Source organism: Notechis scutatus, chromosome Z (assembly GCF_049901735.1).
Source record: "Notechis scutatus isolate UNSWTSFEM ecotype Mainland chromosome Z, rNotScu1.2, whole genome shotgun sequence".
Lineage (NCBI taxonomy): Eukaryota > Metazoa > Chordata > Lepidosauria > Squamata > Elapidae > Notechis > Notechis scutatus.
Window position 1 is genome coordinate 81949026 of NC_142025.1, and position 72089 is coordinate 82021114.

Here is a 72089-nt window from a genome sequence, read left to right on the forward strand (position 1 = left end):
GAGTACTATGCTGTCTCTTATTTGACCATTCCTTAGGTAGCATCTCTGGACCAGCCTCTCAAAATTATTCCTATACCAGGGATGGGCAATTAATTTTCCCAAGGGGCCACCCGAGAAGCTGGGATTATGTGGAAGTCTTCTACCACTGCCCCCCGATGATGCCCTGCCCCAATGTCATCCGCACAGAAGTGATGCTGCACTGCTGCTCTGGCTGGATGTGGCCCATAGGTCATGAAATGCCCAGGTCTGCTATATACCATCACATATTTACACCATAAAGGACAAGCTGGTTTTTCAACTGTTGTTCCAGATCAATTTATGCTAATAGTACAGGTCCTCAAGTTATCATTTTAATGGAACCGGTAAACTAAGTTGTTATGGTCATAAAAAGAATCAATCCCATAACCAACCTGATTTTATGATCTTTTTCATTAAGTGACTTTTATTAAGCGAACCCATTGTTCACTATAGGGCAGTTTTTCTGAGTCTCTGACATATGGTCACATGATCATTGGGATTTGGAATTGGGTCGTAAGTACTTCTGGAGAGGGCTAAGCATATAGTTATGAATTATATCAGACTAAACTTTATTAAACCTCAGATCAGTTGCTCAATTCTATATCTCCGTTAGAATTATTTAATCAGAATGTATTAAATTAAGGAAACAAAGTCTACCAAGCCAGATATGTAATAGAATTTGGGAATGATCTTGGAAGAGAATGTGTGAAGGAGTGCTGACTAGGGAATGATTAGATGAAGAGAGAGGAGCCTGTAGTTGAATTAAGATCAATTAAAGAAACTTAGAAAGGATCTATCTTAACTAATCAGATGATAAAAAGATAGCAGAACATTTGTACTTTCAGATTTGCAAATTTCTACCTATCTAACATACAGATAGCTTTGTTTTCTGTCTGGTCTACTTAGGAGGCTAATAAATCTAACAGGAAAATAATTACACTACACAATAATTTATGTATTCTTTGCAGTACTCTATTTAAAAATGATTTTTACTTCTCCAGGATCTATTCTGCAAAATACTATGGAAGCATGCTTTTTCCCTAAATTTTATCATATAGCAAAACTGCAGTCTTTGAAGAATCAGACTACACAAGTGTGATTAACATTTTATTAAATAAACAATAAATATACAAAAAATAAGAGAAATGGGAGAAGAAAAATCAATAAACATTTCAGCTGGCAATCTACTGAGCAATTGAAAGCAATATTTAAGATCCAACACTAGAGTCTCTGCATATATAGTATCTCTTCCCTTCTGCTTCTACTTATGGATAGCCACTGGATAACCACTGGAACTCATGGCCTCTGGAACATAGTTATTACACGTGCCTGGAATGTAATATCAGGCAACTCCTGTAATAAATTGTATTTAAAACTTGACACTTCTAAAGTATAAAATTCTGAAACTCCCTTGAACCAAAGAAAATTAAGGTGAAACAATTCTGACAATATTCATTCCATATTTCTGGAAATAAAATTTCCTAAGAGAAACTCACAAAAATATTTTTATCAATATGAGTTCTTTAAGTTTATATTAAGTTTTAAACTATTTTGTTAAAAAATACCATCATAATAGAATGTATAAACCATCAGAATGTAGAAAATACCCACGAAAAATATTTATACCCTAACTGCAAACAGTAGAACTAGAGGCCATCTGAGCAAAAAAGGGATTTCAATAATTCTTCAGTTTTTAAGCAGATGGTTATCTTCAAACTGATTCAAGAATTGTGGATTCAAGCTTACATTAGAGATTACTTTTCTGGAAATAAGATAATATGGTTGTTTATATTAACATCCAAATCTTTCACATTTTCCACATCTCCCACATGTGGGAGTTAGTTCTCCCACATAAACATTAAACAGTAAAAGCAGGACCTATAGCTATTTCTCGAATGATAATTTAAATCAAATTATCTGTAACCATTGGGAATAAATATGCACTCAAATGCTGTCATCTAAGTATGTCAGTCTCATCTAAAATATTTCGGACTTGAATGCACATAGTTTATAGATAGGCACTAAACAACAAGATATTTTCTCACTCATTAATTAATTAAATCAGAGGAAGAGCTGCTTCAAGTAATATATTGCCTATCCTGAAATCTATTTTTTATTTCCATGGTTTAATTACAAGATATAAGCCATTTCCAGCAAGGTTTTACTAGGCAAATTATATATTTCAAGCAGAAGATAACAGAGTGAAGACAAAAGCTTCAATATAGCCTTCCCTTGTTTGTTGTCTATTATGCAAAAATATCCATATATTGCAAGCAGAAGTCCAGTAAATGTATAAAAAGAAAAACTTAAGAACATCTTTCAAATTAATTAGATAGAATGGAATTTCCCTTCTGTTTAACATTTGATAACCTCTTGAGTTTTTCAGAAGTGCAAAAGAGATTAATATTTTATACTTAGCTAGGCACTTAATATTTTCCCAAGTTTGCATGAAAGCTACTACTGCAACTCATTTACTGCAGTTTCTCTTCTCCCATGCAGTAAGTTTACATCAATCAGGTGATTAAGACAATGCTTCTTTTTTTAAATTTGTCACTTCTGTTAGTCAGTTCCCTCTTTTTTTGTGTATATTATTCAGTTGTTTCTAAGTTATCTGAGACATAGTGAAGACTAGTCTTCGCAAACTCAAAAAGTTCCAAGTTTCTTACTCAGAAATTAATTGCTCCATAAGCATATTTCCTAGTTGTCAAGCAAGATGTTCTGTAAAAAAGCACAGAAGAATATATGAAGGAATTTGATAGCTCAGAATCATCACCTGATAATCTCTGACATATATTAACTTCACAACATCCATGACAGCAGGTATCAAGACAATCTTGGTAGATCTTCAAAAAAGCTAAGATGGGCTGACCTATAGGAAATCCCTGGGCAAAAAACTAGCCAAGAAAATCCCCTCCCCCAAAAAAAACAAACTCCTCCAGTACCATGCCAGAAGATGATAATGGAAAATTACCATCTTGTATTGTTGCCAAAAATATACCCACATGGATGCAAACTTGATTTGAGGGAGGGTCAAATTTTTATCCCCATTCTATCTCTATGCCAACAATTAAAAAAAAATCTTTCAAGATCTCTGCAAGCAAAGTAAGTTTTATAACTTGTATTAGCATTGCACATAAAAACCCCTTGTTTTGTTATTTTAATCTTGTGATTAAAGTAGTTTTAAGTTATGTGACCTGACATGGTAAATCTTTGAAATATTTCTAGCAATATACAAACTAAATATGTTAACTTTACTATAAAGCTGCTGATTCACCCTTACTGTCCTTTTTTGTTGTTATCCTCACAACATTTTGCACAATAAATATTTCTGATAATCTGAAGACTTTTTATGTCTCATAAGTTAAAACAGAATATTAAAACTGCTCAAAGACAAAACTATAGGGGGTTGAAATAAGCATGTAGTCTATTTTATAAATATTATATTACAGACTGTGATTTAAAAGACTGAAAATCAAAAATTCATGGACAATTTTGTATTACAATCTTATTAAACCATTGTCTTAAATACAGGTACAGAGGTTTTTTTTAACTGTACACAAGTAAGCTGGCATAGGCCCATCGAGGTCCCTTTGCTGGCATAGGCCCATCAAGTCTGTGTGTGGATTTCTGTAGGTTGTCTGAGAAGTTTGGTTGAATTTCTGAGGGTGATGCAATGTTCTTAGGAGATTGTGCAATGTAATGAGCTTTGCTGCTAGTGGGTTAATCCTATTATATCCTGGAGGGTTATATCTTAATCCCATCATCCTAGAGCTAAAGGTCTTTTGTTTTGTAGAAAATTTCAATATATTTACTTCAACTAAAACTAAATCTAAGAAAACATTTTTTCATACCTTTTCCTTTCAACTGTGTGAAGAGGAGAACACATTCTTTATTCAAGAGATTACGTATATTGTATACATTCCCTACAATGAAAGTTTCCATTATAGAATGAATAATTCAACTGTTTTAAATAAGATGCATCATTACTTAGTCAAAACACATTTAGACATTCCTCTTAAGCATTTCAATATTAAATAACAAATTCCTTGTAAATTTAATTTACCAGAATAATCTGTTTATTTTTTTTTCATGAACTAGCTATCAAGTATTCATACATATGTCTCCTGGTGTCCTTGCTGTTTGATTTGGAATTTTTAACAACTAATGGAGTAATGAACTAGAAATTCCTATTTTGCTTAGATTATGGGGAAGAGGGGTTAACATCAATATTCAGATTCTTCGATAGATCTTGGATTACATTTTTATCTGGCCTCATTCTACATTGTTTATACAAAAAGGTCTTGAGTAAGAATTAATGTTAATATTCTCATTTCATATCCTTTTGAATTATATTCCTCTCCCTATTTTATTAAGCCTTCTTTGACTAGGCTGTAAAAAAGAAAGGATGGGAGGAAAACTAAAATTGACAGCTGAACCTATAGACTAAGAGTGGATTAGACCCCTTTCAGATGGCTGAAATACTTAAATAAAAGGCTAAGAAGTATAAAATATTTTTTGGGGAAAAAATTATGTTAGTGAACTCAGTCTTTTGTCAGACTGTAAAACTTTAAAGCAGTAGGAATTCAGACTAGCATTCTTTAAAAAAAAACGTTCATGTTAATCTCTTCTCATATTTCTTTCAATTATATGTCCCTAGAACAAAAGAATAAAACAATGACTTTCATACTTCTATAATGGATATTTGTAAAAGCTTTTAAAAGTTAATACGGCTGTGCAATGGTTTGGATTTGGTTCCAATATGCTTCCAAAGAAAGCTTTGTGTACAGATAACATCTCTCTTCTTCTTAATATTTCTCACAGGTGCAGAGTCCAATTTCTGTACTGACAAATACCATTCCACATGATCAAATGCAGTAACTGGCTAGTTCAACGGGGTGCTTTTCATTCCCATGTTGTGTCCTACCATCTTTGATCTTCTGTACTGGCATTTGTCATGGATGTTAAGGAGGTAGTCAGTGCAGGCAACAGTGTGGTGTACCCCTGGTGAATACAGTGTGGCGATACCACTATGGACATTTTCCCCATTTTCTTCTATTGTTTGAATGTCCATCTGCTACCAAACTGTATCGTTGCTGACATGGTCAAGAAAGAAAATACCTAAGGGCCAATGAGCATGCACATCCCATGGGATGTAAAGGGTGCTTAGCATTTTGGGGGATTGGTCACCACTCAGCAACATATAGATCTATTAAACAGACCATTTTATACTTTTGGTGAATTGGCATACGCCTATCGCAGAGCAATCCAATGATTTCTACAAACTATTATGATGCATTCACCCTTGTGCTCATTGCTTCATTAATGCAACTATATTTTGCAGATGGGATCCTAAGTAACAGAAGTTTGTTTTCATCACTGCTGACTTGAATGGTGGTGGTGTTCAGAGTAGTTTCTAGACACTCAGTCTTGAGTTGCAAACCCAGTTGACTAAGAAAGTCATTCCATATCTAGACATAGCACTGCAGGTCTTCCTTAATGCCAGCTTTGAGAAGACATTGTCATATAGAGCAGAGGTGTCAAACTCGATTTCACTGAGGCCGCATCAGGGTTGTGTTTCACCTTGGGGGGGGCATGGCCAGGGGGTGTAGGCATGGCCAGCATGATGTCATTTGTGTTGGGGGATGCCTGTGGTGGCCCGAGCACTCTGCCAGCGAAAATGGGTTCCCAAGCTCCGTTTTCAGCTGCAACAGCCTCCTGCAACCCTCTTGTCAGTGAAAACGGAGCTCGGGAGGGCTGCGCATGGTCCTCCCAAGCTCCATTTTCACTTGCAGAGGCATTGTGGTCCAGTCCTTCACTATTTCAAGGGTGGCTATGTGGGCCAGATCTAAGAACGCCAGCCCTTGAATTTGACATTCCTGGTGTAGAGCAAAACCCAGAGAGTACTGTGATACAAATTTTGTGTAATGGCAACCATCACAAGAATGAACAATAATTCTCATTCACATAACATCTTTTTGCAACTCTTTAAAACAGCTGTGTCCTTTCTCAACTACAAACTATATATAAAAACCCTGCTCCATCCTAAATTGTTAGTGAAATTGGTCTAGAAGTACAATCAGATTATAATCTTGTGCAAATTTGTTTTGAGTTTGGAACAAATTAATCTGAATTGTAATGTTTTGAGGTTGGTTATGTTCTAATAGAACAATACTCTAAGCAACTTATATTATCTGTTAGACTGAAACTCAGAAAGTTTTGAAGAGTTTGCCCTGAAGAACTTGTGATGAAAAGCAACTGATGCATTATCTTGCAAAAGATTTACTGATTTAAAGAGATGCAAATATGGATTGTTTACCTCCCATGTGAAACCAAAACATAGCAGATTCCTAAAAATATTTTTTGTTAATTTCTTATAAACAGATATACAGCAGATGGAATGAACTACTTCAATATCTACTCTAATGTTCTAAGGGTCAAAAATAAGAGGGAACAGATGGACAATCAAACAGCTTTGTTTTTAGTTCCCATTGCTTTCTGTGATTGGCACACTCAAAACTTTTCCAAAGAACATCTAAACTTTCCAAAGAACAACTTTCAATATTTTTTTTCTGATAAAACACAGTCAATTCAAAACATTCCAGATGAGATTCCTTGTACATTTTCCAGAAATGATATGGCACCACATCTAATTCTAATCAGTACCTGTTCCCATGCCTTGTATGAAAGACAGAAAATATATACAGTACATACCTACAAGGAAGACAGCATTCATCTTTCTTATGAATAAAAGCCATTATTCTTGATCACACATTTATGCATAACACAAGTAATACAGATAGTCTTTGACTTACAACATTCGAGTCCAAAATTTCTATTGCCAAGCAAGATAGTTTTAAGTGAATTTTGCTTCACTTTACATTTTTTTTGTCACAGCTATTAATGAATCAACATGATTGTTAAATTAGTAACTCAGTTGTTAAGTAAATCTGGCTTAAGTAAATCTGCAGAAAAAACAATTACTACCCACCTGCCTTCAATCGAGGACCTGTATGCTGCACGAGTCAAAAAGAGGGCTGTGAAAATATTTACAGATCCCTCACATCCTGGACATAAACTGTTTCAACTCCTTCCCTCAAAACGACGCTATAGAGCACTGCACACCAGAACAACTAGACAAAAGAGCAGTTTTTCCCCGAAAGCCATCACTCTGCTAAACAAATAATTCCCTCAACACTGTTCAACTATTTACAAAGTGTGCACTACTATTACTGTTAATCTTCTCATCACTCCTTATCACCCATCCCCTCCCACTTGTGATTGTAGGACTGTAACTTTGTTGCTTGTATCCTTACGATTTATATTGACTGTTTCCTAGTATGATTTGATTGTTGATTGTACCCTATGAGTGTTGTACGTTATGGTTCTTGATTCTTAACGAATGTATCTTTTCTTTATGTATACTGAGAGTATTTACACCAAGACTTGTGTGTCCAATCACACTTGGCCAATAAAGTATTCTATCTATCTATCTATCTATCTATCTATCTATCTATCTATCTATCTATCTATCTATCATCTATCTATCTATCTTCCCCATCATCAGAAGGACATAAAAGATGGTTACATGACCTCAAGACACTGCAAACATAATACATGCCAGTTGCCATGTGTCAGAATTTTGATCATGTGACCATGAGGATTCTGCAATGGTTGTGTGAAAAACAGTCATAAGTCATGTTTTTCAGTGCTATAACAATTCCAAATGGTCACTAAATGAATGGTCTTAAGTCAAGGACTACCTGTATGATCCTGCTACTAAAAAATAAAAGTATTTTCTTTATTAAATGTTTGCATTTCTTTTACTTTCATCCTTTATTTCACTTACCTGGTGGAATAAAAAAATAGTTTCCATCAGTCAAATAATAGCTTTGTTCATTCAGCATGAGAAGAAGTTTACCATGATCAACGTGAAAGATCTTGAAAAATAAAAGTCATAAGCATAATTTTAATTGATGTTTTATTCCCTGGAAACATGATAGCATATTATTTTCTTTAATCTTAAAATTAACCATCTTGAATCTTAAGTCTGTCTACATAAAAATAAGACCTACAACACTAGCTGCATTTTGGTTGTACTCCAAAACCCAAGTTCTATCGTCAATTGCAGGAATAGGCTCACAGAATCCTATACTTAATAATTTTAAAAGCAGTAATGAATATCTGCTCTGGTGATTCACATCAGGTGTTTTGCATTTCACTCCAGATGTCTTGGAAACTAAGACTGCTAAACTCTACATCATTGCATCACAGTCCTAAAATTTTCCTTCATTTGTAGGAAGAATCAAACAGCTATTCCTTAAAAAATAAGAACAGCCTATCACCAGAGTATGAAAGATATCAGAACAGATATATTTAGAAAGAAAATGCAGAAATGGCAGAAATCAGACTCTTATTTCCTATCTGAATCATCTATTAATAGAGAATGAAGATGTTTTCTTCCCATGCAGCCTATTTTGTAAGAAACAAATAATCTAATGGCCTTGTTCTCTTCCACTGTTGAGGCAAATTCTTAAGGTTCTTTACACAAATGTAATCCCTAGAATAGTTGGGATTTGAACAGAAATCTTTACTCATCTATGAAGCTTAAGAGTTCATTTTTGACATCCTCTTCTCTTGGAAGCAGAACTATGATTGATGAAGGAGATGTTCCTTCCATTATACCCAAATCTAAGCCCTGTTTCTAATTCAAAGTGGAATTAGGAGCTCTGGTGGAACAGTGGTTAGAATGCAGTACTGCGGACTAACTTTGCCCACTGCCAGTTCCAACAGCTCAAGATTGACTCAGCTTTCTATCCTTTAGAGGTCAGTAGAATGAAGACCAAGGGGGGAGGAAAGGAAAGCCCTGTCGGCTGGGAGGGTTGCTGCACATGGACTGAAATGCACAAGATGGGAAGCAGAGGTGGTATTCAACAGGTTCTGATCAGTTCTGGAGAACTGGTAGCAGAAATTTTGAATAGTTTGGAAAACCAGCAAATACCTCTGACTGGCTCCATTCCCATCTATTCTCTGCCTCCCAAATCCCAGCTGATTGGCTGGGTCTTCTTTTGTTGCCCTGCACAGGGGAACAGAGCTGGAAAGCAGGTTAGTGGGATGGAGAGGGAATGAGATTTTGCAGTAACCTTCCCCTGGAGTGGGGAGGGAATGGAGATTTTACAGTATCCTTCCCCTACCACACCCACCAAGCCATACCCACAGAACCAGTAGTAAAAAAAAATTGAATCCCACCACTGCACTGGGAAGTGCAGAAGCTGGCTGATGGTGGCAGAGGAATGTGCCAATTAGCTGGAGAGCTGGCTCACAACAATCAGCTGGAGAGAAAGTGCAGATCAGCTAGAGATCCGGAGCTCATTTCAATCAGCTGGAGAGTGGCTGAGTAGCAGGCATGCTGACAGGAAGACAGAACATCTGCAGCCGAAGCTTCTCAGCCCTTCTTGGTGTCCAGAAGCTGCTGGTGAGGCACGGGCCAGGCAGGGGTTCCAAAACCAGTTCTGAAGCAGCAGCAAGTAGAGCTGACTTTGATTGTGGGTCACTTTTGTGCAGAGTTTGCAAGCCTGTATTAAGCACACATCATGCCAAGAACTGTGTTGCTTGTTTTCTGATTCTGGAAGCTTGGAACGTGACAATGGGATGGCATTGCATAGCATAACATAGAACAGAACAGAATCAACAAAGTTGGAAGGGACTTTGGATATCTTCTAGTCCAACCCCTCAACCAGAAGATCGATACCTTTCCAGATAAGTGGTTGTACAATTTCTTCTTAAAAATCTCCAGTAATGAAGCATCCACAATTACTGACACCAACTCATTCCACTGATTGGTTGTTCTGTCAGGAAATTTCTCCTTAGTTATAGGTTGGATCTCTCTTTGATTAGTTTCCATTCATTGTTTTTTGTCCTACTTTTAGGTGCTTTAGAGAATAGGCTGAACACTCTTCTTTGTGGCAGCCCTTTTTAGATGTTGGAAGACTGCTATCATGTCACCCTAATCCTTTTTTCATTAGATATACCACTTCTGCAAATGTTCATGTTTTAGCCTCCAATCCTCTAATCATCTTTGTTGCTCTTTCTCTGCACATCTCAACATTTTTTAAATTTATTTGTAACTTGCCTTTATTATTTTTACAAATAATTAAAGGTGGTGAACATATCCAACACACATTCCTCCTTCTATTTTTCCCACAACAAACCTGTGAGATGAGATATATTACCTTTCATATGTTACAATTTACATTACATGCTACTAAATGTAAAAATTACATTTATTTCAAAGCATTTTAATTTTCAACTGTTAATATCAACAGGAAAAATTTACAATGTTGACTATTATTTGTTAAAATGTTTGCATATCTGTTTTTATTTATAATCTCATAGTCTGAGAATATTTTATAAATGAATACCATTTAAAATTAAGCTAAAATAATAGCTGAAGTCGAGGACCCGGTGGCAAGGCAAGGACAAGTAGAGGTGCAGAAGCCCATCTGCGGTTTCAGCTTATCTCTTTTTGCGGTTGGTGCGATCCCCAGAGGGTGCTCGAATCCTGGAGAGATTCGTGTCGGTGTGGGGGCTACTCGGGCTGCAGTGTGGGGAAGGCAACCCCCCGGCAGCGAAGAGGAGCCCTCCAAAGCCCAACGTGCAAGAGACAGCCTCCTGTCAATGGCGGCTCCAAAGTCCAGATTGCCTCCGATGTGAAAAGCGAGTAAGTGACAGTTCGTAAGATTGGTGGAGAAAAAGGTGGCAGGAAGAGCTTAACGGTGGAGAGGAAGATCGGCAAGTTATTTTTCGCACTAGCGTCTGTCGGAAGCCTGAAAGGAAAGCGGCTAAAAAGCGAAGGCTAGACAAGCGTGGGCGAAAAGGTTCAGCAGACCGAAGTGAAAGTATGGATTACAACGAATGAAAGGGGAAGTCTACGAGGTCAGGAAAATACTGCTTGGAAAGAGTCGGGAAGTTGTGGAGAATTTTGAACACTTGAGTGGACTGTTATTTTGATGGACTTTCTAGGATAAACTTTATTAAAGCAAAGACGAGGAACAAGGCTGGTGAAGAAGAGGTAGCGCGGCGCTATACGAGATACATAGAAACTCCGAAGTCATTGCAACAAAATATCGGATATTAACTGTTTAACAGACCTTTTAACCGATCCTGAGGAGAACTCTATTGCGGCTTTGCTCCGCATTTGGAAGGCTGCCCACTGGGTGGTCGAATGCATCAAGAAAGACACCAACGCAGGTTCTATCTTGGATGAGCTGCCCCGATCACAAGTTCGGGAAACTCTTTTATTAAAAAACACACAGTGATACGTCACAAGCAGTGAATTCTATCCAATCATTAAGTTACATGAGAAGGAATATTAGTGCACACATAGTAACATCCAATTACAGTGCATGGTCAGTGTGAAAGGTACAAGGTAACAAATCAGCGCCTGCATTACAGTTATCCGCCCATGATGACGTGTTTCTTGATTGGTGATCTCTGTTCCTGGTACGCTTTCAGCCTACGTGAGGCCTAGCCTGTACCGAAGCTGTAGAAACTAATTTATTACTGCACTCTATCTTATTCTATACTAACTGAAGTGGGGGTCATACGTGAAGGAAATTAATGTATTGAACTTAGGAACATTTACACACACACACACAAAAGAGTAACTTGGAAGTTTCGGAACATACTGATTGTTGGCAGTTATTATTCAGCACTTTTTACCTCCCTACTTCCGGTGTGTTTGAAGAAAAAGTGCATAATCCTAGAAACGGTGGACTAAAAATTGACTTTAAAATCCCGTCTTCTTATTGCTCTCCCTCTTTTCTTTTCTCTTTTTTCTCTTTGTATAACTCTGCTTAATTCTTTTCCTTATCTTTTATTTACTGATTTTTTGGTGTTAGGATGAATTTTTTCTCTCCTTTCACTTTCTCTTTATAACGACTATAAATTTATCTATTGAGGAAAGGAGTACTGATTGTTATATTGGATTGCTAGATAACTGATTTAATTGTTTTGATTAATTCACAATATTAGGGATAGTTATACTTCGACCAGATTGATAGGGAAAATAGCAAGAAGGTTAAGAACTATTTAATCAATAAGTATAAGACTTAATATTTAATATTTAATGTTAGAATAGTATAATTTAGTGTGTGATTATAACCAATCTATTGGGGAAAGAAATAATACTGTTTAGGTTCAAGAATACTGGTGACTAAGAATACTTAGAATATCTAATACTCAAATAGGGTTAGATAAGGTTAGATAAGAATACATATATATATTTACAATACTTATAAACTTACAAAATCTAAACTTGGTTAGATTTGATATACTATTTGTTATATATATTTATTATATGGAATGTTATATAGTGTTGTATAGTGTTGCATAGTATTTGAACATAGACTTCATAAAATTATATACGTGATTGAGAATTTAGGATTAAAAATAACATATATTTATATATTTCAGTTACTAGTTAAGAATACAGAACACAGCTACCTAGTAGTTAAGTGGACTAAACAATTAGATACCGGAATTCTAATATAGGGGTTATAATATTGAATGGTAATTTGGGATAATATAACTAATGTAATCCAACAACAGAAACAAATATTAAAAGAAATGACTTCTACAACGACCACGGCTCTGAAAACTGGAAGGAAGGCTACCCCGACTTTAACAACTACCCTGGCAACAGCTTCGCCCACAGTTCAAAAAACCATAGAAGAATCGCTACCAGGGGAAAAACAAACTAATGTCTCAAATGCCAATATTCAATCAACTTTGCTAACCCTACAAGAATCAATGACAAAACTTCAAGAAATAATGATAAAAAATCATAACGAAACAAGAGCAGATATTAGTGAATTAAAAGAGGAGATGGGGAAATTAAAAGCTGAGACGAAAGCGGACATCCTTAAAGTAGAGGACAAAATTGGAACACTACAACAGGCCCTGATAAAAAACAAAGCAACGATAAAAGAAGTAGAGACAAGGACGGAACGAACGGAAAGGAAATTGGAAAGGGTAGACGAAGAACTAAAAAATGTGAGCAAAGAAATGGAGGACTCATTGGTCTATCTAGAAATGGACAAGGCGGCTGCATACCTGAGATTCCAGAATGTTGAGGAATCCAAGGAAGAAGACCTGGAGCAGCTAATGGCAGAAATACTGGCCGGACTACTAGGAAAAGACAAAGATGATATACTTAGGGAATTTGAGAAGTCTACAGGGTCAGCACCAACTATGCGAGATGCCATAAATGCCCGAGAGAGGTCCACATTCGCTTTGCGAGAAGCAGTGTCCAAGATATAATATTTAGGATGTCCAGAGACGGAACAATTATGTATAAAGGGAAAGAAATTTTGATTCTTAAGCAAATTCCAAGGAAAGTAAGAGAAATAAGACGAGACTATAAATTTCTAGCTACTTATCTAAATCAGAAAAGAATTCTATTTAAATGGTTAATCCCGGAGGGGATGTTAGTTTCATGGAAAGAAAGGAAAATCAAAATAGACTCCATGGAAAGGGCCCAAGATTTTTATGAACAACTAGTAGGTATGGAAGATCAGAGTAGTAAGGAGGAATTGGAAAGAAACTCACAGGAAGACCAAAGCCACCACAGAAACAAAAAAGAAGGACCCTCAAGAAACCAAGGGAACGTTTATCCACCTCAGGAGAGAGAAGAAACTAGTCCCCAGCAAGCACAAGGAGAGACCGGAATTATCACGAGGCAAAGAGTGAAACAGAACTAATTAAATGGAAGAAGAAAAGAAACTTCTATCCATTAACATAAATGGTTTAAATTCGACGACAAAAAGGAAAAGGATAATAGCCAAATTAATCAAACAAAACGCTGACATAATATGCCTACAGGAAACCCACATAAGGAAAGTAGATGAAAGATACGTAGGCTGCCCGAAACTAGGGAAGCTATTTACTGCACCAGCAGATACGAAAAAAAAAGAAAGGGATTGCAATATACGTGAAAGACGATCTGAAAGCAGATTTAGTTTGGTCAGACCCGGAAGGAAGAACTTTGGTTTTACAGATCTGGATTAATACTATTTCAATTCTATTAGTAGTAATTTATGCCCCAAATGAAGATCAGAAAGAGTTTTTTAAATATTTACATCAAAAAATAATAGGATTTGAAAAAAGGAATATCTGTATTATAGGAGATTTCAATTCTATTGCTGATTATCAAAAGGACATAGCAATGCGAGGAAGAATAAAAAGGGAAAAAGAGATTTTCCTAAGACATGTAAGGAAATGATGAAAGAGTTAAATTTGGTGGACTTATGGAGAAGACTATACCCCGAAGAAAAACAATTCACATTTTATTCTAACCCGCATCAAATATGGACACGAATCAATATGGCGTGGATGAATGGGGAAATAGCGAACGAGATAAAAGGAATCAAAATTTTACCAAATGAATGGGCAGACCACAATCCAATTCAAATAACTTGGAAGGGTAGGAAAAAAACAAAGAAAAGATGGACATTAAACACCCAATTAATAAGAGAAAAAGAGTATACTAATAAACTTAAGGAGGAATTAAACTATTTTTTAAAGGAAAATGATAATGATATAACCTCAAAACAAAATATTTGGGATACATTGAAGGCAGTAATAAGAGGTATAACAATCTCTTATAATGCTATGAGAAATAAAGAAAAATATGCTCAACAAAATAAACTACAACAACAAATTAAGGAATTAGAAACTCAATTACAAAAGACCCCTAAAGATCAAAGAGTACAAAATCAGATAATAACAGTCAAACATAATTTGAATTTAATTGAACAAGAGAAAATGATAATAAATTTGAAAACGACTAAACAAATTTACTTTGAGCATGCTAATAAACCAGGAAGATGGTTATCTTATAAATTAAAAAGAAAGAAAGAAAAGAGATTGATCTACCAATTAATAAACGAGAAGGGCGACATACAACAAGAGATAGAAAAGAAAAAAGACATTGCACACAAATACTTTAAAGAGTTATACAAAAAGGAAGAAGTTAATGAGGATAGAATAAGAAAGATAAAGTAATCGGGGAAGAATTGATAGAATTATTAATTAAAGACATTACTTGGTCCGAATTGAAATCAGCAATAGAGAATCAGGGAAATAATAAAGCCCCGGAGCCGGATGGGATCCCGGGAGAACTATAGAAGGTAATTGTGGAACAAATTGGACCTCTTATGATGGAAGTGTTTAACGATGTCTTATTGGCAGCCAAAATGCCGGACTCATAGAGGGGAGCATTGATTTCGCTGATCCCGAAGGAGGAATCTGATCTTAGATATATTAACAACTACAGACCAATTTCACTCCTAAACACCGACTACAAAATATTTACCTCCATCATAGCTAACAGATTAAAACGAATTTTAAATTTGTATATACATGAAAACCAAAATGGATTTCTCCCGACTAGACAGATAAGGAATAATTTAAGAACAGTAGTAGATGTTTTAGAATTTTATGAAGCCTACCCCAAAAAACAAACTGCACTTATGTTTCTAGATGCAGAAAAGGCATTCGATAATTTAAATTGGCAATTTCTAATTCAAAAAATTTATAATATGAATTTAGGCACTAAATTTGAAAACATCATAACAACAATTTACGATACACAGCAGGCTAATATCATAATAAACGGGGAATATACTCGCCCAATAAAAATAGAAAAAGGAGTTAGACAAGGTTGCCCACTCTCACCCCTGCTCTTCATATTCTCTCTAGAAACATTATTAACACGAATTAGACAAAACCCAGAGATTAAAGGATTAAAGATTAAGAAAGAAGAATACAAACTGCAAGCATTTGCCGATGATATGGTTTTTTTTATGGAGGAACCAATAGAAAGAGGACAAAAATTGTTAAACGAACTAGAACAATTTGGTGCTGTATTTATTTCAGACGATTCCAATTAAACTACACAGAAAATTTTTCGAAGAACTTAACAAAATAACTGTTAAATTTATTTGGCAAGGGAAAAAATCTAGAATAAATTTAAAGGCAATGCAGGATTTGAAGAGCAGGGGAGGGTTGGCACTTCCAAATTGGGAATTATATTATACGGCAGCCTCTCTAGTATGGTTAAAAGATTGGATGAATTTAATCAATAAGAGAACGTTATTGTTAGAAGGCCACGATTTGCAGAGGGGGTGGCATGCCTTTTTATGGGAGGTAGGGAAAGTTAATCAGACATATTTCCATAGACATTTAATTAGAGATTCACTATTAACCAATTGGAAAAAAAATACGGAAAAAACACTACCTAAAAGTACCGATTTGGTTATGACAATGGAGGCCATGATTCACCCAAACAATTTGGACATTACCAAAATGATTAAATATAAGGAATTATTGGATACACAAGGAAATTTGAAATCGCGACAAGAGCTGCAAGAGCGGGGATTTAAAATCAATCAGTGGGTATATCTCCAAATTCATAGTAGATACAAACAGGATAGAAAAGAATTCGGAATCAACAATAAACTCCAGCAATTAGACAAAATTTTACTAGGATCAGACAAGAAAAATATAACTAAATTTTACAACTATCTATTAGAAGTAGAGTTAGAAGAAGAGACAGTTAAAGGGAATATGATAGCCTGGAGTAGGAACGTAGGACGGAGTATCACATTAATAGAATGGGAAAAGATCTGGAGTAGAAACAATAAGATCACAAAATCGGCAGCATATAAAGAAAACGCTTATAAAATGTTTTACAGATGGCACCTTCCTCCCTCGAGATTAGCGAAGATGCGCCCCAACATGAGTCCAAAATGTTGGAAATGTAAAAGAATAGATGGAACCTTTTTTCATATGTGGTGGTCCTGTAAAGAAACCCAAAAATACTGGCAGAGAATTAGAAATTGGCTGGAAGATATAACAAAAGAACAGATTGAGTATAAACCAGAGTCCTCCCTGTTAGGGATTTTCGATAAACAGCTACCTAAAAAAATGAAGTACATTACAATACACATATTAACAGCAGCCAGACTAGTGTTTGCTCAATGTTGGAAGCTACCTCACATACCTACAGAACAGATGATCATCCAAAAAATCTCAGATTGTGCAGAAATGGACAAACTAACTCTAGCCTTAAAAAATAAAGATTCTTCAATATATTATAACAATTGGAATTGCTGGTATAAATGGTTAGACCAAAGACAGATTTTATATCATAAGGTAAAAAAAGAATAGGACAAATCTATATGAGTGATATATAAACATATATATGGATGAGGTGTGCGTATATGGCATAAATCAAGAAGAGAAAAGATCTTACAAACTGTCGAAAATGAGAATGTTTTTAAGTGTTCATTTTTCCTTTTTTCCTTTTTTTCTCCTTTCTTTTTTCTTTTTCTTTTCTTTTTTGCTCTTCTATTTGTATATGTGTTGTTGATTTGTTTTTAATTGTAAAATTAATAAAATTTGTTTAAAATAAATAAATAAAATACCGTATTTGCCGGCGTATAAGATGACTTTTTTGCCCTGAAAAACATGCCTCCAAGTGGGGGGGTCGTCTTATACGCCGGCAAATACGTTGTTGTCACTCGGTGCAAGAGCGACGGGGGCGGAGCTCCGCAACTTGCAAAGCCCCTTCAAGCCCAGCCAGAGTCTCTCTTCCTCCTCCTCCCCCCCACCCACTCCGCTTGTGCGAGCGGACCGGCAGGCTCCAGGCTTTGCCCCCATCCCTCACCTCCTTCCACCCCCTCCACCCCCCCAGTGGCAGAAACTTCGCCGCACGTGGGGACGAGTGGAGGGGGTGGGAGAGCAGCGACGCCGCTCAAAGCTGAGAAAGCGCCATCCTTGCTTTTGCGCTTCGGGAAGAGTTCGTGTTTTTTGTTTTTTTGTTTTTCTCCCAGGAATGGGATGCTGCTCGTGCGATTTTCTTTGGGAAGTTTTCTCTTCCCGGTTTCAGCCTTTGCTCCGAATCCTCCTTCCCCCCCGCCAACCCCAGATTCACTTCTGGAAAGGATGCTTGTGTAACTCTTTTCCTAAGCGTTGCTGGGGTGGAGGGGGCAGTGTGCAGCGTGAGCGAGAGGCTCCTTTCCTTTCTCCCTGAGCGCAAAACCGTCTGCCTTCTTCTCTCTTGGATGGACCGAGCAAGGCTAATAAGATAATAAGATAAGATCCTAAGCGCGTTGTGGAAACAGATCTGGATCTCGTTGGAGAAAGGTAGCAAATGAATGAACTGGACTTTTGGTAAGTCTCGGGGTAGGAACTCGACGCTTTCTGGAAAGTTAATGAGCAGGAAAATAGACATTCTTTCCGCTTTCTCCCAGCATGGGTATCTCATTATCCCTCCCTGTAAGAAGTAACAACCACAAAGCCAAGGGAAAAAAGGACCAGTTTCTTGTGCCTGATCAGTGGCGGCCCTTTCGCACTCAGAACTCTCTCCTTTGCGCTCGTCCACGGTCCAGCGACCAAGCCTCCCCGCGTGGAAATAAGGAGGCCTTCTCTCTCCCCCCCCCAGCCCCCAACGGTGAGCTGCACATGCTCCAGACTGCTCCGGCCAGCTCGCCATCTGAGTGCAGCCAGAACGATGCGTAGGAAAAAGCCACAGTAGGAAGTAAAGATTTCTCCCCCCCACCCTCTCTCTCTGAAATAATTAATGTCGCAATCAGTGTGGTGCACCCTTGGAGACAAATTGGTTGGGGAGGTGGAAAGATATTAAGAAACAACTCGACTGTTTTTCGTCCAGTTTTATTTTCATTTATTTATTTTCCCCTGAAAAAAGCAGATCGCTCAACGTTGTCACAAAGAAAGGGAGAAGAATTGAGTGCCAGCCTGAGAAAGGCGAAGCTGCCTCTCTAAAGCATTTTGGTGGCTTTGTAAGTTTGGGGGAAAGGGGCGGGGGTGTCAATCAAGAATTATATCCAGAATACCCCAAGTGTTACAACTTACCGTATTTGCCGGTGTATAAGATGACTTTTTTGCCCTGAAAAACATGCCTCCAAGTGAGGGGGTCGTCTTATACGGCGAGTATATAACAAACTCTATATTTTGAGTGGAAATGTTGGGGGCTCGTCTTATACGCCCAGTCGTCTTATACGCCGGCAAATACGGTAATAGCTGAAGTCCAGGAGTCTATATCATAAAATTTATTTTCAGCCCAAACTGGGCATTCTATCAATACACCATAAGCACACCTATTTTTCCCCCTGAGATTAACTGTTTAGAGTAGTGGTAGTCAACCTGGTCCCTATTGCCCACTAGTGGGCGTTCTAGCTTTCATGGTGCGTGGTAAGGGTTTTGTCCCCTACTTTATAAATCACCATTACTGTGGAACCAGTGGGCAGTTAGAGAAAATTTTACTACTAACAGAGATACAAAAGTGGGTGGTAGGTATAAAAAGGTTGACTACCCCTGGTTTACAGTATTCCTCCTAAATGGAAGAAAAAAAACATATTAATGCATAAAGACATCGGACAAACTAAGAATATATAATTCTGCTTTGTTTACATAAAGGATTAAAATTATTAACCCACAGTAGTGAGAAGAAACAGGTGTTGTTAATATAAGATTTGAAGAAAAATAGTTAATTGCTACTCTGTGAGGAAGAATGATAATCGACTAAAATGCAATGTATTATTAAGTATTAACCTTGCAAATACAAATTAGAAATAAAAGAAATAAAATACTCACCAATGTGTCTGTGAGGGAATACTGATATCCCTTTTCTTTTAATGGATTTAGTATTATTTTTCCAGCAGCAAAGGAAGGTGTATTCAAGTATTTATAAATGGACAATATTTCATTACTAATGAAAAACACAGGTGATCTACCATAATGCACGCATTCTGTTATGAAATCAGAAAAAATAATATTAACAGAAGGAAATATTAGATAATACATATTGCATGATTGCATATTCATTCATAGGCAAAAATCTGTTTACATTTTCATAAAATAATGACAAAGAAGCCATAAACACATTCTACACCTAGGCAATATCAAAACTGTGGAGTATATACTCTATTCAAGGTTGAGAATATTTTATATATAAAAATGGGTTACGATTCTGCTTTGGTCCGCTGTGTGGTAAATTACACTCTGTAGAATTTGTACCATTTTTGAATGTAGTGCAATAATAACTGCACAAAATTTTGCAATGCTTATTGAAGTTTTGGTTGTTGACTTATCTCCTGAGGTACAGAATATTATTTAAGTTGACAGTAGATTGGCATAAGAAAGAAGAGTAGAACTTTGTGCCAAAGTGAGTAAGGAGGCAATACAAGAGGATACATATATACCGTGTTTTCCTGAAAAGAAGACCCAGTCTTATTTTCTTTTGACCTCTGAAATAAGCACCAGGGCTTATTTGGTTTTTTCTTTTCTTTTCTTTTTTTCTTTTTGGCCTTCAGGGCAACTCAGTGTCCCAGAGAAACGACTTGACATTTGAATTTTGATATAAGATGATTTATTCTCTACTATTGTAATGTTATCAATTTTCCAAGATGATAGCATGAAACAGAATTCTGGAGAACACAATTCATTTTATTTAACATAGTTGATGTGAAGACCGTTCTCTCTATCACAATGATCCAAATTTTCTCACACATATTATAATAATATAAAAAGAATAGGCCAAATCTTCTCTCAGGTGTAATAATGATATAAAAAGAATGGCACATCACCTGCACAGAGGATCAAGACAGCTCTATTGGTTATTGAAGTAAACTATCATTCAGATCTTAACAGCCTTTTAAACAGGGTTGTTAGTATACAACTCAGTTTTAGCCCTCACTGAATGGGAATAGAGCAGTAAGAACAGGGTGGGAATCAAATTTCATGGAATTATTTTCACAGAATATGAAGATTAAAGAATGACATTGGTCATTTACTGTGATCATACCCAATACACTTTTCTCCCATTTTCTCCACAATAATTCTGAGGTAAGCTGAGCTGAGTGAGTGACTGGCCCAAGGTCACCCAGCTGGCTTTCATGGCCAAGATAGGATTTGATCTCCTGCTTTTTTAGTCTAGTGCCTTAATCTCTTGATCAAACTGATTTTGAGTACTGACTGAGTCAAACACACTTGTAAATCCATGAAAATGACATAAAATTTGCCATTAAGTATAAATATTTGGTTATATACTAGAGAACTGACAACGGTTGATGGATAAATTGCCTTCTGAAAGTCCAGTTTGCTCATTGCAATGGTGTCACTTTGTGTCTAGAAGTCCACCAACGTTGTCTACCACAGCGTAATTGGGTAATTTGTATAGATTTTGGAACTTTTAAAAATATTAACACTTGATAGATTTTTTACTTGACAGTTATTATTTAAAATGTGTTATTTGGCTACAGCCAAAATTTACCTATTTATATTGACCTATAAGATGAGCTAGAAGTATATATTTTTCTTTTTTTTTAGCTGGGAGACAATCTCCAAAGCCCAGATTGGTATGCCTTCAGGAAAAGTGTTACAAATAGTATTGGAAATGATTGGTGTATATGCTGATGAAGCCAGGGGACCTAGATAAAAAACATGAAATATCAGTATCCATGTAAGAAAATGATTGTAGCTTGTGAATGACTCGTATCAGAATAAAGCACTGTTTCTCATATTTGTACAAGGTGCTGGTTAGGGTGGCCTTCACTCACGTGGGAGCACCGGAAACCGGAAGAGCAGCTCCCAGTGCGCATATGCATGCCAGCCAACTGCTCTTCCTGTGCACATGCGCATTAGAAACCGGAAGACCAGGTGGCCGGTACGCATGTGTGCGCCAGGAACTACTCTTCTGGTTTCTGGTGTGCATGTGTGCGCGCGTGCAGAGGTTTCAGCATTCAGTGCCTTTTTGGTGCACACGTGCTCCCTTTTCGGTCTAGATATTAATATATAAAGTATTTATTTTATGAATCCACTTATTTTAAAATGTATCTTGTAACTTAACATATTTTTTTGAATTTCTTATATCTTACAAAATTAACCACACATCATCAGATAACAGATAATCAGAGTTGGAAGGGACCTCGTAAGTCATCTAGCCCATATCCTATGTATATCATGCATCTTTTTATGCATCTTTATTGCTGCTATCTATATATTTCATACCACACATTAAATAAATCTCATATTTATCATAAGCATTTTAAAAATTATGTCATATCACTCACCTTGAAGAATTTGTTGATTAGATGCTTTATCAAAAACAACAGCTGGCTGAGGAAAATATTCCTTGAAAGTTGAGTTAACGTGCAAATTCTCTGCAAAACAAAATACAGAGGGTTAGGCTGAAGAGCAGACATAGTTATAGGTCATCTTAAATGGGACCAGAATTTCCATTGCTAAGTGATGCAATTGTAGGATGCAGTGTCATGTGACCACATAGCTTAGCAGCAGCAATCTCAGCAATCCACATTGCGTTTGTTAAATGAGGATGATGGGTTGTTAAGTGAGGATTTCACTTGGCCACGATTTGTGAGTTCCCACTGCTTCCAGAAAACAAAGTCAATGGGGAAATTGACAGGAAGTTATTTATAAGTCCAAATCACAAATCTTTCTTTAAGTGCTAAGCAAAGACTATGTTGATTTTCTATACTTCTATTAAGTAACAGGCCTATAAATCTTACTAGTTCAGATTTAAACAAAAATCAAAAAGATAAATTTATTTATAAATCATATATTTTGAATAAAGCATATCAATTAGTCTGCCTCTACACTAATATGATCTTTTTTGACATCTGCCAAACTATATGTTCACTTAATTTTTTACACTTAAATAATAATTTATAATGGGCCAAGGAACAAAGCATAACTCTCCAGCTTCATCTTCAAGTTAGTGGGGAAGATGATAGGAAGTTGCGAATCCCAGGCAGCTCACAAGCAGGCTAGCAGGCACAAGCATAATAGGACTTTGGGGGCTACTTCAGGAGGGTGAATGAGGACAGGTTTGGTGCAAATGTGGAGGATTTGGCTAGCTGCTGTAGTTGTAGGAGGGCATATGCGGGGCAGGTGTAGCATGAGCACAACAAGGCTTGGAATGGCTGTTGCAAGATGGGAGAAGGCACACAAGGGCGAGTGCAATGTGAGGAAAATTCATTGGGGCATATGTGGTGCAAGTGAGAAGCTGCTGCAGGATGAGGAGGTTGTGCAAGGACCATAGTGGTGCAGATTGCAGTGACTACTACAGGATGCAGGAGGCAGTGACAGAAGCAAGTGTGACATGAGCACAGTAGGGCTTAGGATGCCTGCGATAAAGCAGATGAGAGCATGTGATGCTAATCAGGTGTCCATGGGATGCTGCAACCATCCTATGTGTGAGCTGGTTGCCAGATTAGACACAACTGTGGGAATGCTAGAATGACCACTTATAATTTAGAAAGATTGCCCGATCTACAAATATAATGTTCTGATGACCATACCGATCTCTGGAACAGATTTTGTAACAACTTTCGCTTTAGGTTTCCTAGGTTCTCTTTCTTCAGGTGCTATTATTCCACCATTTACTAAGTCTCCTGAAGCAATAGAAAAATTAATTGTGATTAATTGTGATTAATTGTGAATACCAATTATAAATTGTTTTACTTAAGATGGGATGGAATTATGGAATAACTGGGTTACCAACAGCAAATTAGTACCAAGTCTATAACTTAATGATGACTTTGTTTTCACCTATAATTTCATAATGACACTTTCAAATGTAGACACTAACATTTGTGAGATTATTATCTTAAAATAAAACAGTGCCATTATGGAGAGACAACATAAGGGAAAATATAGGCTAACCGCATCACCAGTAACTTGGATGTTACTCTAAGTATACATACCACATATACTTCCTGTTAAACATTCCTACATAATATGATTTAAAAAGAAAATGGGCGTTGGTTCTTACCTGACACGCCATTTCTCTTTGAGTTGCGAGGATCATCCAGAGAGTGGGAGGTGCTTCAGTCTGTGTTGTTGTAGGCTGAGCTTAATTACTGAGGAATGCTCCTCCTTCCATCACGTGGCTCCATTACAGCATTCCCCAGTTTATGCGAAGGCGAGAGAGAAGAGAAATTCGTACTCTCATCTTACTAGACTTAAGGGTCCATTGGCCGAAACAAGACCCCACCAGACGGTGAAAGATAAGGGTGGGGCTGGATGATCCTCGCATCTTGAAGAGAAATGGCGTGTCAGGTAAGAACCAATGCCCATTCTCCTTAGAGCTGCTCGGATCATCCAGAGAGTGGGACATACCAAAGCTTGGCTGTCCTACGGGAGGGACTCCGTCTGGTTCGGGAGCCTCTCCGGGTCCTTGAGGACCCGCTGTAGAACTCGTCTGCCAAATGAGGCCTCCGCTGAGGCAAATATGTCGATCTTGTAATGCGTAATGAAGGGAGACGGGGAGGCCCAGGTGGCAACCCGGCAATGTCAGTGATTGGGGCCTGGGTGGCCCAAGCTGCCGAGGTGGCTGCACTTCTGGTGGAATGTGCTGTTATTCCGCTGGGTACTGGCAGAGCCTGTGACAGGTAAGATCTAGAGATAGTAGCTCTGGTCCAGAGGCCGATGGTTGAAGGGGATACATTGTGGCCCAATGTCTTGGGTTGAAAGGAAAGGAATAGGGATTCGGACCTCCTAAAGGGCTGGGTGCGCTTAATGTAGATGCGGAGGGCACGTCTCACATCCAGGGTATGTCAAAGGGTCTCCCTCTCTCGCGAGGGTTTGGGGCAAAAGATTGGGATAGTGAGTTCCTGTGCCCTGTGGAAGGCTGAGTTGACCTTGGGCAAGAAGGTAGGGTCGGGCCGGAGAACCACCCGGTCGGCGTGGAAGATGCAGAGGTCCTTTGTCACCGACAAGGCTGCGATCTCCGAGATTCGACAGGCCGATGTTATGGCCACCAGGAACACAACTTTGAATGTTAAAAACTGGAGGGTAGATTCCCTGAGAGGCTCAAAGGGATGTTTAGTGAGGGACACAAGGACCCTATTAAGATCCCAGGTAGGGTATCGGAACGGTTGGGGGACACAAATTAGTGGCTCCTCTGAGGAATGCCCTAATGGAGGGTGGTGGAAAAGGGAACCAATGTTGTCGCAAGCGATAACAGTTGTGAGGGCTGCGACCTGCCGTCTCGAGGTGTTGGGGGAAAGCCCTTTCTTCAGACCCTCTTGGAGGAAATCCAAAATCCGAACGATGGAGGGCGAAAGTGGGTTGACCTGGGATTTATGACACCACTTGCAGAAACTATTCCAAGTGGCATCGTAGATTCGGGTAGTTGAGGGCCGCCTGGCGGCTAAGATGGTACCAATAACCTGGTCAGAGAACTTCTCATTTCTTAGGCGGTTCTGCTCAACCTCCAGACGGCTAACTGGAGCCATTGGGGATCCAGATGTAGAAGGGGCCCTGAGAAAGGGACATCCTGTTCGGGGGGATTTTCCAGGGAGGGGCTACCGATAGGTTGCGGAGGTCTGCAAACCATGGGCGCCTGGGCCAGTAGGGGGCCACCAGAAGTAGTTCCGCTTTCTCGTGGATCAGTCTCTGGATGACTCTGGGAACTAGGGCTAGTGGAGGGAATGCATATAGAAGCCCTGGGGGCCAGGGGCAATGTAGGGCGTTGTATTTCTCGGCCCCGTGGGAGGGGTACCTCGAAAAAAATCTTAGGATGCAAAGAGGTCCACTACCGGTAGAAGATTGTGGTCGCCTCCTTGAACAGAGACGGGTGGAGGCGCCATTCGGACTGGTCCACCGTGGCCCTGCTCAACCAGTCTGCTTGAGTGTTTGAAACTCCTGAGATGTGCTCTGCTTTGAGGGAGAGGAGATTGCGCTCCGCCTAGCAGCAGAGGCGCTCGGCTTCTCTCATCAACCGTATGGACTGTGTGCCCCCCTGTCTGTTGACGTGAGCCTTGGCGGTGACGTTGTCCGTGAGGATAAGGACATGGTGCCCGCGTACCCGAGGGAGGAAGCTGCGTAGGGCCAGGTGTATGGCGTGAAGTTCCAACCAGTTTATACTGCATGCCCGTTCTGTTTCCGACCATCTGCCCTGAGCCGTGAGCGAGTGGATGTGAGCGCCCCATCCGGGCAGGCTGGCGTCTGTGGTGAGGGTGAGCCGTTGGGGCTCCTTGAAGTAAGGACCCTTGTTGATGGTGGGGTTGGCCCACCAGAGGAGAGACGTGGGGACCCTTGGAGGTACCTTGACCGTGGATTTTGAATTGCTTCTGCCGGCTCTTTGAAATGGGAGCAGGAACCACTGTAGGGATCTGGTGTGTAAACGGGCCCAGGGAACAATGGAAATGCATGAGACCATCTTACCCAATAATTTAGACAATTCTAATAGAGTTACCTTTTTTGATCACCGGATATGTTTGACGGATTCCTGGATGCTAAGGAGTCTTTCCGAGGAAAGAAAGACCTTTCCTTTAACCATATCAATTACGGACCCCAAATGGGTTATCCGGGTAGATGGCGACAGTTGGCTCTTTTGCCAGTTTACGAGGAACCCATGGTCCTGGAGGGCAGAGAGAGTAGCTGTGGTGTCCCTCTCTGCTTGGTGACTGGAGGGGGACAGGATGTGGATGTCATCCAGGTAATAGTGGAGGCGTACGGAAAGGTTCCTAAGGTGAGCCGCTAGTGCCGCGAGGACCTTAGTAAAGGTTCTAGGGGCCGATGCCAACCCAAAGGGGAGGGCCACATGTTGGAAGTGGAGGTGATTGTAGCAGAATTTGAGGAATTTGGAATGGGAGGGCCGGATTGGGATGTGTAAATACGCTTCTGAAAGCTCTATAGGAGAGAGCCAGTCCCCTTGCCTGGTACCCAGTAGAATGGACTGTAAGGTGTGCAACTTAAACCTGCGGTGGATCAGGTAACGATTAAGTCGTTTTAGGTCCAAGATTGCTCTCCATCCACCTGAGGGTTTGGGGACCACGAACAGGTGGGAGTAGAAACCCTGCCCTCATTGAGAGGGTGGGACGGGTTGGATGGCCTGTATGTTGAAGAGATGTTGAATAGCTGAATCCATCAAATTGCGTGTGGTGGGATCCTTCGAGTGGGGGGATGCCATGAAAACGTCAGGGGGGGCCTGAAACTCCAGGGTGAGTCCGAACCTGATAGTGTCTCAGACCCAGGCATTAGAAGTAGAGGAATCCCTCTTTCGGCGAAATGTCTGAGGCGTCCGCCAATGGGGGGAAGAATGGGATCTATCTTGGGCGCCGGAAGGGCCTCCCACCTGATCCCCTGAAGGGTCTCTTGTAGCTGCCGCCCCTTCTGTTCCTGTCGCCCGAGTCGGCTCGATCCTGGGGTTGGGATGGCCGAAAGGAGGGGGGTCTCGGGTACCTGGGCAGGAAGGGAGACTGGAAGGTCGAAAGGGCCCTCTCCAAAATGGCTGAGGGGCTCTGGGCTCTGACCTCCGAAAAAGGGAGGGAAGAAATTTTTTCTTGCTTCGGCTCTCGACTAGCAGAGGTTCCAGGGCTGTGCCGAATAGTTTTTCTCCCTTGATGGGAGCCGTGGCCAATTTGACTTTGTTTTTTACATCCACCTGCCAGTGTTTGAGCCAGAGCAGGCGGCGGGCTGTAACATGAGAGGTTATGGCTCTAGTGGAAAACTTAACCGAATGGTAGGTGGCGTTGGCCGAGAATTCTGCCGCGGCCGTGAGTTTAGCGATGTCCTGATGCGCCCTTGCATTGGAGGAGGGGACATGCTGTTTTAGTTGGCGAAGCCACCGGATCGAAGACCTGGTGAAAAAGGAGGCGGCCGTGGCCGATCTAATGGCCCAAGCGTCAGCTTGGTGAGCCCGGCGTAAGGCTAGTTCGGCTCTCTTGTCCTCGGGTTTCAGAGCCTCCAGAGGATCACTAGGGGAGGAGGAGGATGCTAAGCCAACAATGGGCTCGTCAACCTCGAGGGTATTAAGTAGGTTGGAGAAGTCTGAGTCGAGGTTGAAAAACCTCTTGTCCTGGCTGGATGGGGCAGGGAGGGCCCCTGTGGAAGCCAGCTGTTTTGATACCAGATCGGAGAAAATGGGTGGAGCAGGAATGACATCAGCTTCCACCACGGGCTGCTTGAAAATGGAATCCTCTGGGCCCTCCGCCGAGGAAGGGAGGGCAGAGGGAGACTGTGTGTACAGGCCGGAGATGTTTTTGGCCTTAAAGAGAAGCAATTTAAATAGGTGCAGCTTGAACAAGCCCACAAAGGTGGGTTGGTCGGGGGTGAGGCCCTCATCCTCGGACATCTCCCCCTCCATGGGCTCTGTCTCCGATAGGGGTTCACTGTAATGTGATGACCCCAGTTCGAATTCTTCCTCCTCCCTGAATTGATCCAGGCCCCCTTCCTCCTCCTCCTGTTCCCTTTCTGGAAGAGGGCTGTCCCTCTGTGAAGGTACCTGACCGTGGGTAGGATCCGATCTAGACAGGGACCTGACCGATAGAGACTCAGGAGACTCGGGAGCCATTGGGAAGAAGCCGGGTCTGGACATCTGTTGGAGACCTTCCGCAATCCCCTGGCGGATAGCCAGCTCCATCCATGACCTCATTTGTTCTGGAATCTCGACTATGGCAGGCTCCTCTTGGCGCAGACCAGCAGCCGTAGGAGTAGTTGTGGCTTCGGGTGTCCATCTGGTCGTTGATCCGGGGGCCTGATGCCCCTGGGGTGAGCTGTGCCTGGAGTGGGAAGAGAAATCTGGAGGAGGGGGGGTGAGTAGAGGTAGAAGGAGTGGTGGGTGGGAGGGCTGGAGGCACCAAGAGAGACCCCCTGGATAGCCTGTCAAATTCCTTCTCCAATGCCTTATGACGCCTTAAGGCGTCTCTTTGAGAGGCCTTGGAAGTTTCCTTAGCCTGTCTGCGTAAATGGTAAGACTTAGATTTGGCCTTCGAGGAAGGGCCTTTAGAGGAATTATCGTCTGCCATTTTAAGAAGTAATGATCGTATGTAAGGATACTAGAGGCGGTTGGCTCGCCTAGGGTTCGGCCTGCAGCAAAGGCCGGGTGTCCTTTTCAGCTGGTCCGCACCCCCTTTTGGAATTTGATGTACTATGATATAGTAGGTGTAAATAATAATAATAATAATAATAATAATAATAATAATAATAATAATAATAATAATAATAATAATAATAGATATATTTATTTTATTTATTTATTTACATATATACATATGTGTATATTCTTGTATATATATTTATTTGTTGTCTCTCTCTCTTTTTTTTAATATAAAAATATGTAATTTGATGATTAAATCTGGATCTTGGTCCAATAAGGGTATCAACCCAGGTGCTTATTTATCCAATTAGTCAAATGAACGCCTGAGGCCAATTGCACCAGGTTGGAATGATAAGGCCTCCAGCAGCTTTAACTCCCATACGATAACTGGGAGGGGGGAGGTGCTGCTATTGCTTCGCCCTGAGCGCAGCTGCGGAATTGCCAACAATACTTTTAGAAGGTTTCCAATTACAATGAGAGGCTCTGAACGGGCTGGTAAGGTCTGTTTTGGCGAGCTAGAAAACACTCGCAGCCGAGAAATGAGGCCGGAGGAAATAAAATGGCGCCCGACCATGAGGCGGTGCCCAAAATGGCGGCCGCCTACTGATCTGAATGTCGGGGCTGTTCAGGACGGAATTAGGCCCCTCCGGCAAGCCTAGAATGCCGAGAGGGGCAACGAGGAAAAATTCACCCCTTCCTGGGACGATCGGCGTTCGTAGCTGGGGGGAAAACCAGCGGCGCTTTGGAGCGCTGAATTCAAGCCGCTAACGAGGGCGGCGTGGAAAGCGGCAGGAAATAACAGCTCAAGAAGAGAAATCTGGGGGGGGGGGTAGTGCCAGAGCGCTGCTAAGACGCCCACTTTTTTCCCCCTGGGGGCAATGAACGCGCTCCCCTGAGTCTATAGATAAAACCCAATTGCGCAGAGGCTAGAGGAAAAGAATATTAGATCAAACCTTCAAGGGATAGAAGAGATCCTGAATCGGCCAAGGAGCTGTACAAAAACCAGCCTAACTCTCACGAGGCTGAGCATAAACTGGGGAACGCTGTAATGGAGCCACGTGATGGAAGGAGGAGCGTTCCTCAGTAATTAAGCTCAGCCTACAACAGCACAGACTGAAGCACCTCCCACTCTCTGGATGATCCGAGCAGCTCTAAGGAGAACAATTCCATTTCTTAATTGAAATAGAATCAGGACTAAAAATCTTTGTGCTTTAAGTAAAAGGTCTCATGATATTTCATTGTTATTCAGACAATTCTGGATTCCAATTTTTGGTATTAAAAATACAAAACAATCTCAATCATTCTAATCCAATTTTTAATAGTTTGTTGTAGTGGTTAAGGTGTTGAAACCAGGAGACTGAATTCTAGACCCATTTTAGGCATTAAAAAACAGCTGTTTGAGCTAGCCCAATAATTCTGTCTCAGCCTGATTATCTAGTATATCTGTATAAATACATATATTTCCCAAGCAGCTTGCGCATGCAGGCAATGTTGGACCTTTGCATTTAGAAATATGAGTTTCAGAAGAATGTCCTTAGCAAAAATTTAGAGAGCTTGAATTTCTGTGCAGTATACATTTAGTTGAAGCAGAACACTTAGGTTCAAAGTAAGCGCGTGCCCATCTTTTAGATTTTTTTAGTTTGCGTGTCTAAAAAATTAGTGTTTTATCCCAAACAACAACTTCTCCATTCAAAGCCCCTGAATTACATACCTGAAGTGTCCATCTTATAATAAACACGTTCTCCTCGCCAATATTCCAATGGTTTAATACGTATTCTTTTGGACCGTCGAAGATTGTATGTGTTTGCAGGCAATACTATTAGAAAGGAAATGTATAAAAATATGAATAGGTATCTGTGTATATATACATACATACATACATACATACATACATACATACATACATATACATATACATATACATATACATATATACACACAATGTGTGTTTGTGTATGTACAGATATATATAAAGACAAATATTTATTAAGTCATTCTTTTTTTTCCTATTTATTTATTTTATTTTATTATAAGAATACAACACGGTGCAGCCGTTCTGGCATCACAATTGTTATACATATATACATTTTACTTTACCATTTACTTCATTTGATACATTGTTTACTAATTATTCTAATCATCATAGCTACTTATGTTCCGACCTTGCCTTCTTCTATGCAACCACAGATAGAATTTATTCCACGTTTCATAGTACTCAGATTCCCCCTTGTTTTTTAATTCTAGGGTTAATCTATCTGATTCTGCACATGCCATAATTTTCCTTATTATCTCTGTTTCTGGTGGTATGCTTTCCTTCTTCCAGTATTACGTATATATTATTCTAGCTGCCATCAACACATGTACTATTAGATAAATTAAATCATTCCTATATCCTTCTGATATTTTTCCTAGGAGAAAAAATTCCAGCTTAAATGGAATACACTCTCCCATTCCACGTCTGAATCAGTCTCCAATACTTTTTTTGCAGCATTGCAAATCTACCACATGTGAAAAAATGTGCCTGATACATCTTTGCACTTCCAACAATTTGGAGATAGACTTCTGAACATTTTGGAATTTGTTAAGTATTTTTTGGGAACATTTTGGAATTGGTTAAGAATTTGTTAAGTCATTCTTATGCAACATGCATTACATATTGTTTTAATTGTAAGGTTTACAGTCAATATTCTTTTCAATGTTTCTTTCCTTCACACTATATATACAATTTTCTATTTTAACCTTATGACATGTAAAGGAGTTTAATCTATCTTAATAGCTCAATCATTCCATTAACCTTGTAGGTAAAAAGTAATACAAATCTAATTTTGCCAAATTTAAGATTCAACACCACATTGTCATATAATAGTATTTATATATTTGATTTATTTGAAATTTAACAAATATTTCCCAATAGTCCTTAAGCTTGTCTTAATATTAAATAGCAAAAAATACAAAAAGGTATATTTTCAGACAAATTTTATGAAAAACCAATGTTTTATGTGCATTATAGCTTATTTCATCAGATACTAGAGCTGATAAAATACCTCAAGTCCCAGTTTGGCAAATTTTGCCACTTCTCAAAATATACAAGGCAGGCAACCTGGGTCATTCCATTGTCTCAAACATCAGAATATCAGGATTCATGGAATCTGTTTTTTAAGCCACCAACATTTCTAGTTACGTTAGACACTGTATAAAAGACATCCTATGTATATACATATATTTAAAAACTGCACATCTGCCTCATAGAGAGACTTTATGAGATGGAAATCCAACAGCAATCTCCCTAACAATCTCCCATTTCACCCACTAAGGATACTGCAATATAACAATTTCTCCGACAAGCATGCTTTTCAAGCCATTATGAACCCCATTACTAACACAGCAAACCTTTGCTACTAGACTTCAGGATTCATCCATAACTCCTTCAACTTGCACACATAGCTCCATACTATGTCAAAATCTTAATGGCTAACTAGAGCAACATTTGCTCACTTCCTTGAGATTCATGGATTACATTCATTTTTTCAACTGGACCCACAGAAAATAATCCATCAACAAATTCCAACAGAACTTTTCAATTTCAATTTTCACCCAATCATCAAGCCTCAATTTATCTACCGAATGGTTATGAATTGAACTACCCATCCAAACTACAGGTAGTCCTCGACTTACAATAGCTTATTTAGTGACTGTTCAAAATTACAATGGCACTGAAAAAAGTGACTTATGAACTGGTTCATATTTGTTATTGGTCGCAGTGTCCCAGGGTTATGTGATTACCTTTTGCGACTTTCTGACAAGCAAAGTCAATGGGAAAGCCAGATTCATTTAACAACTATGTTGCTAACTTAACAACTGCAGTGATTCACTTAATAGCAATGGCAAAAAGGGTCGTAAAATGGGACAAAACTCAGTTAAGAAATGTTTCACTTAGCAACATAAACTTGAGCACAACTGTGATCCTAAGTTGAGGACTACCTGTATACATATATCAAAAAAATCAAATCAACAGAACAACAGATCATCACTGATTGTCACATACAGCTCTCAGTACAAGCTATTTAAACATACTATTAATAAGCTACAACCCAATGCTGTATTATGACACTACTCATTGGCCGACCTATACTGGCATATAGGCAGCCACCCCAACCTGAAGCAGGTTCTCACAAGCAAAAAACCTCCAAAAGAACAATTATGCTAATAAGAACCACAACATGCAACAAATGTATTTTGATCTTCTTGCCCATAAGTATATCGAAGGCATCAGTATAGAGTCCAAAAATGTAACATACCAAATTAGAGGCATTTTCACATGTTCTTTGTCTAATATTCTATATGCCATCCTCTGACAGCAATGCCTTTCTGGATTTTAGATACGACAACCAGGGAAAACATTATGCAAACAAATTATCTGATACAAAATTGACATTAGGTCTCAGAACAAGGACAGAATAACATCAGAGCACTTTAACCTCCAAGGAGGCTCTATGACAAGTTTCAAAGCAGCCAATTTGGAGGGGGGGGAAACAACTCAATTGAGAGGTTGCAGTCTGTATAGTTTGTATTCTAATAAATGAATTCAATTATTTGTAAAATAGATAAGCATGAATCAAGTTATTTATTTCAAAATAAGATTCTATAAGTATAGTTTTAAAAATGCAGCATGATAGTTTATAAAACCCTTAAGCCTCTGTTAAGAAAGGGGAGCAGATGGAAAATCATTCATAGGTTTACTAATACTCAAAGGTCTAAGTTCAGCGTTCATATCTTTGTTTAAAAACTGCAACATCCCACAACTTTGCTTACAATTTGCTCAGGATCAGAACCAATAATGTGAGAACCCATGGAATAGACCAGTGATGGCGAACCTTTTAGAAACCAAGTGCCGAAACTACAACCCAAAACCCACTTATTTATCACAAAGTGGCAACACAGCAATTTAACCTGAATGAGGTTTTACTGCCTAAAATAATGATAAACGCAGAGTTCAGCTAATTGTTCTAAGAAAAATGTGATTAATGCACTTTTATGCCCCTTCATTTTTTTCTGCTTTTGAAATATTACATTTAGCAACAATAAAAAAAAACTTTTTAATATCATTTCTCTTTCCCTCCCCCTCCTTCCCCCTTTCTCCCGTCTTTCTCTTTCCCTCCATCTCTCTCTTCCCCCCTTTTCTCTTTCCCTCCCTCTTTCTTTCTCTTTTCCTCCCTCCCTCTTTATCTCTCTCTCTGTCCTATCTATCTATTTATCCGTGCTCTCCTGTCCAGCTTCACATGTCATGTGAATCCAACCACTTGGGCTGGGGAGGGGGAGGGGAGGCTGGCAAGCAAGGCCAAGCATTAAAGATCTACACAAAACAAGGCAACTCCAACCTGGATCCTTTCGGGGAGCCCCCCTCCTCCTCCCTCTCTCCCCCCCAGTGGCGGGGCCCGGGCAGCCTGAGCATAGCTCCCTCCTTGGAGGGGACCAGCAAGCAAACAAACGTGGCCCTCTGGCTGGGAGGTGGCAGCATGGAGCCCCACCTCTGGCCAGTAAGAGCAGATTGCTTCAGTGCGGGGTGGGAACGCAAAAGGCAGAGGAAACCGTTGCCTCTAGGAATTCAGCTCTTAAAGACTCCTTTGGGGCAACTTTTTTCTGCTTTTGAAACATTACGTTTAGCAACAATAAAAAAGAAAAACTTTTGTAATATAATTTCTCTTTCCCTCCCTCCCTCTTCCCACATGTTTTTTTTCTCTCTCTCTTTCTCTCCCTCTCTCCCTCTCTCTGTTTCTGTCTCCCTGAACTGATGCTGGGTGGTGGGAATCTGATGTCCATAGGCCGAGGAGCCCAGGAGCAGCATGTCAAAGCTCAGCTGGCCCGTGTGGAAGCAGGGCATTGCAACACATGTAGCACTCCAGGAAAAGAAACTGCTTTTCTTTTTCTTTTGCCAAACTGACGATGAGTTGCATTGTGGCTCCACATCATATTGGGCTTCAGGAGGATAGGACCTCATCTCCCCCACTGTGAAGTGCATGAGTGAAAAAGTTAGCTCAATCAATTCCAACTTCACAAGATCTTTTTTCTTTCGGGAGAAGTTGGAATTGATTGAGAAACACGATGGAGAAACCCAATTGGATCTGGGCTGGGGACTGCATGCCCAGAGAGGACTCTGCATGCCACATCTGGCACGCATGCCATAGGTTTGCCATCATGGGAATAGACCATATTTGCTTGGTCTTCATATAATAGTAAGCATAATGCATAGACCCAGGGGTGGGATTCTACCAGTTCGCACCTATTCTCTAGAACCGATTAACATTCTAAGCAGTTCGGAGAACCAGTTGTTAGAAGAAATTACTGGCCTAATCCTGTAAGGAAGGCAGGAAGGAAACATTCTGGTATTGCTTACAGAAACTGCCTGTCCATTAACACTTATTACATTCTTGGCAGGACTAGACTTCTTGTCTCAGAAATGTTACTGGAGTTTTTTTCCCCTCCTTTGCTGGTACTTTGCTTGTGTGGAGTGACTATTCAAAGTTACAATGGCACTGAAAAAAAGTGACTTATGACCGATTTTTCACTCTTACGACTGTTGCAGCATCCTCACAGTCATGAGAGGCCAGACGAGGAGATGCGTGCCTTGATGTGAATGATATTGAGTTGGCTACACCCAGCCAATAACATGACCACCAAGCCATGCCTACCCAATCACATGACCAAGCCATGCCCACCACCTAAACCACGCCCATAGAACTGGTTGTTAAAAATTTGAATCCCACACCTGCATAGAACACACCCAAATAAAACCACACAATCTTAACAATTTGTACGAACCACAATAGTATCCAATCCTACCCAGAAAAAGAAACAGGACATAAATATTAACTTTGTCAAGTTACCTGAATCAGAATCATTTGCATTATATGGATTCAATTTTCTTCTAAACATTTCATTATTATAAAGTGGTGGTAGTAGTTGGTCACTAAAAAAAAAAGTTTAGATCAGATTAAATCATTGTATTAGTGAATTATACCACCTGATGTAGCTATAAATCAGGGAACATACATTTCCATGTATACTACTCTATTTATGGAGTGACCATGGTTTATTTCTCAAGCTGTTTTTCTTTTAAAAGGACAATACAAAAATAAAATACAAAAATGGTATCAGCAGGCTTATTTTCTAAGAGGACAGTGCAATACTGAACCTATTTCTCTGACATCACTTCATGACTTTCCCTAAAAATTACTTCAGAATGTTCCATATCGTTCTAAACCAGTGTTTTTCAAACTTAGCAACTCTAAGATATGGGTTTTCAACTCTAGATTCCACAACTAGCGAGAAGCAATTTCATCACAGGAAAACTTTACCTGGATTATGTGACATGTTCACCATTTTTTCATCCTAGGTTCTTGAATATGTTCTATATTTCTATGAATCAGACATTGGGAATAATATTCATAACCAAATTCTTTTCATAGAAGATCTGCACTCATTTATTGTACACATAGCATCTCAGAGAAATATTTTTAATTCAGTCTGAATAAAGAGCTTGTATCATCAAACATATCAGAGAGGGAGGGAGGGCAAAATACCTATGCAGGAGGAAGTTATTAAGAAAATTATGGACTGTGCTGAAATGAGTAAATTGACATTTGAAGTTAGAGAACAATTTTATATGATATGGGATTTGTTTTATCAATGGTTGGACAAAAAGACATGGTAATGTAATAGATTTTAATAGATTGATATTTTGTAATAGAAGTTTAATAGATTGATATAAATTATAATATAGACATACATAACCATTGGATGAAAGTATAATACAAATTTTAAAACAAAATTTGGAATATCTCATATAAAATGATGGAATAAATAGTGGCTGTTGTTAAGCCTGGATTCCCCAACGGGTGTTAAGGAAAACAAACTAAACAGAACGTGCAGCGAAGTCAGATAGGAAGACAGGTAAATGTGTGAGATAAGTTTTCTAGTTAACACGCAGTAAAAATACATATACGCTTGTGCTATCAAAAATATAGTTTATTCCATTTAAGAATTATAGCATAGTCAAATAAACGGTCCATTAGTCATATATCAATTTCAGTCAAGTCTTGTCGGGGATATTCTATTTGCAAAATCCGTGTTGAGTAGCCAATGTCAGTACACTTACAATAAATCAGTCCAATCTTTATTTTCTCTCCGTTGAGAAATATCAACACTCCTCCTTCTCTCCCCTTTCCAGCAATAATGCAGTCATCAATCCATCAAGTAATTAGGGATCAGTAAGCCAGAGAGAGAGAGCTGAAATTGCCTTGCTTCTTATATAGTGCTTTTTACAACCACACCCTTAATTACATTCTTGCTGTTAAAGTTACACACACTTTAACTAACAAACCATGATACCATATTTATTATTTTTACCCAAACCAGTTAGGGTAAACAATGTTATCCCTAACATTCTCCCCTTTTAGGTAATAATAATAATATTACAATAATATAACCATTTACACCTTTAAATCATAATTGTTACAACTCTCTTTACATTTTACAATACCTTGAGCTTTTGTAAACTGGTCTGCAATATTTTCTTCCGTCATGCAGTACTCAAGTTTAATTAGACCATTTTTCACAGATTCTCTTACATTTAAGTATCTTAAATCAGTATGCTTTGATCTAGTCTTTACAGCAATATTAGTAGCTAATTGTATAGTTGCCTGGTTGTCCTCGTATACAATAATAGAATCTTTAACCGTTATACCCATGTCTAATAATAACTGTTTGTACAGAATTAAGTCAGTGCATAGTAATGACAGACATGAAAATTCTGCTTCCATCGTGGACAAGCTAATATGCTGTTGTCTGATTGACCTCCACCCTATTAAAGTCTTACCAAATAATATAGCCATCCCAGATGTTGATTTTCTAGTGTTTATGTCAGTTGCAAAACTTGCATCTGCATAGGCACTAAGATTCAAATCACCTTTTGGCTCTAGATACAATGCATGGTGCATTGTTCCTTTAAGATATCTTAAAATTCTCTTTAGTGCTTGCCAATGACATTGATGTGGATCATTATTATATCATGCCAGCTGATTAACACTATAAGCTATATCTGGCCTTGACCAATTGCTTATATATGACAAGCTACCAATCAAAGATTGATATATGGTCTTATCAAATTTGGGACTTTGAGCATCAATTTTGCAAATTTCCTGACTCATTGGAGTCTTTGCAGGCTTACAAAGTTCCATTTTATACAATTTAATTAATTGGCAAATTTTATCCTCTTGATATATCTTAAATCCTTTTGTGGTTTTGTTAATTGTCAATCCTAGATACTTTTTAATTTCACCTAAATGCTTTAATTTTATTCTTTTGGCTAATAATGAAATAATCTCAGTAGCTTCATTATTGGTCTTAGTAATCAAAAGCAATATCATCTGTAAATAATAACAATAATGACACCGTTCCATTATTTTCTCTTTTTAAACATACATGGATCTGCTAAACCAGATTTAAACCCTATATTGTTTAATTCTTTCACAATATATTGGTTCCATTCATAGCCAGATTGTTTCAATCCATATAAACTCTTCTTGAGTTTCCAACAATCATTGCTATTTACTCTATTATCATTTATATCAACTGGTTTTTTCAAATATATTGTATGCTGCAATGGTGCATGTAGATATGCAGTTTCTACGTCTAAATGGTTAACTATATAATTCTTCTTAGCTGCCCACACTAACGCTGCTCTTAAAGTTGTAGCCTTTAAATTTGGTGCAAATACCTCATCATAATCAAATACATTTTGGTTAAATCCTTGTGCTACTAATCTAGCCTTATAAGTTACTTTCCCATTATTTCCATTCTTTACTTTAAATATCCATTTGCACCCAATGGATTTTTCTCCTGGAGGTAATTTGGTTTCTTCATAAACCTTCATTTCCTTTAATGAATTTAACTCTTTTTCCATTGCCTTTTGCCAATTCTCCTGATCCTTAACAGGATACATCTTAAGTTCATCTATGCTAGTAGGAACCTTATTTACTTGGCAAACAATACTTGCCTGATATCTTTCAGGTGGTTTGGTTATACGCGTTGTGCGTCTAGGTATAACAGGACTTACAGGTGGACTTTCCTTTATTTCCTGTTCTTGACTATCTAGCTCTTCTTGATCAATTATCTCCTCTTGATCTGGTTCTATTTGCTCTTCATGGACTTCTTCTTTAATTGGATTTTTCTTATAACTAGTCTTTTCTTTCTGCCTCTTATAGGGTTCTATAATAACATCATTATCTGAATCCTGCTCTAATCTATTCCATCCTATATGTTCTAGGAATTGTGCACTAGCACTGCAGTATACTCTAGATGTACCTGGTTCCCAGAATCTATAAGATCTATGGTTTGCTTGATATCCAACAAAAATTAATCTTTTAGCTCTACGTTGTCCTTTGTGCCTGAGTTGTGTAGGGATATGCACCCATGCTGGTGTACCAAATGTATGAATATAACTCAAATCAGGTTTCCTACCATGCCACAGAGTGAATGGTAATTCACCTGTTGTTGAATTAACAACATTGTTTAATATGTGATTACCACACATTATAGCTTCTCCCCACAAATTGTCAGATAATCCAGAATCAGATAACATTGTCCTTCCCATTGATTGCAGTGTTTGGCCTCGTCTCTCTATAAATGCATTATGCTGAGGCCTATATGGTGCAGACTTTTTATGTTGAATACCTGCCATTCTAAGTCTATTCTGGAATTTATTATTTGTAAATTCCACACCATTATCTGTTATAAGAATTACTAATTTCTTTTTAGTTTTCCTCTCTGCAAATTTTAACCAATTAAAGAAATTTGTATACGTTTCAGTTTTTCTCTTCATTAGAAAACAGAAACCATACCTAGAATAGTGGTCCATTATGCTTAATATGTATCTAGCACCGCCTACACTTGACTTTTTAGGACCTATTATATCGGCAAATACTACCTCTAAAGGCTCTTTGGTAGTAAATCCATCAACTCTATTTGCCGGTATAACTTTGCTTTTGTTTTGATTACAAGCAGAACATTGCAAATACTTATTACAAGGTTTCAAACTTATTCCTTTAGATAGTTGAACAGTTCTCTTAATCATTTTAAAATTTAAATGACCTAGCCGTCGGTGTAACAAGTGAATACATTCATCATGAGGTTTCTTATTATCATAAACTGTGTTAGCCACCTCTAAACCATTATCATTTAACACATATAAGTCACCTCTTAAAGATGCAGTAATTTTCTTACCTTCTTTTTCAATTAAACAAGTATCTCCCCTAAAGGTAACTATGTATCCTAATCTAACCAACATTCTAACTGAAAGCAAATTAAATTTAAGTTGAGGTACATATAACATTTTTATGTTCTCCTTTATACTAGAACAATGAGCTATACCTTCACCTTTTGCCTTCATTTTCCATCCGTTTGCCAATGAGATATTCTGTGAACTCATGGACATTTTTACAAATTTTTTGTTATCATTTGTAATACAGTGGGATGCACCACTGTCAACCACCCATAAATTATTTTTTACAACTCCATTACTATACATGGCTAACTCATAATTCTTATTTCTTCTTTGTTGGCTTCCAGCATTCTGGCTTGCATTCTGGTGCTTTGGTTTCTTACAAAATCTTGCTAAATGTTCTCTCCCTCCACAATTAAAACACTTTTTAATTGCGTATGCAGTAGGAGATTCATTATTTTCCTTTTGAGGTTGCTCCCTCCTTAACTGATCTCTTTCAAGCCTTCTTCTGGCCTCTTCAATCAATCTGCCAGTGATATCAGTTAAAGTTAGGCTTTCTTTAGGCAATATTTCAAGGGAAGTTACGTAGTCATCAAAACTTTCATCTAATGAAGATAGAATTATGTAGACCTGGTGTAGCTCAGAGAAAATTAACTCCTTCTCATGAAGTTCTTGAAAAATGCTTTTCATAGTATTCAAATGACTCAGCATATCACCATTCTTTTGGAGATACGATGAAAAGCTTCCGTGTTAGATTTATGTGAGCACCAACGTTATCTCGGACATAAATCCTCTTCAGTTTTTGCCAACACCCAACAGCTGTTTGCTCTCCTCGTATATGAACAAGTTGCTGATCAGTTAATGTTAGTCCTATGATGCAAAGAGCTTGTTCATTTTTCTGTTTAAAGTCTTCTATCTTTTTACTATCTTCCTCATCTTCAGAATCTCATTCTTCTACGTTTGGTGGGTTTTCAATTATGTTCCACAGACCTTCTCTTCGTAGAAGTAGACTACATTTTATAGACCATGAAACATAGTTTGTTCCATCCAGCTTGGATATAAGGGACAAACTTTGTAGACTGACTTGTGCCATGTTTCACTATATGGATATAAAACTATAATTGATAAAACAAAGCTGTCTGTTTACTGTAACGTGTAACAACACAAAATCTCACTTTTTACATAAACCTGTTTTTATCCTAGTTAAACTGACTTTGCAGTCTCTCTGGGCCCATAACCAGTGTTAAGCCTGGATTCCCCAACGGGTGTTAAGGAAAACAAACTAAACAGAACGTGCAGCGAAGTCAGATAGGAAGACAGGTAAATGTGTGAGATAAGTTTTCTAGTTAACACGCAGTAAAAATACATATACGCTTGTGCTATCAAAAATATAGTTTATTCCATTTAAGAATTATAGCATAGTCAAATAAACGGTCCATTAGTCATATATCAATTTCAGTCAAGTCTTGTCGGGGATATTCTATTTGCAAAATCCGTGTTGAGTAGCCAATGTCAGTACACTTACAATAAATCAGTCCAATCTTTATTTTCTCTCCGTTGAGAAATATCAACACTCTTCCTTCTCTCCCCTTTCCAGCAATAACGCAGTCATCAATCCATCAAGTAATTAGGGATCAGTAAGCCAGAGAGAGAGAGCTGAAATTGCCTTGCTTCTTATATAGTGCTTTTTACAACCACACCCTTAATTACATTCTTGCTATTAAAGTTACACACACTTTAACTAACAAACCATGATACCATATTTATTATTTTTACCCAAACCAGTTAGGGTAAACAATGTTATCCCTAACAGCTGTCTTCTCTCCTGCTGATTTTGAGGGGTATTCCCTGAATGTAATGGGAGATTGTACTTCTCTTCATGATCTACAGGGCTTTCCTTCTATCTTCGTCATCCCCTGGGGTGACTTTGGCCATTGAGAGCTTCCAGAGAAGCAGAAATCAGATGGGTTCAATGGAACTCCGCTTCCCCTACTCCGCTCTGCTATGACATCAGCTTCCTTTTTCACTTTTTTGATCTTCTGATAAGCAAAGTCAATGGAGAAGCCAGATTCATTTATAACCATTGTTAGGTATAACATTGATACCCAACAAGGTTTGGGTGGATAAATATATAAACTAAGGTATCATAGTTTAAGTGTTTGTAACTTTAAGCACCACACTGCATGTAATTAGCCAATTAAGGGTGCGGTTAGAAACTGCAATAAGAGGAAGCAGGAGAAAGCTTGCTGCTTACTGCCTACTGTTTTGCTGTTTACTGTTTACTGCTGTTTACTGCTGGATACAACTGTTTATTACTGTTTTACTGCGACTGTCTACTTTTTGATCGTTCTACTGAATATCCAGCGTTATCCTCTGGAGAAAGGCATCGGAGGAGGAGAAGATATCTTTATCGGCTGATAAAGATATAGTAAGGACTATTATCTGGACTGAGTTAGTGAGTCTTACTGAATGGATATATTGTGAATGACATACGGACTGATTGACAATGCTTAAACTCTAACTGGATTAAAAACTATTTAAACTACAAACAGTGTTTGTGTTCAGTGTGTGTATACTCTAAAACCCTTCCTCTCTCATTTGGCTGCCTGGCTTGACTGCTGCTGCATACTCTGCTAGGGGTTTATCCCCAAACACTAGCAATGGTTATGGGCCCAGCTGCACAGTCTAACTAACCAGGATATAGCAGTGAGAGTTGGTGTGAGTTGCACATTACTGTAAAAACAAACTGTTTTTATTAGTTTAAAATAGTCATATATCTGAAGAGTAATGGCACAAGTAAATCTACCACATCTGTCCCTGATATCCAGGCTGGATGGAACAAACTATGTTTCATGGTCAATGAAATGTAGTTTACTTCTACGTAGAGAAGGTTTGTGGGACATAATAACAAACCCACCAGATGTGAGTAGCTGGGATCCTGATGATGAAGAGGATAACAAAAAGTTACAAGACTATAAACGGAAGGATGAGCAGGCTTTATGCATCATAGGACTGACTCTTTGTGACCAGCAGCTTGTCCATATTCGTGGAGAAGAAAATGCTGCAAACTGCTGGGAGAACCTCAGGAAGATATATGTTCGGGACAGTGTAGGAGCACATATAAATCTTACACGGAAGCTGTTTCGAACACATCTTCAAAGGAATGGAGACATGTTAGCTCATTTAAACTGTATGAAGAGCATTTTTCAAGAATTACAAGAAAAAGAGCTTATCTTTAATGAGCTGCAACAAGTATACATTATATTATATTCATTAGATCAAAGCTATGATGACTATGTGACTTCGTTGGAAGTATTGCCTAAAGATAGCCTCTCATTAACCGAGATTACAGGCAGGCTACTAGAAGAAGCCAGAAGAAGGTGTGAACGTGACCAGCTGAGAGAAGATAAATCTATGAAAGAAGAGAAATTATCTTCAAAGCTTGATAGAAACCAGCTTAGTAAAGTAAAGCACCCGGAAGAAGAGAATTTATCTTCGACGGCATACACAATTAAAAAGTGTTTTAATTGTGGAGGAAGAGGACATTTGGCAAGTTTCTGCAAAAAGGGAAAAAGCCAGAATGTAAAAAAGCCCAAGAAAGCCTTTGAACTAACCATGTTTAGCAACTGTGATGTGAAGAATGATTTATGGGTGGTGGACAGTGGTGCATCCCACTGCATCACGAGAGATAAGACAAAATTTGTAAAAATGTCTACAAGCTCTCAACATATATCACTTGCTAATGGCTGGAACCTGAAAGCGAAAGGAGAAGGTACTGCACATTGTCCGTGCATAAATCAGGATATAAAAATGTTGTATGTACCGCAACTAAAGTTCAACTTGCTTTCTGTAAGGGTATTAGTCAAACTAGGTTATGTAATTACATTTAAAAATAATAATTGCATAATTGAGAAGGATAAAAAAAGGGTAACTGCAGCTTTAAATGGAACGTTATACGTCTTAGATCAGGGGTGTCAAACACAAGGCCCGGGCCAAATCCGCCCGCCAGACCTCGTCTGATGGCCCGTGGTGCCGCCGCCAGCCTTGCAGCCTCCCCTTTTTTTTTTCAATGAATTTACTCCGTGCCTGCACGGAGTAAATTCATTTTAAAAATGGCTCAAGTTTAAAAAAAAAAAAATTACTTACCTTCCGGGACCTGGCCCGACTTCTTTCTGCCCCGCACTGCTCCCTGGGTGTCGGACGTGACGTCATCACGTGACGTCCGCCCGACATCTCCAGGGATCAGAGGAGCGCGCGGACGCCGCGAGAGGAGCAAGAAGAAAGAAGTAAAAGAAAAGAAGTAAAAGGTAAGTAAAGTAAATGGAGGGGCAGATGGCTGGGCACTATAAAGGGGCAGTCCAACAGCAGCCTGAAAGCGAAGTTCCAGGATGCGACAGGCGCGACTTTACCGTCTCCTCCCCTGCTTTGATGCCACAGCTCCGACTTCAAGCTGCACGTGTTCTGTCCATGTTTGGGAGCACTTATCTATGTGAACAGATGTTTTCAGTCATGAATCTGAACAAGACCAAGCTCAGATCACGCATCACTGATGATAAACTCCATGCTGTTTTGCGGATTGCTACAGCACAAGACCTAACGCCAAACATCGATGGACTGACCTTAGGAAAACGATGTCAGCCATCTAGTCAGTAAAGTTAAAAAAAAGGTAATGCCTTGTGTTTTCCATATGTTTAATAAACAGTGTTTGGCAATATTTGTATGTTTAAAAAAATTAATGTTTGTTACCAAAAACATTTTTCAATACATTGTACAATAATTGTACATTTGAATATCTACTTGTCATTATTCTGACTATGTTTCTGCTTTCAGAGCTAGTTATTACTTACATTATTACAAAAAACAGTAATAATTGAATGCAGTGACATTAATTTATGATAATAAAGAGTGGACACATAGACCTACAGATACAACCGGCCCTTTGATGGGGACCAAACTGCTGATGCGGCCCCCGATGAATTTGAGTTTGACACCCCTGTCTTAGATGATAGTAAGAAAGGGGAGGCACAGACTGTATTTAACAATATAAAGCCTCATAATGAATGTATCCATTTATTGCATAGGCATTTGGGGCATGTAAATTTTAAAATGCTAAAACTTACAGTAGAGTTATCTGATGGAATAAGGTTAAAACCTTGTGATAAATATTTGCGTTGTAATGTTTGCTGTGAAGATAAGAGCAAAGTATTGCCTGCAAATAGGTTAAATGGTTTCAAAACCAAAGAACCTTTAGAAGTGATATTTGCAGACATCATAGGTCCAAAGAAACCCAGTATGGGGGTGCTCGATATATACTGAGCATTATGGACCACCATTCTAGATATGGGTTTTGCTACTTAATGAAGAGCAAAACTGAAACATATCAACATTTTTTCAACTGGCTTAAATTTGCAGAAAGAAAGACTAAACGGCAACTGATAACCCTGGTGACAGATAATGGTACGGAATTTGTTAACAACAAATTCCAGAACAGACTAAAGGTAGCTGGAATAGAGCACAAAAAGTCTGCACCATACAGGCCAGAACACAACGCATTCATAGAGAGAAGAGGCCAAACACTACAGGCAATGGTTAGAACAATGTTAACTGATTCTGGATTACCTGATTCTTTGTGGGGGAGGCTACAATGTGTGCTAATAACATATTGAACAACGTTGTTAACACAACGACAGGTGAAATACCATTCACCAAGTGGCATGGCAGGAAACCTGACCTAAGTTACCTGCACACATTTGGTGCACCAGCATGGGTGCATATCCCTACACAACTCAGGCATAAAGGGCAACACAGAGCTAAGCGATTTTTCTTCGTTGGTTACCAGGCAAACCATAGGGCATATAGATTTTGGGAGAAAGGCACATCTAAGGTGTTATGTAGTGCTAGTGCCCAATTTCTAGAGCACGTAGGATGGGAGAAGTTAGAACAGGATACCAATAAAGAAGTAATTATTGAATCCTATAGAAATCCCATTAGTTATCCCTGTAACTTTAAGAATAAAGTAAAGAGAGAAATACAGGAAGAAATAGAGCCCATAAAGGAAGAAATAGATCCAATAGCTGAGCAGGATGAGGAAGATGAACAGGTAGTAGTTCAAAAAAGTTCTCCTGCAAGCCCTGTAATTCCCAGAAGAACTACACGAATATCTAGACCGCCTGATAGGTACCAGGCTAACACAGTGTGCCAGATTAATAAAGTTCCATGTACCGTAGATGAAATAAAAATGTATCCTACTAAGGATAAGGAATGTTGGTATGCAGCAATGAATAAGGAACTGAACTCATTAAAGAATATGAAAGTATATGAGAATGCGAGATTACCTGTAGATTTGAAGTCCATTGGCTGCAAATGGATCTTTAAGGTAAAATCTGATAAAGATGGAAATATAATCCATAAGGCACGATTAGTAGCCCAAGGTTTTAGACAGAATGCCAATGACTATGATGAGGTGTTTGCACCTAGTCTTAAGGCAGCAACCTTGAGGGCAGCTTTAGTGTGGGGAGCTAGCAATATATATATATAATTAACCACCTAGATGTGGAAACCGCTTACTTGCACGCCCCATTAAGACACACTATATATATGAAAAAACCTGTTGGAATTAAAAGTGAAATAATAGATAATAATGATTGTTGGTTGTTAAAAAAAAAGCCTCTATGGTCTTAAACAATCAGGCTATGAATGGAACCAGTATATTGTAAAGGAACTAAACAATATAGGATTCAGAGCTGGGTTAGCCGATCCATGTCTATTTAAGAGGGAGACAAATGGGAAAATATCATTATTATTGTTGTTCACTGATGATATTGCATTGATTACTGAAACTAATGATGAGGCCAATAAAATAATAGCATCATTAGAAAAGAAAATAAAGATTAAGCAATTAGGGGAGATAAAAAAATATCTCGGTTTAAATATACAGAAAACACAGAAGGGCTTTAAGATATCTCAGGAAGATAAGATATGCAAATTGCTAATAGATTATAAAATGGAGCTTTGTAAGCCGGCTAAGACTCCAATGAGTCAGGAGTTTAGCAACACTGATGCACAAAGCCCGGGGTTTGATAAGGTAATTTATCAATCATTAATAGGTAGTTTGTCTTATATTAGCAATTGGTCTAGACCAGACATATTGTACAGTGTGAATCAGTTAGCTCGTTTCAATTCTGCACCAAGTGAAAGACACTGGATTGCAGCTAAAAGAATATTAAGATATCTTAAAAAGACAATGAATTATTCATTGTATCTAGAGCCAAAAGGTGATCTAATTCTGAGTGCTTATGCTGATGCTAGTTTTGCATCAGAAAGAGACACAAGAAAGTCGACTTCAGGAACAGCCATAATGCTGGGTAAGACATTAATAGGTTGGAAGTCAATAAGACAACAGCATATAAGTTTGTCAACTATGGAGGCAGAATTCTCCTGTTTATCGCTATTATGTACAGAATTGATTATGTATAAGCAAATGATGAATGATATAGGCATAACTGTGAATTATCCTATAATTATACATGAAGATAATCAGGCAGCAATTCAAATGGCCACAAATATTGCAGTCAAAACTAGGAGCAAGCATACAGATTTAAGGTACCTAAACGTTAGACAATCTGTGAGAAGTAAAATGATACAGCTGGAGTACTGCATGTCGGAGGACAATGTAGCTGATAATTTTACAAAAGCCCAAGGTGCCAGGAAGCACCAGGAGAGTTGTGAAAACTATGGGGTTAGATTGTAAAGGTATTATATATTTATATCACCCAAAAGGGGAGAATGTTAGGTATAACATTGATACCCAACAAGGTTTGGGTGGATAAATATATAAACTAAGGTATCATAGTTTAAGTGTTTGTAACTTTAAGCACCACACTGCATGTAATTAGCCAATTAAGGGTGCGGTTAGAAACTGCAATAAGAGGAAGCAGGAGAAAGCTTGCTGCTTACTGCCTACTGTTTTGCTGTTTACTGTTTACTGCTGTTTACTGCTGGATACAACTGTTTATTACTGTTTTACTGCGACTGTCTACTTTTTGATCGTTCTACTGAATATCCAGCGTTATCCTCTGGAGAAAGGCATCGGAGGAGGAGAAGATATCTTTATCGGCTGATAAAGATATAGTAAGGACTATTATCTGGACTGAGTTAGTGAGTCTTACTGAATGGATATATTGTGAATGACATACGGACTGATTGACAATGCTTAAACTCTAACTGGATTAAAAACTATTTAAACTCCAAACTGTGTTTGTGTTCAGTGTGTGTATACTCTAAAACCCTTCCTCTCTCATTTGGCTGCCTGGCTTGACTGCTGCTGCATACTCTGCTAGGGGTTTATCCCCAAACACTAGCAACCATGTCACTAACTTAACAACTTAACTGATTCACTTAGCAACTGTGGCGAGAAAGGTCATAAAATGGGACAACATTCACTTAACAACTATCTCATTTAGCAACAGAAATTTGGGGCTCAATTGTGGTCATAAGTTGAGGACTACTTGTATTTTCATTTAACAAAGTTCTACAGCTGACTGGTCTGCAAGATGTAACTAGCTAGAACTGATGCTGTTAGATCAACATGGCATAATTTATCTTATAGATATTAAATCTTGCTAACAGATCTGCACTGCTTTTCAGTCTGTGTCCAAGCCATATTTAAGGCCTAATCTACAAAGGCTTTAACTAGCAGATTACCTCAAAAAATAATTTTCCAAGGCCTACAATACGAATATAAGGCTTTTCCAATGCCAACCATTACAATATTCCAAGCCAATACTGATGTTTGTAGTGCAAAGATCGCACAGAAGAGAAACAAAGATGATTAGGGGACTGGAGGATAAAACATACAAAGAACAGTTGTAGGAATTCAGTATGTCTAGTTTAATGAAAAGAATGGGTAATATGATAGCAGAGTTCCAATATCTAAAGGACTGCCACAAAGAAGAGGGGGTCAATTATTCTCCAAAGCACCCGAAGCTCTGGAACAATGGTTGGAAACTAATCAAGGCGAGAACCAAGCTAGAACTAAGGTGAAATTAATCAATGGAACAACTTGCCTCCAGAAGTTTTGGGTGCTCCAACACTGGAGGTTTTTAAGAGATTTAACAACTATTTGTCTGAAATAGTATTGGGTTTTCAGCTTGACCAGAGGGTTGGACTAGAAGACCTCCAAGGTCCATTCTAACTCCATCATTGTTTTTCAGGTAAATTTTATATATTCCTTTTTTTTTGTTACTAGTCTTCAGCCATCTCTTCTTTTATTTCATTTAGCTTATTTTAGCACTTTAAAAACTGTTGCAAAATACCTAAAGATTCCTAGGGATGAATACAAGCATATACGTTATTTTAAATAAAAGAAAAATGGCTGTAATTGGTATGTGTACTCAGGGAATTATCGAAGTCCCAATCTGTACCTCAGAAGAGGTCTAACCACTTGAGCTGAGTATTAATGGCTTTGCTCAAAGCTGATCAATGATCCCAATGTACAAAATTGCATTGCATTAAGAAAAAGCAGTATTAAAACATAATTGTACAATCATAACTTACTGTGATAATTCTTCATTGTTTTGTGGTGTTACTGAAACATTTAAATGTTTTTTTGTCACATGCTGCTCACAAGAATCTTCTTGATATAATACATTATTCTGAGACTTTGGCAAAGAAGTCTCTTTTACTTTTTGAGGTTTTGCTCTCTTTAACTCAACTCTTAGCTTAAAAGGATGAAGAATCTTCTTTTTATCTAACTGTTCCTCTCCATGACCATCTTCAAGGCTCCCCTTTGAAACAAATTGCCTGTTCTTGTTCCTCATACGTACAACAGCGGATCTTTTCTTTTTCTTTTGAGTCCCTGATTGTTTTTTGAATGGTAACTGTAACTTTTTATCCAGTGTATTATGAGCTACAGGAACAAAGCATGGCATAGAAACTGAATTGTCAGAATAAATATCTGTATTCTTAGATTGTGTGCAGTCCTTTGATGGTAGAGCCAAAACACTACTCTCTTGTTTTTCATCTTGCACTTTTGTCTGTGTGGTCAACTTATTCTGTGATGAGCTTTGTTTTGCTTTTTTTACAGGTTGTATCTGGACTGATGACTTTTGCTCTGCTTCTAGTAAAGGTATATGGTCTTTTGCTTGGTTTCTACTTATTGGGTAAGTTCTGTCATGTATTCCTGCTAAATCTTTATATTTATTTTTAGAATGCATTTGCATCCTTGTTTCATGGGAGGTAACAAAAGACCTAACCAATTGTGATTTATCATTCTCCACAGCCATTACTTGATTAATTCTTGAAGCATTTTGAAATCCATCAAAACTTGTTTCACCAACATCATATAATATTGTATTTAGTTCCTGCACTGGAATTGGCATAACTGTTTTCTCCAATTCCCTTTTATTTTTTCTCCTGTTATGCTGCTGAGCTTCCCGATTTTCTTCAAATAAAGCAGATGTTCTCTTTTTCTGTGGTTTTCGCTTCTTTCGAGAAATTGAAACCCAAGACACAGAAGATAAATCAAAAGATTCACATTCCTCTTCTGGCTTTACAGTAGCTGAATTTCTAGGGAGAAAAGAAAGGCAAGTAGATTCTCACATATCACAAAGGGTCAGTCCAAGGAGCTTCATTTTCAAAATAAACTTAGACATTTTACAAAAATATTTTCTGATAAAACTAATGCTAGTAATAATTTTTCTATTTTGTTATGTTACACAAACTTTAAACATGTTGACTTTAACTCAACAACGCTCAAGTCTTCAAAGCAAAATTCTAATATTTGTGTGTGTGTATCTGGCAGATCTAGACATTGTCAAGACTTATCTTAGAAAAATAAACAGAATTGGCTAAGTGAATACTGTAGAGTTATGATCTTAAAGTCATGCAGTGGCAGGTTAAATACAATAATGATAAAATCTAAACATTCAAAGCCACATTTAATTAGTGCTTTATAATAACAAATACACCTAATTCATTTCTGAGATGAAGTTGTGGCTTTAGTGATAACCTCCCAACAGATAAATTATTTAATATGATTGTATAGAATCCTGAATATGTATCTCTTACAGATCCACACAGAAAACTTTGTCTGGACTTCTTCAAAGTGCCAACAGTGACAACTCTCTTATTCAGAAGTAAAATCATAGTCAAGACTTTAACCCAGAAAGGAGCTGCATATTACACATTCTCTGTACTTTTTAGGGAATAAAGTGATTGGTTTAAAACTGCAACAAACAAGTTCAACCCATTTTACACAATTCTGCTGTTTTCTCAACTCAGTCACTTTAAATGTCACAGCAAAAATATGACTAACTTGTTTTCAATTACAAATGCCAAAATCTTTTATATAAAGCTGCTCTTTAAGCAACGGCATTCGAATCTCATTGTACTATCGGAACACTTTCATGGCTTATAACGATAACATAGGTCCTGACATTTTTATTTGTTTAGAAGCTGATCCTTCAATACATCATTCTTCTGTTTCTTTTCCTGCAGAAAAACCCTTAGACTTGGTAAAATTTTGGGATAAATAAAATGCTTCTTCATTAAAGCACATCTAAATGGGAAGAGAATTAAACCATTCAGTCAGGATTTTCTAAATGTTCTTAATAATTGTTTTAAATTCCTAACCCTTAAAGAAAAACTATGCACATACAGTATTTTCTCAACTCCTTTGGGAAATGTACTAATTATCACCCATATCCTTTAACTTTGTAAGACACTTTCTGTGTCTTACAAGGCAAGACCTAGGCTCACCCCACATTAATTACCAAAACATGGGAAAAACCAATTAACCTTTCTCTCAACAATTGATCATTTATCTACACTAACATGGACAGGAATAAAATACTTTCATGAAATATTTAATATGAAGTAATTTACTGTTCTGCACATGATTTCTCTCTTTCTTCTCCTTTTTCTTCTCCTTCTCCTTTTTCTTCTCCACTTTCAACCAGAAGGATTGATGATCCTAAGCACACCTCCTCAATATCGTTTTCCTTAATTTCTTCTGATGCCTGGTTGCCTATTTTATTGATAAGACAGAGAAAATACATGCAACATTATCATTTTTTTGAGATAAGAAAAACAATTCTCTACTGCTATTACCTTAAATTATAACTGACAAATTTATTGGTACATTTTTCTTAGGATAGATTTATTTTCTTACAATCTAATTTAAAAGTATGACTTGCTTGTGATACATTTGGAAACATAGCATTATAGGCTCGGAAGATACCCTAGAGGTCTTCTAGTCCAACCCAATGCTCAAGACAGGAGCCTTATACCATCCCATGTGACAATGACCCAGAAGCACCCAGCATTTTGACCCAGAGGCAGACATGGCAAATGGCAGCTGCTTCCACAAGTCCACCACATGGCCCAGGGATGAATCCCAGGCACAGTCAAAATTGTGGCTGCTTCCACAACACTCAGGCAGCCCAGAGATGCATGTCCTTCTCTCCTTCACCAACATGAGGTTCAGAGTTCTTCAAAAGGTACGGAGGAGAAGGCTGTGCTGTCTGGTGGGGTGGGAGTCAGGCCTAAGGATTGCAGAGATACAGTGGGAGTCGGGAAAAGCCTTGTAGGAGAAGGGGAAGGCTTGGAGGACCCAAACATTGGGGTACGGAGGCCTTTTAAAGCAGGGGTCCCCAACCACCGGTCCGCGGACTGGTACCGGTCCGTGGAACAAATCCTACCGGGCCGCTGGTTTGCTGGGCGCCGCCATCTTGTTTTGATGAAAAAGTGCTTCCGGTGAGCTTTTCCGGGTAGAAAGCTCACCGGAAGCACTTTTTCATCAAAACAAGATGGCGGCGCCCAGCTGATGCCGGTACCTGGCCGCGGCATAAAAAAGGTTGGGGACCACTGTTTTAAAGGCTAGACTAGACTTGCACTAGGCCTCTAAGAGCTTCCCCAAACTCTCACATAACCACTGTTCTGCTTAATGACTTATACATCTTTGATTTACATCTATCTCCATACAAAATTGATGGTATTTTCCCTATGTCAGCAACTCAAGAGTACATTTAAATAAAAAACCCCCCCCCCCCCCCCCCCCCCCCCCCCCCCCCCCCCCCCCCCCCCCCCCCCCCCCCCCCCCCCCCCCCCCCCCCCCCCCCCCCCCCCCCCCCCCCCCCCCCCCCATGTTCTAAAATGTTTGCCTTTTCAGATTTGGTCTAAAATAATCTTTCCATCCCATCTTCAACTGGTCTGATACACTAATCTATTGCTCAGTAGAGATAAGGTCTTCTTAGAGGTAGTAGCTGGATTTATTCAACACAATTAATCTTGTACCTGGGTTTAATAGAACACATTTGTTATGTTCACATATCTTGTTGCTATATCTAAACAAATAAAACATATGATAGCTTAATAAGATGATCAAAAAGCATGCTAAGATAGTAGTAGGATATATACATCAAACGAAACCACAAACTTCTTAATTGCATTTTTCCTAGAATAATGTGCAGCATATACATAAACGATTAGTTCCTTATAATGAGAAATAGTATAAAATTTGCCTATAGTGAAGAAAATGATTGATGAAAGGCTAATTATGAGTTACTCTTAATTAAAATAAATACTTCTCTCAATCAGATAGAGCGCCAGAATTGTTTTGCAGTGCCAAAATTGTGTTGACTGGTGTTGAAAGTAAATTAGTTTAAACAAATTATTTGCCAAAAATGCATGTTAAATAATAGCAATTTTGTTTGTTTAATTAAAAAATATTCTCCAGTCTATTTGACAGTTAAAGAAATGAAACGGATTTAAAACTATCATTACTTTCACATTTTAAATCATATCTATAAATAGCCTGATATTTCTTGTATTTGAAAAATGCAATTAGCATTAATTTTTAAATTATGTTAAAACATATATTCAAATAACAAGTAATTAAAAAACATCACCCACCTGAATTTTTTTTCATTTTGTCTGGTGATAGTAAGGGAAAAAAGTTATTGCTCTTTTTAAACTTCCACCTGGTCTGTTCTTTCTGATAATCAAGAAAAAAACATGCTGTTAGTAATACAGCAATACACTATGAATTTTTCATATCTAGAACAGATACTGATAGTCTTTGTTTAGCAACCAAGACTGAGACACATTGTTCTTACACTCATCACTTTCATCACTGTTATAACTGTCAATGGTTACTAAACTATTACTAAACCATGGGGAAGATTTATTTAACAACCATGTTACTAACTTAACAACTGCAATAATTGACTTAATAACTTAATAAGGAAAGATTGTAAAATGGGGCAAAACTTATTTAACAAACATCTCATAAGTCGAGGACTTATGCTACTCGATGTAGACACAAGTTCCTTTGTGCCACAGCTATCCCATAGCAAACATTAGTATCTTGACAGATATCCATGAACTGCAAATATCATCAACCGTCTGTGCTGCTTTAGCATTTTACCATTTTATTGAGGTTTAGAAATACAATATTAGTCATTTAATATAAAAATATTAAATGTCTAATATTGTATTTCTAAACCTCAATATTTTTGTACTTTGTTATATACCTTCTGGCATTCCTACTGTGCCACATAGCCTTACAGTTTTTCAAACTGATCCTATCCTGTATAGCATCCATTCTGTTTCTACTGTTCAACAGTAGAAAGAACAGAGTTTGCTACGGTTTTTATAGATTAAGGGCTTGTCATCAAATACCATTTGGCTGGCCTCACAATATTGATTGCTTTGGAGAAAAAAATAGTTGAAAATCATTGAATCATATTGTGGCTGTGCAAATCAAATGATAATGCTAACTGCAATCCACAGGTCTTCCTATCTCCTCCATTACATGCCTACATGAACCAAAATGAATGGGGAAAATGAGCGAAAGAAGAGATGAAAGGAAAAAGGGTTTTAAAGAAATATTAGATATGATGATCACTCAAATTGGAGAAACTCAGTAGGGTTTTTTAGCCCTATTTACTGATCCAAGGAAAACATTTCCACTTCCATTGTGAATCATGAAATGTCCCCTAGAGCTATTGCAAAAAGTTTTTGAGGGTTAGGGGAAATTCTTGAAATATGTTACAGAAGCTAATGGATGGCAGGAGAAATCTTGCTAAATAATTTTAAAGCAGCAGAAGCCCAACAGATTAAATAAAAACAGTGAAACTTAAATAAAGATATAAATTCTAATCCAATCTGGGTTGGTTACCAGAATCACAGGTTTAGATCTCCAATCTTTCAGATTCATGCTGGAGCCCATCTACCAGAGTATGTGTTTTGGCTATTTTATGCATCATATTTATGTGGTGCCTTCCTACTGGTTGATTGGCGTGTTGATGGGCAGTGATTGGCTATTGTTTCCCTGTGCTGTCTTTAGTTTCAAAGTACTGATAAGCTGGTGGTAAATCAGCACTCCTTTTAACTGACAAGGAGCCTGTTTCCCAGGTTTCAATCATTTCCCTATCTTTGCACCTGCACAGCCAATAATCTTAGTAGCCTCGAAATTGAACGTATGTTCTTGTTTACTGCAACATGAGGCTACTAATGAGCTTGGGTCTCATCTGACTGCTCACTTATCTTCTTGCAATCTGATGGTAAGCTTGTTGTTCTGACACAGGCTTAGCAGAACCAAGAAACAGACTCCTTGTCTCGAAAAACCCCTCTTTATTTAGTTACTGTGAATTCATGGCATTCACACACAGAAAAGTCCTGGCAATAATCCTTCCAAGGGTTAATTGCAAGAACAGACCTTATCAATCCTTGGATAATTGCCAGGCTTCCAGTCTCAAAGCTGTAAATTAATTCCTGGCAAGGAGTCTCTGTGAGGCACACCCACAATAAGCAAATCTTCCTAAAGAAATATGAACTATTGTCTCCTGCAATTACCACTGTCCTTTTGCTTCTATTTATTCCGCAGGCAGGGGCCATTCAGCATCCACATGTGCCTTTTTTTCCGAGTCAGCCCGTTCCTTAGTTGTTCTCCTCTCCTGACAGCTCTGCGCATCTGCACATCTGGAACAGGATCCAGCTGTTCTTTCCCCCCACTTATCTCCAATTCCGAAGGCAGCTGTGAAATGTCAGAGGCCCTGGCCCTATCCCTGCTTCTGACGCACAGCATCCATCAGAGCCTTCTCCAGACTCCAGGACTGGCCCAAGAACCTCCCCAACCTCCTCATCCTCCAAGTCTGCCGCCAGTTCTGCTGGCAGCTGGCGGGTCACAACTCTTGCTCCCCGTCTGTCCTGCATAATCTCAAGGACAATCCATGCAGATTTCCAACAAATTTTGATATGTTATGCACAACTGCTCTGCTCCATGTATAAAAAATGAAATGCTTTATTAATATTAAGTAAAAACAAATTACTTCTTTGCTATGGCATGGAACTTGATTCAAATTAGAGCTTGAGTGACATGATACTATGGAGGAATATGCTATAAATTGGTTGGTACAGGCTACAATGAAAAAAAAGTACCATTAAGAAAAAAGGTATAGTGCTATACATATTGTGCTCTTTTAGCCAGCCAGGTAAAATTTATTCCACTAAAATTATCCTCAACCATGTTCTCTTATGACCCAGAAGTGAAAACTTTCAACTATGTAAGATTTCCCAAGACTTAAATGAGGTTTTAGTTAGTTTGGGGTAGTAGTTAACACTCAGACTAGAAACCATAAAAACATGACTTCTAATTCTGATTCAGACCCAAAGCCAGCTGAATGACTTTGGGGCAGTCACTCTTTCTCAGCCCTACAAAGCAAGCAATGGCAAACCACTTCTGAAATAACTTGTCAAGAAAACTGCAGGAAGTAGTCCAGACCAGGGGTCACCAACCTTTTGGACCTCAGGGACCACCACTCATAATTTTAAATCCTGCGGACCACTAATATGAATTTTGATTGATAATGGCTTGCTGATGTTGATAGGAAAGTCAGTCCCATATTCCAGAGCTGCAGTAGTCACAAGACTGACCCTTTGGTCATCCCGGAGCAGCTGCTCCTCCAGTCCATGGCAGGCCGGTGCACCCGGGTGGAGGAGCAACTGCTGCAGGATGACCAAAGGGCCAGTCCTGTGACTACCGCAGCTCTGGAATATGAGACCAACTTTCCCACCAATGTCAGTAAGCCATCCCGGGGCAGATTTCCCTCCCCCACCATTGGTCTTACCTTCCAGTTCCAGCTCATGTGCTTCTACTCAATATAAAATTTGCACTTGGCCGAAGGGTGGGGGCAGCGGGTTGGTGGGCCATGTGGGTAGCACAGCTTTGTCTTCCCATGCAGCCTGGATTAATTGCTTTGGGGGGGGCATTTCTCTTCAGACCACCAAATTTTCTTGCGGACCACCAGTGGTCCCCTGCCCACTAGTTGGCAACCACTGGTCCAGATAATTGCCGGAAGTCAAAAACAGACTCAAAGACACAAACAAAAAATAGCTTACTGCCAAATTTTCAACAAAACTACAAATGCAACTTCCCACCAATTTTAACGGCTTTGATCTAAGTCAACTTCATATAAAAATTGAACAATCTAATTCTTCAAATCTAGTTTTCTAAAAGCTCAGACTTTTGCAGAAATTAAGTTGGCAGCAATTCTCTTCTATACTTCTATAAAACAGCATTTTTCTTCTGTCATATTGGCTTGATAGCTGAAGAAGACTAGATTGTTATCCTTAATGGCAAGAAATCAGCAAGCTATATCCCACTGTTCAGTTAATAACCTGGGCCACAGGAAAAAAATACTAAACTTTTCCAACTTCCAAAGGAAAATAGAGGACTAAGGACAGCTTCATGATCAGAATGGGCGTTGGTTCTTACCTGATACGCCTCTTCTCGTTGAACTGCGTAGAGCATCCAGAGAGTGGGAGGTGCTCCAGTCTCATGTCGTACAGGCTGAGCTATAATTGAGGGAACGCCCTCCTCCTCCACGTGACTCCTCCTTGCGTTCCCCCAGTTTTACGAAGACAAGAGGACAAGAACAATCCTCTAACTTAACTAGAAAAAACAACTCTCAACAACAATAAACAAGATCATTGGCCGAAACAGGATTCCCTACCAGACGGAATAAGAAGGGTGGGGCTGGATGCTCTACGCAGTTCAACGAGAAGAGGCGTATCAGGTAAGAACCAACGCCCATTCTCTGTAGAACTGCTGCGAGCATCCAGAGAGTGGGACATACCAAAGCACGTTGTCCTATGGGCGGGACTCCGTCTGGGTCGGAATCTCCTCTGGCTCTCTTGCCACCTGTTGAAGGACTCGTCTACCAAAGGACACCTCAGCGGAGGCATAAGTGTCAATTCTGTAGTGTCATATAAAGGGAGATGGGGAAGCCCAGGTGGCCGCCCTACAGATGTCATGGATGGAAGCCTGGGTGGCCCAGGCTACCGAAGTAGCTGCACTCCTGGTAGAGTGAGCAGTTATCCCACTAGGAACCGGCAGAGCTTGGGCCAAATAGGCCTTAGAGATGGTAGCCCTGATCCAGCGGCCTACAGTAGACGGGGAGACTTTGCAACCCAGCGTCTTCGGCTGAAAGGAAAGAAAAAGGGACTCAGACTTTCTGATAGGATGAGTTCGATGGATGTATATACGGAGAGCTCTGCGCACATCGAGGGTGTGCCACTGCCGTTCCTTTTCCCGCACAGGCTTCGGACAAAAGTTAGGTAGGACCAATTCCTGTGCTCTGTGAAAGGCCGAATTGATCTTTGGCATAAAGACAGGGTCAGGCCTTAAAATCACCCGATCAGGATGGAAAATGCACAGGTCCTTTCTGACGGATAGAGCTGCAATTTCAGATATCCTTCTTGCTGAAGTGATTGCCACGAGGAACACCACTTTAAGGGTGATTAACGGGAGAGGAGGAAAGGCATACAGAAGACCGGGAGGCCAGGGGCAACGCAGGGCATCGTAATTCTCTGCTCCGTTGGTGGGGTATCGGGAAAAAAACCTTGGTGTCTGAGCGTTGTGCGGAGAAGCGAATAGGTCTACCAGAGGTCGGCCGAAGATGGTCGCAGCCTCCTTGAACAGAAGAGGATGAAGGTGCCATTCCGCTTGGTCCAACACGGCCCTGCTGAGCCAATCCGCGTGCACGTTCGAGGCTCCCGAAATGTGCTCCACTCTGATGGATAGATGTGTTTCTGACCATCGACACAGATGCTCGGCCTCCCTCATAAGGCGAAGAGAGTGAGTGCCCCCTTGGCGGTTGATATGCGCCTTGGTTGTGGTGTTGTCGGTGAGGACTAGTACGTGGTTTTTTTGTACCTGTGGTAGGAAGGTCTTCAGGGCCAAGTACACCACGTGAAGCTCCAACCAATTGATGCTGCAACGCTGCTCGGTGGCCGACCAAACGCCCTGGGCCGAAAGGGAGTGCAGGTGTGCTCCCCATCCTGAAAGACTTGCATCTGTAGTGAGCGTGACTCTTGGAGGATCCTTGAATAGATGGCCCTTGTTGATGGAAGGTCTTGTCCACCACAGAAGGGAGGCGAGGACTCTTGGAGGGACCTTCACCCTGATGTTGGAGTTGCTCCATCCGGAACGTTGGTACGGCAGAAGGAACCACTGCAACGATCTAGAATGCAAACGTGCCCATGGAATAATGGAAATGCAGGAAACAAGCTTCCCCAGCAGCTTGGATAAATCAAGCAAGGAGGCCCTACCAGACTGCCTAATGATCCTGATGGAGGCTTGTATGCTGATGAACCTATCGTGGGAAAGGAAAACCTTCTCCCTAACCGAATCAATGATGGTTCCCAAATGGGCTATACGGGTGGAAGGAGTGAGCTGACTCTTCTCCCAGTTCACAAGGAAACCGTGGGCCTGTAACACCGAAAGCGTGGTGGCAGTGTCACGTGTAGCCTGGGTTTGGTTGGGCAAAACAATTAAAATATCATCAAGATAACAATGAACTCGGATTGGGAAATGCCTGAGGTGAGCCGCCAGAGCTGCTAGCACCTTAGTAAAGGTCCTTGGGGCCGAAACCAGGCCAAAGGGAAGGGCCACATACTGAAAATGCTGATGATTATAACAAAACCTCAAATATTTGGAGTGCGAGGGGAGAATAGGAATATGGAGATAAGCCTCGGACAAATCTACCGAAGTCATCCAGTCTCCCTTTCTGATACTCTGTAAAATGGATTGAAGGGTATGCATTTTAAATCTATGCCGGACAATAAATCGATTGAGCCTCTTCAAATCCAAAATGGGCCTCCAGCCTCCAGAATGCTTAGGGACTAAGAAGAGGAGGGAGTAGAACCCCTCTTCCCGCTCCGAGGCTGGTACAGGCTGGATAGCCCTAATATCTGCAAGATGCTGGATAGCTGATGACATAAGCGCCCGCTTAGCCGGGTCTCTGGATAGGGAAGAAACCATAAAGTGATGTGGTGGTGGAGAATGAAATTGGAGGGAGAGACCGAATCTGACAGTGTCTGTGACCCAAGCATCCGAAGTGGATGTTACCCATTGGTCAGCGACCACCAATGGGATAGGAGGCGGAAGGACTACCTGGGCCTTCGGGACGCCCTGTTTCCTGAACCTCTGAAGGGCCTCCTGTAACTTCCTCCCCTCCTGCCTCTGTCACCTGAGTCGCCCCTGTCTTGGAAGGTCGGTCGAAAGGACTGCGAGGCCTGATACCTAGGGGTGAAGGAATGCTGGAAGGAGGGACGAAAGGAGCCCCTCCGAAAGGGCTGGGACCCTCTGGCATCTGATTTACGAAAAATGGACGGGAGAAATTTCTTCTTATTGCGCGTCTCCATTAGCAATGGTTCTAAGGCAGGGCCGAATAACTTTCCCCCCGAGATGGGTGCTGAGGCTAGCTTAGACTTGTTTTTCACATCGGCGTGCCATTGCCGGAGCCAGAGTAGCCGCCTGGCAGCCACGTGTGAGGATATGGCCCGGGCCAAGAACTTCACGGAGTGAAAAGTGGCGTCGGTTGCAAATTCCGCCGCGGCCGTGAGCTTGGCGATGTCCTGCTGGGCTCTCGTGTTTGAAGCAGGGACATGCTGCTTTAGTTGTTTAAGCCACCTTAAGGAAGAGCGGGTAAAAAAGGAGGCCGCTGTGGCCGATCTTATGGCCCAGGCATCTGATTGATGCGCCCGCCGGAGCGCCAATTCCGCCCGTTTATCTTCAGGTTTAAGTGCCTCTAGAGCGTCAGTGGGATTGGAAGAAGAAGAGGCCAATCTAACGATAGGGTCGTCTACCTCCGGAGTAGCCAGCATTGCTGAGAATTCCGGGTCGAGATTGAACCACCTCTTGTCCTGGTTGGAAGGAGCAGGAGAAGGGCCTGTCAACGCCAGCTCTCTTGCTACTAGATCGGAGAATATTGGGGGGGTAGGGATTACCTCAGTCTCAATGATAGGATGACTGAATATAGAATCTTCTTGACCCCCTGGGGTAGCAGGAGACGGCTCAGAGGCGGTCTAAGGAAGAAGACCTGAAATATTTTTAGCCTTAAATAATAAGGATTTAAATAACTGAGGCTTGAACAGACCCACCATAGCCGGCTGTTCAGGGGAAATGCCCTCATCTTCTGACATTTCCCCCTCAATGGGGTCCACCTCAAATAGGGGCTCAGAATAGTGCAGTGACCCCCTATCGGAACCTTCCTCTTCCCCGAAGGACTGAAAGTCCTCTTCCTCCTCCACCAGGGCATCCTCACCCTCCAGGCATGGAACGTCCAATTGGAGAGGTACCTGTCCCTGCTGTGATGCTGGACCGGCGATAGGCCTGGTAGACACGGATTCAAATCCAGGCGCCATTCCTTGAGACTCCGACCTTGACAATTGCTGCATGCCATCAGCGATCCCTTGACGGATGGCGAGTTGCATCCACTCCTTGATACTGTCAGGGATAATAGAGGAAGCCGGGTCTTCATGCCGTAGGCCCGCTGCATTCGGCGTGAAGGTTGCCTCAGGGGCGCGAGGGGTCTGGAGACTTCGTGTAGAACTACACCTGGAGGGGGAAGACTGCCCCGGCGGGGGGGGGGGCTGTACAGCAAGAGAGGGAGGGGCAAGAGCTACAGAAGGCGAGTCCTTAGAGCGTTTGCTAAATTCTTTCTCCAGAGCCTTATGACGCCGCAAGGCATCCCTTTGGGAGGCACTGGAGGAATCCTTGTCCCTTGTGCGTAAGTAGTGGGTTTTGGATTTGGCCTTTAAGGAAGGCCCACTAGAATTGCCCTCTGCCATGATACCAAGAAATTTGGGGAGGCGGTTGGTGCGCCTAGGAGTTCGGCCTATTGCTCAAGCCAGTTTTCCTAAAGTTGGGTCACGTCCCCCTTTTGGGAGGAAAAAAGGGAATTTCCCTTAATTATCTATCTGCTAATAATAGTCAAAAAAAATTTTTTTTGAAGGAAAGGTCTTGCCAAAAGGCTAATCTAAGAAAGGAAAAAAAATTGTTTTATTTTTAATTTCTGATTTTTTATTTTTTATTATTTTTTGTTATTATTTTATTTATTTATTTATTTATTTATTTATTTATTTTAAGGGTGGGCGGAGCCCAAAGTAGTTAAATATGAAATGAAACCTAATAAAAGACTAACTAAATATTAAACTGTATAAGAGAAGCCAAATGCAACGCTGAGGCCAGTGAAAAATTAATACTTCTATATACAAAAAGAAATATCACTTTGCACAAATGAGAAAGAGGTGGGTGAGGAAGGCCTCCAAAGGCAGCCTCCCAGCGAACTTGGAAGGTAACTGCCTGGGTCTCTGGGCGAGTTGCGGGCAATCACAGAACAATACCAACTGAGGCAAAAGAAAGTCAAGGGAGAATAACTGGGCACGGAGCCACGGTATTCTCGGCAAATTCAGAGTCCACGCGGCCTATTAATCACGCTGAGGACCAACAGTCAACCACGCAACTTCGAAGCTCACCAAAATGGCGCCGACCACGAGGCGTGCCTAAAATGGCCGCCCGCAATGGCGCTAAAAGCCCACAGACACACCAGCCCTTAAAATTAAAAAGGAATGAAATTCAGAAGGGCTGGGAGAAGAAGCGGAGCTTCCTCTGATTGCGTTAGTGGGGGGAAGACGCAACGATCGGAAAGATAAAGACGAAAAAAAGCGGCTGGCTCCAAGGAGTGCGGTTTGGGAACAGGCAGAGAAGAAGGAGGAGGGGGGGCAAAGCTCCAACTCCCCCTACCTCTCCCCTGAGGGCGAGAAATCTCGCTAAGGCAACAATTTGGAACCACACAGTTAACGCAAGGAACAAGGATTTAAGAGGAAAAGACAAACCTGATGGCAATTAAGATTAGGAACCTGAAACGGCCAAGGAACAAAATTAGCTGCCTGTGTCGTCGAGGCTGAGCTAAAATCTGGGGGAACGCAAGGAGGAGTCACGTGGAGGAGGAGGGCGTTCCCTCAATTATAGCTCAGCCTGTACGACATGAGACTGGAGCACCTCCCACTCTGGATGCTCGCAGCAGTTCTACGGAGAACCAACATTTGCAGCATTTAGAAGGGAACAGAAGCCAATTGGCTCCTAGGATACCCTTTGGATCAAACAGAGACTACCCAAGCAATTCCTCCTTGTGGCTCTTCCTCAGTCTCATAAAGAAACAAAATGCACAGTTCTCTGAAGGGGAGAGGAAATCAGAAGATGGAAGAATTTGCCATATTTGCATTGCACCAGTTACAAACAGACACTTTTAAAGAATATTAAGTTTATATATTTGCCTTGTTAATTTCAAAAATTGCCTATTAACTCTTTTTAAAAGGTCAGATGCCTGCAGAATGACAAAGCTGAAAATACTGATGAATATCATCAACCCTTAATGTAAGCTTTTCAAGGCATTGGAAAAAGTTGGAGTTTTGAATTTTGAATATTAAGGCTTTGAAATTGTTTCTTAAAGAATAAATATATGCTTGCAGGAAAAAAGAATTGTTTTAGAATCAGAGTAAGATTTATAATGGCATTTAGGGACATTTGAGGAAGTGTGGAGGGATCTGGCCTCAATCATAGCTATATGATGTCTTGGATGTTACAGATGTCCCCAAGATGTTATAGAACAAGATAAGTAGGAAAATTTCTTTGAGGAAAATATAAAGTCTCTGAATAAGAAAATGTCATCAGATGTAAAGAGAAAACTGGATGAGGTTTCAAAAATTAAAAAGGAAATAAACATGATAATCCCAAACAAAAATTAAAAAGGAAATAAACATGATAATCCCAAACAACATTTGAAATAATTTCTCTTTATTGGATTTAGAAAAAAGACTTTTAAAACATTAAAGAAATCTATAACAAGGAATAACAATTATCTGAATGGAGCAAAAGCTGTCCTATATGAAAGGAAAAAAGAGGATTTCATAGTTAATTTATTAAATCAGGAATATGGGATGTGTTGTAAGTTTTGGTGGATATTTTTGGATACCTTAATTAGAAAAACGTAGTATACAAGATTTCTTACATTTAATATGGTGTAAAAGTCTTCAAACCCAAGAATACACTAAGGCAGAAGCTTGTCTCCCTTAAGGATAAAACACAGACACAAACTGAGCAATGTGGTATATGCCAAGGGTCACCAACCTTTGGACCTCAGGGACCACCAAACTCATAATTCTAAATCCCAGGGACCACTAATCGGTTCTGTGGGCATGGCCTAATTTGTGGGTGTGGCTTGGTGGTCATGTAACTGGCTGGGCATGGCTTGTATGTGAATATTATAAATATTTATATAAATATTGCATTTTTAATAAAAAAGAGCAACTTTTACCCAAAATCAGGCAAAGCAGGCAGGCAGATTGATTTGCTCACAGAATCATTCAGTGATCTACCATTGGCTAGCTCAGTCTCTCAAATTTGCTTGCCGTGAGTCTGCACTGAATAATCAAAACTTCAGTCCTAAGGGAGGTTCGGCTGTGCTTAAAAGCAAAGCTGAAGATTTAAAGACTAGCTAGAAAGCAAGAAATCCAACCATTTCCTGCTTCCTAGCTAGTCTAAATCTCCCGACACAGAAGAACAGATAATGGTTGGAAAAAGGAAAAATAGCAATTTAGCAGGCAAGTTTGCCATGTAAGGAGTGAGTGGGCAGGGAGAGTTCCTGCGGGCCATGTGGGCTGCGCAGCCTTGTGTTTCTGTGCAGCCTGGATTAATTGCTTTTGGGGGGGTGCTCTGGGGGTGAGATTTCTCTGCGGCCCACCAATGGGCTGCGGCCCACCAGTTGGCGATTGCTGGTATATGCAATACAATGCAGTGAGCCATGTGCAGATCTGTACATTGGGGAAGCAAAAAAAAAGACTTCATAAACGCCTGGCACAACATAGAACATCAGGACTAGATTTAGCAGTCCATCTGCATTTAAAAGACAAAGGCCATTCTTCTGAAGACAGCAAAGTCCACATTTTGGATAGAGAGGACCACTGGTTTGAAAGATGGGTCAAAGAGGCCATCTGTGTCAAAACTGAAGAGCCCTCTCTCAACAGAGGGGAGGGATACAACATTATCTATCTCCAGTCTACAACAGTCTTTTCAACATTTCCAAGAAGGCTCCAAACCCATTTGCACCACTCTGGTGACTCTGACGACACAGATAAACCTCCTTAACATGCTAAAAGAATGCAAATGACCAGCTGTCTGCTAGAAGCATAAATTGGGCGTTGTTCTTACCTGACACGCCATTTCTCTTCGAGCTGCGAGGATCATCCAGAGAGTGGGTGGTGCTTCTGTCTCTGCTGTTGTAGGCTGAGCTAAATTCCTGAGGAACGCTCCTCCTTCCATCACGTGACTCCATTACAGCATTCCCCAGTTTATGCGAAGGCGAGAGGAAACAGAATTCATGCTCTCATCTTACTATACTTAAGGTTCCTTGGCCGAAACAAGACACTACCAGACGGTGAAAGAAAAAGGGAGGGGCTGGATGATCCTCGCAGCTCGAAGAGAAATGGCGTGTCAGGTAAGAACCAACGCCCATTCTCCTTAGAGCTGCTCGGATCATCCAGAGAGTGGGACATACCAAAGCTGGGCCTGTCCTACAGGAGGGGCGCTGTCTGATCTGTAGTCCCCTCGGGTTCCCTGAGAACCCTCTGAAGAACCCTTCTACCGAAAGAGGCCTCAGCTGAGGCATACTTGTCAATCTTGTAATATCTGATGAAGGGTGATGGGGAGGCCCACGTAGCTGCCCGGCAAATGTCGAGTATTGGGGCCTGGGTAGCCCAGGCAGCTGAAGTTGCCGCACTCCTAGTGGAGTGAGCCGTGATACCCCTGTGTACTTGGAGGGCCTGAGCCTGGTACGCCTTGGCGATGGCCGCCCTTATCCAACGGCCTATGGTGGTTGGAGGGACCTTGAGCCCTTGTGACTTTGGTTGGAAGGATATAAACAGGGCCTCGGACTTGCGGAAGGGCTCAGTGCGTTTAATGTAAATCCGTAAGGTTCGTCTGACGTCCAGGGAGTGCCATAGTCTCTCCCTTTCATGAGTTGGCCTGGGGCAAAAATTGGGGAGGATACGTTCCTTGGTCCTGTGGAAAACCGAATTAATCTTGGGCAAGAAGGAAGGGTCAAGCCGGAGGACCACCCGGTCGGGATAGAATACACAAAGGTCTTTCCTAACTGACAGCGCAGCGATTTCTCATATATCCTACGGACTGATGTGATCGCTACCAGGAAAACTACTTTGAAGGATAGGAACTGAAGAGAGACCTCTTTTAGGGGTTCAAAGGGTGGTTTTGTGAGGGAAGTAAGGACCCTATTGAGGTCCCAGGTTGGGTACCGGTGGAGGGACGGAGGACGTAAATTTGTGGCCCCTTTCAGGAAGGCACGGATGCGGGGATGGTGAGAGAGGGAACTGGCCTCTTTACAGTGGATGACTGTGGATAAGGCTGCTACCTGACGTCTTAGTGTATTGTGGGATAGTCCCTTGCTGAGACCCTCCTGGAGAAAGTCAAGCACTTGAGCAATGGAGGGGGCCGTTGGGTCAATAAGAAGTTTGACACACCATTTACGGAAAATGGCCCAGGTGGCGTCGTAAATCCTTGTGGTTGAGGGTCGCCTGGCTGCTAAAATGGTATCAATGACCTTGTTAGAGAGGTTTTCCCTCTTCAAACGTTCCTGCTCAACTCTCCAGATGGCTAGTTGAAGCCATTGGGGGGTTCGGGTGGAGGAGGGGACCTTGAGACAGAGAGATTCTGTCTGCTGGGATCCTCCAGGGAGGGGCTACTGATAGGCTGCGAAGGTCCGCGAACCAAGGGCGATGGGGCCAATAAGGAGCTACAAGGAGCAGCTCCGCCTTCTCGTGGAGTACCTTTTGAAGGACTATGGGCACCAGCGCCAGCGGAGGGAAAGCATAAAGGAGGCCCGGGGGCCACGGGCACCAAAGGGCGTTGTGGAACTCCGCCCCTGGGGATGGGAATCTCGAAACGAACCTTGGAAGTTGGGTATTGAGGGGGGAGGCAAACAAGTCTACTACTGGTAGACTGAATATGGATGTCGCCTCGCTGAACAGAGATGGGTGGAGATGCCACTCCGACTGGTCTATGGTGGCCCTGCTCAACCAGTCTGCTCGGGTGTTGGAGATACCCGAGATGTGGTCTGCCCTGAGGGAAAGGAGGTGAGACACTGCCCACCGACAGAGGCGCTCGGCCTCCCTCATTAGGCATGAAGACTGAGTACCCCCCTGCTTGTTGATGTGAGCTTTGGCCGTGATGTTGTCGGTGAGAATGAGAACGTGGCGGCCGCGTACCTGGGGGAGGAAACTGCGGAGAGCCAGATGGACGGCGCGAAGCTCCAACCAGTTTATGTTGCACAGTTTCTCTGTCGCTGACCATCTGCCCTGTGCTACTGTAAGGGACTGTAGGTGAGCGCCCCATCCGGACAGACTGGCGTCTGTGGTAACGGTGAGTCTTGGGGGCTCCTTGAGGGGGCAGCCCTTGTTGATAGATGCTCTGCTCCACCAAAGGAGGGAGGTGAGCACCCTTGGTGACACCTTGACCTTGCGCTTTGAGTTGCTTGATCCGGTTCTCTGGTACGGGAGCAGGAACCCCTGGAGGGATCTGGAGTGGAAACGGGCCCAGGGAATAATGGAAATACAAGATATCATTTTACCTAGTAACTGGGTTAGTTCTAGAAAGGAAACCCTTTTAAGGTGTCTGATGTGTCTGACTGATTGTTGGATGCTGAGGATTCTCTCCGGAGAGAGGAACACCCTCCCTTTCACAGAGTCTATTACCGTCCCCAGGTGGGTTATCCTGGTGGAGGGGGATAATTGGCTTTTCTTCCAATTGATGAGGAACCCATGTTCCTGGAGAGAGGTTAGGGTGATTTGGGTGTCCCTCACTGCTTGTTCCCTGGAAGGGGATAGGATGAGGATGTCATCCAGGTAACAGTGTAGTCGCACCGGGAGGGATCTGAGGTGGGCAGATAGAGTAGCCAGGACCTTGGTAAAGGTTCTGGGGGCAGAGGCCAACCCAAATGGGAGCGCCACGTATTGAAAGTGGAGGTTATTGTAGCAGAAGCGCAGAAATTTGGAATAAGAGGGCCGAATTGGGATGTGTAGGTATGCCTCAGAGAGGTCAATGGATGACAACCAGTCTCCCTGTCTAACTCCCAGGAGGATGGATTGCAACGTGTTCATTTTGAATTTGCGGTATATGAGATGGCGGTTAAGCCGCTTTAAATCCAGAATCGCTCTCCATCCCCCGGAGTGTTTGGGAACCACAAATAAGTGGGAGTAGAATCCCTGTCCTCTTTGAGATAGAGGAACGGGATGGATGGCCTGTATGTCAAGTAGGTGCTGAATTGCTGAGTCCATGAGGCTGCACTTGGAGTGGTTCTTGGAGAGGAGATATGGCATGAAAAAATCGGGGGATTGGAATTCGAGAGCCAGGCCAAACCTGATGGTGTCCCTAACCCAGGCGTCAGAAGTGGAGGAGTCCCACTGGTTGGCGAAGGCTTTAAGACGCCCGCCAATGGGAATTGAGTCTGGTGGCTTATCTGGAACGCCGGAAGGGCCTGTTGCCAGAGCCACGAAAAGGCCTCTTGAAGTTACCGCCTCTTCTGTGTCTATCAGAGGAGTCGGTCCTGTCCTGGGGCTGTCCCGATCCAAAGGAAGGGGGCCTTGGGTACCTGGGAGAGAAGGGGGATTGGAAAAAGGATCTTACAGACAGTCACAAAAATATGGTTTTATTTTAACTGTTTTCCCTACTCTACCCTCCCCCTCCCTTACTCTTCCCTTTTTCCTCTCTTAAGCTTTCCTCTCTTTCCCTCTTGGCCTATGCTAAGGCTTGTTTGTCTTTTCGTTGTACATAACTTGTAGTTGTGTTGTTCTTTTAAAGGTAAAACTAATAAAGTCTTTTTCTAAAAAAAAAAAAAAAAAAGGAAAAAGGGACGAAAGGGAGCTCTCCGAAAGGGCTGCAGGGATCTGGGCTCTGACTTGCGGATGAGGGATGGAAGGAATTTTTTCTTATTCCTTCCTTCTATTAAAAGGGGATCCAGGGATGGTCCGAACAGTTTATTTCCCACGAGGGGAGCGGAGGCCAATTTACTTTATTCTTGAGGTCTGCCTGCCAGTGCTTTAGCCAGAGCAGACGGCGGGCAGAGACATGGGAGGAGATGGCACGGGTGGAAAATTTGACAGAGTGAAAGGTAGCGTCGGCCGAGAACTCAGCCACGGCCGTGATCTTGGCTATGTCCTGATGGGCTCGGACATTGGAGGCTGGGACATGTTGCTTAAGCTGGCAAAGCCAGCGAATGGATGACCTGATGAAGAAGGAGGCGGCCGTGGCCGATCTGATTGCCCATGGGTCTGACTGATGAGCTCGGCGTAAGGCCAGCTCCGATCGTTTCTCCTCTGGCCTCAGGGCTTCTAGGGGGTCGCTGAGGGTGGAGGAAGAGGCCAGGCCCATGATGGGTTCATCAACCTCCGGGGTGCCCAGTAGGTTGGAAAGCTCTGGGTCTAAGTTGAAGAACTTTTTATCATGGGCCGAAGGGGCAGGGGGGGCTGCCGAGGAGGCAAGCTGCTTGGACACCAGGTCAAGGAAGATGGGGGGGGGGGGTTGTGATGACCTTGGCCTCCACAACAGGCTGTTTAAAAATGGAATCCTCTGGACCTTCCGGAGCGAGAGGAGAGGGGTCAGAGGGGTTCTGACTTGTTAGACCCGAGATATTCCTGGCTTTGAACAGGAGGGATTTGAATAGTTGGGGCTTGAAGAGCCCTGCAAAGGTGGGTTGGTCGGGGGTAAGACCCTCGTCCTCTGACATCTCTGCCTCTGATGGTTCTATGTCGGAAGGGGGTTCATTATAGTGCAAGGACCCCAAGTCAAACTGCTCCTCCTCCTCCTCCCTGTACAAGTCTAAGTCCCCTTCCGCCACCTCCTCGTCCTCCCTTACTGAGTGGGAAACCTCCCCCTGATGGGGTACCTGATCCTGGGGCGGTTCCGATCTGGGAGGGAATGATCTTATGGATTCGGTGACCAGCGGATGAGGACCAGGCCTGGCCACCTGTTGGAGACCTTCCGCAATTCCTTGGCGTATAGCCAACTCCATCCAGGATCTCAGTTGCTCCGGGACCTCCTGAATGAGAGGTTCCTCCTGGCGCAGGCCAGCGGCTGTGGGCGTAAAGGTAGCCTCTGGTGTTCGTCTGGCTGGTGTTCCAGGAACCTGGTGACCTTGAGAGGGCAACCTGCGCCTGGATAGGGAGGAATGGACTAAAGGAGGGGGGGTTGAGAAGAGGTAGAAGGAGGTAGAATGGGAGGCACTGTGCCTGCCTGCCTGGTGCGTCTATCAATTTCTTTTTCCAGGGCCTTGTGGCGTCTTAAGGCGTCCCTCTGGGAGGCTTTGGAATCCTTAGCCTGCCTGCGCAGATGGTGGGTTTTTGATTTGGCCTTCAAAGAAGGGCCTGTGGAAGGATTGCCTTCTGCCATTTTTAGATAATTGAGGAGGATAAAGATCAAATAGGAGGCGGTTGGCGCGCCTAGGGGTCGACCTACAACAAGGCCGGGAGCCCTGGGAAATTCTTTTACGCCCCAAGTTAAACTGCTCCTGCTCCCTTTTACGCCCCCCCCCTTTTATTGTTGTATTCTGTATGTATGTATGTATGTATATACATATGTATGTATGTATGTATATATATGGTGTTCGGCTTGGTTCGGGTATTTTCCCACGTCATTGTAGTTCTTTTAAAGTTGTAGCAACGTTTCAGCAGAATCTCATCTGCATGTATATATATATGTATATGTATATGTATATGTATATGTATATGTATATGTATATATATTTCTCTCTTTCTTTCTTTTTTGTAAATTTTAAAGAAAGAAAAAAATTCTTTCTCTCTCTTATTTTCCTCTGGTCTGTTGTTATTGTTTTCTCTTTTTTCTTTTTTCTTTTGTTATATATCAGAAAGCCGGTCCAAACAACCTAGGCACGCCAGAGGCCTTAAGGCGGGAAGCCCCTAGGCCTAAACCCGACTGCCTTCCCAGGCGGAACTGGGCGGAAGTGGTGAGAGGTAAACCGCGCCAGCTACGGCTGGTGCGGGGGAAGCCAACAAGACGGAGGCAGGGAACAAGCCTCCAATGCAACAGCAAGGTTTTTATGCTTTAATAAACTCCGAGCAGGCCTACGGGTCCTGCTGCTTTAGTGCGGCATGCTGCAGATCGGAAAGATAAGGAATTCAAAATGGTGCCCGGCCATGAGGCGGCGCTTAAAATGGCAGCCGCCTGAGACGTGGACTTACAGGGCTCTTCAGTAGCAGCAAGAGAAACTGTCCAGAGGCAATCCGAGGTCCCCAAGAGGAGCACAGGAAAGAAGGAGGCAAGGAAAGCTTCGAAACGAAGGAAAAGCAGCGTTCGGTGGGGGGGGGGGGAATGGACTGAAACGGAGCGTCTATTAAAGCAATGGGGATCCAGAGAAAAAAACGGCAGAAACGGCAATGGGGAAGGGGTGGGGGGTAGCTTGTAAAGTTTGCTAACCTTCCCCCTGGAACCCCCTGGGG

General features: G+C 40.8%; 1 protein-coding gene across 1 annotated transcript; it reads right to left on the reverse strand.

The window, feature by feature from the left end:
- Nucleotides 1–1113: 1113 nt before the first annotated feature.
- Nucleotides 1114–54208, reverse strand: CENPC (centromere protein C). Its single transcript, XM_087947331.1, has 11 exons — nt 54132–54208; nt 52104–52245; nt 49776–50786; nt 35827–35909; nt 30654–30758; nt 23418–23510; nt 22170–22259; nt 19693–19847; nt 7865–7955; nt 3870–3941; nt 1114–2736 (listed from the first exon to the last, which is right to left on the reverse strand). The coding sequence occupies exons 1-11, from the start codon at nt 54145–54147 to the stop codon at nt 2723–2725; spliced, it is 1872 nt and encodes a 623-aa protein (XP_087803457.1). The 5' UTR covers nt 54148–54208; the 3' UTR covers nt 1114–2722.
- Between the last annotated feature and the right edge of the window lie 17881 nt (nt 54209–72089).

Excerpts from the sequence above, each read along its gene's own strand:
- CENPC (XM_087947331.1), bottom strand. Across the intron at positions 19,848-22,169 it reads TAATCAACAAATTCTTCAAG|AATGCGTGCATTATGGTAGA; the intron begins GTGAGTGATATG and ends ATTTCATAACAG. Across the intron at positions 3,942-7,864 it reads CTATTTTTTTATTCCACCAG|GGAATGTATACAATATACGT; the intron begins GTAAGTGAAATA and ends CTTTCATTGTAG.